The 72,089-nt window shown below is 41.3% G+C and overlaps 3 protein-coding genes across 3 annotated transcripts; 1 reads left to right on the top strand and 2 right to left on the bottom strand.

Moving 5' to 3' along the window:
* Positions 1-28,403: 28,403 nt before the first annotated feature.
* dnajc15 (DnaJ (Hsp40) homolog, subfamily C, member 15) lies at positions 28,404-42,890 on the top strand. Its single transcript, XM_080838215.1, has 6 exons — positions 28,404-28,530; positions 29,977-30,028; positions 32,971-33,044; positions 36,360-36,436; positions 39,011-39,081; positions 42,354-42,890. Exons 1-6 carry the CDS (start codon positions 28,456-28,458, stop codon positions 42,416-42,418), a joined length of 414 nt encoding a protein of 137 aa, XP_080694341.1. The 5' UTR covers positions 28,404-28,455; the 3' UTR covers positions 42,419-42,890.
* A 3,751-nt stretch (positions 42,891-46,641) lies between these two features.
* enox1 (ecto-NOX disulfide-thiol exchanger 1) lies at positions 46,642-70,934 on the bottom strand (the record flags this gene model as incomplete). The annotated part of the gene is made up of 13 exons (XM_080839990.1): positions 46,642-46,773; positions 47,300-47,385; positions 49,154-49,259; positions 50,162-50,323; positions 50,666-50,838; positions 53,764-53,884; positions 55,571-55,677; positions 57,815-58,027; positions 58,591-58,824; positions 59,473-59,679; positions 66,884-67,051; positions 70,384-70,521; positions 70,925-70,934. The coding sequence occupies 13 exons, from the start codon at positions 70,932-70,934 to the stop codon at positions 46,642-46,644; spliced, it is 1,857 nt and encodes a 618-aa protein (XP_080696116.1).
* Positions 61,727-63,049, bottom strand: LOC308364973 (beta-1,3-galactosyl-O-glycosyl-glycoprotein beta-1,6-N-acetylglucosaminyltransferase 3-like; the record flags this gene model as incomplete). Its single annotated transcript, XM_080838265.1, has 1 exon — positions 61,727-63,049. Exon 1 carries the CDS (start codon positions 63,041-63,043, stop codon positions 61,727-61,729), a length of 1,317 nt encoding a protein of 438 aa, XP_080694391.1. The 5' UTR covers positions 63,044-63,049.
* Positions 70,935-72,089: the final 1,155 nt, after the last annotated feature.

The following is a 72,089-nucleotide window of genomic DNA, read 5'->3' as shown; positions in this document are numbered from 1 at the left end:
TTTTACTGGGCTAAGGTAACTTTCCTTCTGAAGCCATGCACATTTAAATTAAATGTGGTTTGGAGCCACAAATGAATTGGTTCTAACAGACATGAATGAAAATGTACTTTTCCATTCTCAGAATATAGCTTAAAAAATGAATCAAAAAACGATTAAATATGTGGCCATCAACATGATCAGACAAGTTCAGAGAATTAACGTTAGCCTAATTTAGCACCAAGGTTCTCCCTCCTAGGATAGGCTATGTGATGTTACTTCACCCGCCACTGTGGCTGTATCGTTTGACTTAAGACTCTTATCAAAGCAAACAAATGTATTGACATTCTCTACATATCTAACTGAACACAGGGATTTTGTTTCATATCAAAAATACTTCTAAAAGCCCACCTCTTCACTGAATAACCCACTAGCTTGTTAGCTGAAAATACTAGGTAACATTACTAACTTAGCTCTTTTACCATACAGTGTACATGTAGGATAAAGCGTCTTTCTGTTAAAGTGCACTTTACCTACAATTCATTAAACACTAGTTTAGCCCAGGGCCTTTATATCTTTCTAGAATCCTTCTATGTCTCTGGTTTAACCTACATAGTTCTAGATCAGAACAGATACATAACGTCATTGTGAACCACGTCAATGTATTAAGATGAAACGTAGTCTACAAGATGTTTAATACAATAAACCATAAGATGAACTTGAATTTGTAGGTTAATTTTGAAAATGTGTGATGCACTGCCTGTTTCTGTCCCATATGGATTTTTATTTTATTTTTTAGATCTAGCCTAAGGCCTTTACATGTATGCATTTTATAAATTTGAAATATAATGAGGAGCATTTTTGTAAGGGCGTGGTGAACATGAACATAAAACATTTGGGTGCACTAGCCTGTGCTACCTGTCCCATAGAAAAAAATATTTTGACACATATTCATTTTTCAATGTAAATGTTCTCATGGGGCAGGTAGCCTAATGCACCCAAATATTTCAATCTTCATGTTCAGCACAGCCATACCTTACAAAAATAGTTGGTTTCATTTGGGTTTGTACATTGTAAGGCCCCTTAACTAATATGTAGTGTTTATATCTTAGACTCTTGAATTTGAAATCTGAGGACATTTTTTCAGAATATGGCCTTACTCATGAAAATATCATGGCATTTGTGACCGATAATGGTAGCAACTTTGTGAAGGCATTTCGGGAGTATCAGCATGTTGAGTCCGAAGAGGAGGAGGACCGTGGGGAAGAGGAAGTGCACTTTACAGACCTTCACAGTGTGCTTAGCGCTGATGATGAAGATGCCCAGGTGCTATGTGTACTGCCTCCCCACCATAGGTGTACAGCCCATACACTAATCCAGTTGCAAACAATTTAAAACAATGTATGACGCATAAACAATGCTTAATGCTGTGAAGTTGGAAATAATAAAGGCATAGAAATGCTAATTTTGTATCCTCCTGTCATATTTTTAGACATTACAATACAGTCCAATTATTGTTAATATGAATAGGCCTAAAGTTACAGTATTTCTAACACAATTTGCCAGACTTTGACCTTTTGTCTGTTCTTGCGATGATTGTTCTTTGTATTGTGCCATGAGCCATCACTGTGGCTATTATGTTCTACTGTTTACCATAAATACAGATACCACATCACCTTCCACTGGATGTGTGATTCACTAATTCACAGTAATATTGTAATGTAACGAATTACTTTAAAATGACAGTAACAAGTAATAAATAATGCATTCCAGTTTTGAAGTAACTTGCCCAACACTGCTTATACAACACTGAGTGGGGCAGCCGTGGCCTACTGGTTAGGGTTTCAGGCCAGAAACCGTAGGGTGTCAGTTCAATCCTCGACCGGTAGGAAAAATGTGGGCGGGGGAAGTGGTAGACCACTTGCTGAACTGCCCTTGAGCAAGGCACCTAACCCCGATTACTGCTCCGGGTTAGTGTGTAACTGCACTTCACTGTGTGTGTGTCACTTCCCTGGATGGGTCAAATTCAGAGTGTGTGTGTCTACACCACCTCTGCCATAGAGTCACTTTCACGGATGCGCTTTGAGCTTAATAAATTTGCCGAAGAAGTCCCAACAATAAGGCATTGGTAAAATACGTAAAGAAGACAACACCCGATTCAGCACGGTATATTTAACCCTGGGCCCTGTTCAGCGTAGAACAGAAGCTAAGTTAATTTGTCTAGCTCGCTACATGAGAAAATCTATACCGGTCTGCCGATGGGGCATAAACTCCGTAATAGGGATGCATCGATACCGGTATCGGTTCGATACTCCGTTAAAATACTCGTGCTCGTATTCGTTTTAAATTACCGATACCACTCAACAGTATTTCACAACAACAAACAGGTCGCGCTTTGTGGAGAAAAAAAATGTGATTCGTTGTCCTACCTGACTTCAACCTCTAGGGGGAGACAATGAGCCAGTACTTCGAGATTCTGTCAAAAAGCTCTTATGTTTGAAAGTAGGTAGGCTACAAACGGATATATGTTAACTGAAGAGTATAGCCATGTCAGCGATTTGGGCTCACTTTAAGATTAAGGATGACGACAGGTCTAAGGCACAATGTAAAAGCTGCACTGCTACGGTGTCGAGGGGAGGAAAGGAGAGTACTTCATTCAACACAAGTAACTTGATAAAACACTTGAAGACGCACCATAGTGCTAAGTACAACGAATTCACCAATGCTAGCGGCTCAGGACCAAAGCAAGCAACCTTAACCGAGGTCTTGCAAAAGCGTGAGAAAATGTCCAAAGACAACCCAAGAGCCATAAAAATAACAGAGGCACTTACTCACTTTATAGTGCTCGATGACCAGCCACTTTCGCTTGTTAATAATCTTGGATTTTGCCGTCTTCTCGATGTGCTAGAGCCGAGGTATGAACTGCCTAGTCGCCCCTACATCACAGACGTGAAGTTGCCAAAGTTGTATGAAAAGGTGAAAAATCACGTTAGGTCCTTAGTGCGTGATGCTGTGTCAATTAGCTTTACAACTGACATATGGACTAGTAGTGTTTGTCCAATGTCTCTCCTCAGTTTGACTGCTCAGTGGATAGATGCAGCGTTTACTCTTCACCACATCGCCTTGCATGCAAAGCCATTTCGAGGCTCTCACACTGACCAAGCTATCGCTAATATATTTGACGACATGCTAGAAACTTGGGGTATCCCAAAAAGCTCCGTCCATGTTGTGCTCTGAGATAACGCACGGAACATGATTAAGGCCATGACGGATGCTGAACTCCCTAGCCTGCCGTGTGCTGCGCACACTCTTCAACTGGTGGTTCACGAGGGCCTTCTCTCGCAGAGAAGCGTTGCTGATGCTGTGGCAGTCAGTCGCAAAATAGTAGGGCAATTCAAACACTCTGATTTAGCCTACTCCCGCCTCGAAGACATCCAGTTGCAGATCAATCAGCCCACAAAACGACTCCAACAAGACGTACAAACGCGTTGGAACAGTACATTCTACATGATCCAGTCCCTGGTGGAACAGAAACGGGCGCTAGGAATATATGCGTCTGAATACGATCTCCCTGACAATTTCATAAGTAGCCAGTGGACACTGTTGGAGAAGACGCTACTGTTCTGGGTCCATTTGAGGAGTGAATGCGAAGAGTCAGCTCTTCGGATGCTATGGCAGCAGACGTAATTCCCGCAATTACTGTGCTGCGGAGATTTCTGACTAGAGAGACCGAGGAGGACCACGGCATCAAAGTGATGAAGGGGACATTGTTTGCAGCTGTCATGAAGCGATTTTGCAACGTGGAAGGACAGCCTAGCAACTCTCCTCGATCCAAGGTAGGCCTACATACGTGTGTGTGTGTGTGTGTGTGTGCATACAGAGCAGTGAACGCTAGGATTACATGCAAGTTGCTTCTTGGCTGGGATTTTTTTGTGGAATTCCTAAATGGCCACACAATGACCCTAAATGTTGTCTGTTTTAGATATAAAAGTGTGTTTTTCTCTAACACCAACACTGCTTGCTGCAAATGCCAAGGAGATGCTGTTGATCGAGCTGCAGAGGCTGACTGCAGATCAGGATCAGCAAGAAGATCACAGCCAGTATGAACCACCTACCAGAAAACCATGCAGGGACCAGGCCAGCAGCAGTTTAGACTGCATATTTGACGAAATTGCAAATGAGCAAGCATCAGCAGCACTGACCCCAGCTGCTGTAGGGGTTACTGCACAGTTAGAGACATACCTTGGGGAGGCCCCAATGGCCCGTGAGGACAAACCACTGCACTACTGGGAGACTAACAAAGTCCGGTTCCCTTCTCTGGCCAAAATGGCATGCAGATACCTATCAGCACCGTGCAGTAGTGTTGAGAGCGAACGGCTGTTTAGCTCAGTGTCACATACTGTGAATGAAGGCAGAAACAGGCTAACACCTGATCATGCAGAGATGATTCTGTTCATCAAAAATAAATCTGCCTCTCACTTTTCCCAAAAATGCACAGCCTATTTCAGAGGTGGCATCATTGTGTGATAGTCATTTGAGAAAATAGTGTGTTGCTGATTCTTCCTGTTATTACTGTTACAGGCCTGGTTGTTATTGTTGTTTTGTGTTCACTGTTTGTCTTGCCACACTGCAACTGTTTACCTGGGGGCATGTCAAGCACTTTACTCTCCACTTACCTTTTCCCCTATACTTAATTTTTTCCGCGGCTGTATATATTTATTAAGAGACCACTTCAAAATTATCAGTTTCTCTGGTTTTACTATTTATTGGTATGTGTTAAAGTAAAATGTACATTTTTGTTTTATTCTATAACCTACTGGCAACATTCCTACCAAATTTCAAATAAAAATATTGTCATTTAGATCATTTATTTGCAGAAAAATGACAATTGGTCAAAATAGCAAAAAAGATGCAGTGTCTTCAGATCTCGAATAATGCAAAGAAAACAAGCTCATATTCATTTTAAAACTACACAATACTAATGCTTTAACTTAGGAAGAGTTCAGAAATCAATATTTGGTGGAATAACCTTGATTTAAAATCACAACTTTCATGTGTCTTGGCATGCTCTCCACCAGTCTTTCACATTGCCGGTGAGTGACTTTATGCTACTCCTGGCGCAAGAATTCAAGCAGCTTGGCTTCTTTTCATGGCTTGCGACCATCCATCTTCCTCTTGATTACAGGAGAGGCAGGAGATGACCATGAACGAGTTATGAAATTCAAGACCATAATCATGGCAAAATCCAACATTGCAATGTATGGTGTAGTACAGGGGTCCCCAACCTTTTTTGCACCACGGACCGGTTTAAAGGTGCATTAAGGATTAATAGCTAATCGCTAAAGGTATGCTAGCAGCTAAAACTAACGAAATCTCTTGAAATGTGCTGACTTTGACATTATGACAAACTAATTACTCAACGACTGTCCTTACACAGTCAAACAACAATAATGTGCAACACAAGACTAAGCAAGACGGCAAATAAGCTACTTACTAGATCGGCAGAAGGTAATCAAAGTCAGGTCGGCGGGCATCGGCAGGCAAAACTACAGAAGGCAGTTATATGCCTATCGACCCTGCTATGCCATTGGCACGGACGCAATTCTCCATATTAAAAGTCATTGTAGCGCCCACATTTTTTTTAAGCTGTTATTTTAAGGTTAAACTGCTTATCCTAACCCTAATCCTGAAGCATAATTGTTGCATATTGTGCCTTTAATGCAGGCAATATTTTTACGGACCGGCTTCAAGGTGTGGCAGACAAATACAGCAAAAATAAAATAACACCACCTAAGTGCATGAAAAATACAACTCACCATAACGATGAATCAGTGCTTCATCTCTATGTGCCGAAGCGATTTTAAAGGTTTCATTGGGTCGTTTGCTAGCTTGTCGCCACATATTATACAGAGCGGACTTGGTGCTTGAGAATCACCTGTTGCAATAAACCTGTATTTTAAGTATGACTCCTGGTATTGTCTGTTAAAAGAAGCTTTCTTTCTTGGAGGTCGTAGGCTCCTGTTCTGGCTCCTCAGCTGGCCTTTTCCGGGTCAACTGTACCCATGTCTCAACTGTACCAACACCACTGTCATATAATTATGAGTGCTTTGTTCTCCGCATCGCCGACATTACAAAAATGAAGGCTACCAATCGCAAAAAAGTGAAGACATTCAATGTTCGACTGTGGTGTTTGCAATAAATTACTCGAGAAGGTCTTTTAAATTAATTATCCCTTGTCGGGTGAAAATGGATCTTGGCGATCGCAAAGAACTCTCCCTAAGATAATCTAACTATCTAATATGACTATGGTCAATGGGATCCCTCCTTTTGCCGTAAGTGTGGCAAGCTTAGCCAGCTAAACTAAGGTTAGCCTGCCCTGGAGCAGGTTAGTGCTAAATGATAGGTTACTTATGGTAATTTATCAGAAGTTGCTTCGCCAAACCAATAAAGGGGCGTTTTTTCTTTTAGCCTGGACTCTAGCCCGCTAATCCGCTTAGCGAGCTATGCCAAACAGTACCCTGAACTCTGTCCGTTCAGTACTCCATTTTAAACCTGGTGCTCCTGTGGTTTGACTGACTGGAGCGCCACTGCGGCAAAAATAACACGGACACCCCCTACTAAGCCCTTGTTCAGGGGCGGCACCTAATATTTATCTCTGGTTTTGTATTGTTATAATTATTAATAATTTAATTTAAACGTGTTTGTGCGTTGACAGCGCTTGTTTGAGTGAGTGAAAGTACCTGTTCATGCCTGAGTTAATAAAGGCAGGCTATTTTTTTTAAACGTTCGTGAATGTGTCATTTTTTTTTATGAACAGTTGAGGCCTTGACTCAGTCGCCCTCGAGTTGGGTTTGGACAAAATAGTTTTAATGGCTGCCGGGCTCGGACAGAAAAAGTTGGCCCGATCCATGCTTTAATCAGCAATTACCAAATTGAGTGTATGTGGCACATAGAGAACAAACAAAGCTCTTGGGTTCAATTGTATTAGCCTGGCCCATACTCCCTTGTTCTTCCCTCTCATATTTCCGCCGTTGTCATACGACTGTATGACCTGGGGGTCTTCTTCCAATGTCACAATATCATTCGCTTACTGGCAGCTGTTCAGTGTGGCTAACATCCAGGGTTCAATCTAAAATGAGGGGAGAGTTATGGAATCAGATCAATGCCATAAATATTTTACGAAATGTATCTTCACTTTCAAAATCTATTAATTTATCTACACTCTCAAATATTATCTGCAGATACGGATTTCAAAAACAAAATGTGTCTTCACTTTCAAAATCTATTAACAGATTGATACCAACAGATTAACGAATTATGGCAGTGTTTTTACGTCCTTTCTAGCGCTTTAGGCAGATTTTCTAAAGCGCCAATCAACACATTGTAACCTGTACTGACTAGCCAATCAGCGCTAGTTGGCTGGGCCCTGGGTGGCTCGAATATACAGGGACTGTAACTGGCAACTGCTGACCTGGGAGAGTTGAGTGAAGCGGTGTAAGCAGTCACGGAACAGAGACCGAGAAATGGCACAAGTAAGAAGGCCTTTATTTGGAGTTTTTAATAAGGTCATTGTAAAACGCACAATCACAGTCAGTGGTTTTCACTCCACACTTCGTTCCACCTGTTTCTCAGATCCTTGTCGTTGTATGGAAGATATTATGATCTGCTTTGGTAGCTAACGAAAGCTAACCTTAGCATTTTTGTGACCGATCGCCTATTCACACTTAATTAAGTTAACCATAAACAGTATTCACACGACCCATTATCACGATGAGAACATTTAGCAGACAGACTGCTATTGTCTTGCTCTCCAGACACATGCAGAGGTGGTGGTGGGGGTATAACGTTAAGTGCATATGCATCCTCAACAACTGGCTAATGACCACGAGGGTCAAGACAAAAGTCTTGCTTACCCAGTCTTCCAGGTCACCATGCCACGCCAGAAGAAGCGCTGAGTGATCTTACCCATCATGCGCTTCATTCCAAAGTGGCCTGCGTGGACCTCTGCCAGCACAACATCCTTCTCCTCGTCCGACATGATGACCCTCCTTGCTGGCTCTCCATCCGTGGGCTTCAAATACATGAAACTGCCTACAACATCAGACAACATTTGAAATTAAGGACACTGCAGGCATCTCAACATATGAGTTTATTGCAAACATTGGATGTGTAAGACTAGTTGTTGTTTGGTCTCTTGTCAACATCATGGGTTTGATTACCACAACCCTAACACATTACAAACTTACCCTGTATCATGAACCTTTTTGCACCTTTTCGAATGGAACGCTTCAGAGGTGCCTTCTTGGTACTTCATCTCACAAGAGAGAGATAGAAAAAATATTTCGTTGAGAGTAGCCATATTATATTGTTTAAATGAAAATACTTATATTAACCTTAGCTAAGTCCCAACAATCAAACTATCTAGCTAGTATTCGCTATTTAACATTCTTTTCTCTCTCTCTTTCACTCACTATATATCCGTCTATCTATCCAGATAGCTCACTTATCTACCTATTTATCTATCTATCTAGATATCTCTATTTAATAAATTGTTAGCTAACTGGCTCGCTAGCAAGATTACGCTACGTTCAAATACATGGGTTAACTAGTACATATATATAATGGATATTAATAAAGTGGTTATCAGTTGATATTTTCGGTCTCCAAGTGGTTGTTTTCCAGGTAAAATACAGGCAAGCCGGTGTCAGGCAGCGAAGTTCAATGCAAGATGCTCTGAAGTAAATTGCGGTATGAGGAATTTATTTCAGCGCCAGGCAGTAGATTCCAAAAAGAGCCCGGGTGACGTAATGGCGTTGGCATAGCAACTGTCACTCAAGAGTCGTTCGAAAGTCAACATTACATCACCCAGGCTCTTTTAAGCATGACAAGGCCAAAGCCTGTGAAGTTGGTGTTTGTGCAGCTCCTGACATGGTCAGCAAAGTTTCTGAAATTCATCAACCTGACTGGGACATATAAAGTTCCAAAACATGAAGAGGATCTCAAGTTCTGCCTTTCTTCAACCCTTTTTGCTTATGGTTGTGACAGTCTGGATGAGACCGCACAGAAAAACTAGCCATAGCAAACAATACACTAACACCTTGTACACGGACATTCAAATGCCAACGCATTGCAAAGGACATATACATACGGGAGTCTGTTGTTATGTGGTAAAGACATTTTTTGTTTAGGCTAACAACAGGTTAAAAAAGTCTGTAAAAGGAGTTACCGGCAGCGTGCTATTGTGATTGTCCATGTGTGTATACATCGGTCCCACAGGAAAAGGGTGCCGCAGGGAAACAGAATCTTTAATTGGTTCGTGGTCCGATTGGGGAGGTTTACCCAGATTGTGGCAGTGGGGATGACTGAGATCGGCCTTGTCAAGCGGCATCCGTTTTTAATTATTATTTTGCCGCAGGGATACATGATTATAATGTTTGGACTTTGAATCAAGCTGAGTACTGTTCTGCGACGCTCGCTAAGCGGTTTAGCGAGCTAGATTCCAGGCTAAAAAAAGAGAACGCCCCTTTATCGGATTCGGCGAAGCAACTTCTGATCACTTAGTATAGCCTGCCCTGGAGCAGGTTAGTGCTAAGTTTAGCTGGCTAAACTTGCCACACCCCTGGCAAAAGGAGGGATCCCATTGACCAAGGACTAAAAGGAGTCATATTAGATAGTTTGATTAGCGTAGGGAGAGAGTTCTTTGCGATCCGAGTTTGAGTGGTAGCCTACTTTTTTTGTAATGTCGGCAATGCAGAGAAAAAAGCACTCATAATTATATGACAGTGATATATTAAAAGTAACCCATCTCCCTTACGGAGATATTGGTGAAAGTTGTTTAAGATCTTGATTTTATGTCCCTTCTACAATCACTATGTTATTAACCATACGTCATCAACAAATGCAACTTACATCATTGCAAACGTATAGTTTTGCAAACGTTTCTAGTTTTAGTGCATTAGTGAATAAAAATAAAATAAAAATATCACGTGTTAGGCAGCCTATAGGCAGTTTCTTATATTGCTGTTGCAGCCGCGGTAGTGTTGAATTTTGACATGATTATGGTCTTGAATTCTTCATGACGCGTTCATGGTCATATCCTGCCTTAGCGGAGACAAAAATTAGTCTTTTTCTTTGAGTTTAGACTATTAAAAATCATGGTTTTGGTGATCGACCTTTCCTGCCTTTTGGCCTGTTCTCAATTAGCGAGCTATATTATCTCATGTCGCGAGCTAAATTAATTATATTAGCTTCAGTTGTACGTCGAACAGGGCCCTGATAGTACCCTGCACCATGTAACATTTGCCTATCAGAGTCTTTCCTGTTATTTGTAGGTTAATTAATTGATTGGTTAAGGGTACCCCTGTTTGTAAATGGTGTTGGTCCCTGGGGTATATGTATCTTGTCTTCGAATGTAGGAAGTCGAATGTAGGGAGTCTTGGTTTTACTCTGAGAGCGACAGGTCAGAGCTGCTGATTTTTGCCCTCTAGAATGTGAGGCTAAGCAGATGCGTATTGAGAGAGCTACTGATTTTTGCCCTTTAGAATATGAGGCTGAGCATATGAGTCGCCATAGAGATGCTAGTGGCGAAACCTGTCATGTGCTTACTTACAGGAGACCGGCAGCCAATATTAAGCGGCTTAAAAGTACCTGATGGCTTTTGAACAACTCTTAAGACTCTGACTGATAGCTAAAAAGTGGCCGGGCTACTTGGTGTCCGGGTTACGTAATGCTATCGTTGGCATAGCAGCTGTCACTCAAGTGACTTTCGAAAGTCAACATTACGTCACCCGGGCTCTTTTACGCACCCGGTCACTTTTAAGCATGACAGCTACATTATTAACTGGGGCATTGTCAACTGACAGGCCAACACAATTTTCCCATTATTTTTTCATAATGATGGTATTAAGAGGTGGATTCAGTTTAACATCGTGTAGGACATCGCTGAAGGCCTAGTCGTGAAATGCACAGACCGCCACTGTTGTCACTAATAAAACACAAACGTGAGGCGCGAGTCCATTTCAAGTCAAGTCAGATTTATTGTCAGTGTCTAATGTCTTCATTCAAGGACATTGAAATTGCGTTTCTTTTCCGTTTAAATGAGTTGCAAGTGCAATAAAAAACGGGCTGAAATTCTTGTCGTCCCAAATTAAATTGTTGATCGTCCCAATGACAATTTCATACGGCCCCGGGACGATGTTCATTTTAATCCCTGCCCTCTAGCCTGTACCTCTCCAGGTTCCGGGCGTAGCTGATGTTGTGGCGCTCCACCTCACTGCAGATAGCCCCAGTGAGCGTGGCCATGCGCGCCGCAACGGGAGCTTCAGCGTCCGCCCGGTGGAGAGCCAGGTAGAGGCTTAGCAACATCCTCACACAGAGGTGCTTGTCCCGGTCAGTGAGGGCCACCTTGGGGAAAAACCCGAGCTCAAGCTCCTCAATCCCCAAGCGGATGCAGGTCACAAGGTCTTGACCAGCGTGCTTCACAATGGCCACGCCCCTGGCGAAGACATGTGGGAAGGTGAACCGGTAAGAGTTCACCATGTCATCCGCCAGCTTCTCCAAGGTCATGCTCCCTATCAGGGAGTACCCTGCTGGCAGGGTAGAGCCCTGGAGGGCACCCCAGGGCACGTCTTCTGGCCGCCCCGCCGAAGAGGACACGTAGAGCCACCCTGACCATTTCCGCGCCTACTACGGCCGGCGTGGCTTCAAGCGTGCAGGTGAGGGGCCACAGCCTCTCTACCCTGCTAACCAGCTGGACGTTGCCGGTCTAGCTGGAAATTGGGGGAGGGTTGGTCCCCAAGGAGGCACTATTGTAGGGGACCAGGCCAATGAACCCCCTACAGTGCGTTGCTCTCCTCAGGCTGACGGAGCACGTCCCCAGTGAGGCCGAATAATGGGGATTGAAGCGGGAGAGGGGGTGGCCGTACAGCAGCTCCTCGCAGGCCAATTTGGACTGAAAGGCCAGCCAGGCAGGCTCAAACCCCCCCATGGTGAGACCTGTATATGTCCTCCAGCCTATTTGTGAAGAACTCCAAGCAGTCATGTACCACATGACTGAACTTGGAGTCTTCGGTGTCGGCGAAGGGGAGGAGAACCGGCCATTGGGCGAACAGGCGGTCGAGCGCCGAGTGGTTTGTCCAAGCGGGTCTGAATGTTGGTGGCCTCATGCAACCCCAAGGCGCTAAATTTGTTAACGCCCAAGCCAAAGAGGCCCTGAAGGCCATACCTCGTCTAAAGGAGGTTGAAGGCTGGGTCCTTCGTCTGGATGGAGCACGCGCTCGGCATCCAAAAATGTCAGGTCGAGGCAGAACACCTGCTTTTGACCGAAGCGGGAGACGACTGGCACCATGATGATGGCGTCCTCACTGCCGTTCGTCTGCTCAATTGCCACCGACAGCATGATCATGACAAAAGTCAGGTCCTGCGGCAGCACCTCAAAAAAGCGGGTGTCCGCGAGCAATTGCTTCCTAAACGAGGGCCTCTTAAGGTCCTTCTCGCTGAGCACTAGGAACTGCTCGCGGAAGTTGGTCACCACCTCGTTGAACGCAACCACCGCAATTTCCCTGTACCTGTCTGGGAACGCCAGCCTCGGATCTGGGCGCTGCCTGTCTTTGGGCAGGGCAACCATCTATCAGTCTAAACTGTACCCCACAGGCAGTGGGCCACAGCCTTTAGGCCTAAGGGGGGGAAATCCTGGAGGCGAAAGTGCTTCTTAAGGAAGCTATACTGCGGTGCCACAGTATTTTGCTCCCGGCTGAGGGCAAGCTTCAAGTGATAGAGGCCCCGTGTGACGGCGATCGTGTCCTCCAGTTCCACCGTTATATAATATAAAAAAAATAGCCTAGGTGGCTCTCTGTGTCAAAGGTTAGGGTAGGGGAAAATCCCCACACATTACTGTGTAGGATAGGCACTGGGACAGGTCAAAATTAAATTCTTACAATAATTTGATATCCCTTAGGATAAAAAAGAAGAGAAAAGACATGATAAAACGCTCTCCTAAATATTTCGCACGTAGTTTTTGTATTTTCGCCCTGGCAATGCAGTGCCCATCCATGACCGTAAGGTTATTGCGCTGTAGGCAGGTGCACAGCTGAGCAAGTTCCAATAGCACTTCTGCTAGCACAGTGATGGCAAATTTGTAATTGGTGTCGGTGAGTTTTCTATGACAGTATTTCGCAATGGGGTCAGAGTCAGCTTCTTTGGAGCAGTATTCGGTCAATGCGCTGTAATTTCGCAAAAAAGCGTGCACAGCTTGGTAGCGTGACAGCCAACGCACTTCATTCAAAGGCCTAAAAGACAGTGAATCCACTTCTAAAACCTCTGCCATCTCAGTGAATTTGGCTTTCTTCACAGATGATCGGCAAAACATGGAGTATACTGTCCGTAGTAGCGTTTCCACCTCTTTCATCATAGGGACATCTTTCCATGCATCATCAATTCCCAAGTCCTCCCTATGAGCCACGCAGTGTTGCACAGTCAGGTGCGGTACCTGAAGCTTCAGTAAAGCAGCCACTCCTTTATGTCTGCCTAACATGACAGAAGCACCATCTGAAGTAAACATTACCATTTTGTTCATGTCTAGCGCATGATCTGCGTAGAACTTGGTAATGGCATCAAGGATGTTTTCTGCAGTGCATCCTGAAAGCTGAATGATTCCAGCAAAAACTGTCTTGTAGCTGAAATCAATTTGCTCCCGAAACTTAATGTAATGCAAAAGCATCTTATGCACTGAGATATCGGTACTTTCATCCACAATTAATGTATGGACACGAGCACTTCTTATGCTGCTTATCATCTCAGTCTGCACAACTGAGTTGATACGTTCCACAAATTCAAAGGCATAATTTTTGCTTCTCCAACTCTGAGGTAGGTCGACGTATTTTGCCATATGATCTTGTATATCCTGAACTGATAACATGGAAATGTTGGTGTTAATTGCTAGCATCACGTTGTCTATCAATATTTTAATTTGTTCAGGGGCGGATCGTGCTCTCTGAATTCGTCTTTCTCTGGCTTCATTAGTTTCGGTGAGAATTTGATCGATGGAGTTCCCATGTCTAAGCGTCGACATGGATTTTCTGGGTCAGATGACGCTTTAAGTAGTCAAGCTTCCACTCGGACCAAATTATCCCACGAGCAAACTCTCCTTTTGCTTTTGCCTCCGAGCAGAATTTGCACTTCACACCACTCCTTTCTTCATATGAAAATATTTCTGAAAGTGTCATCCTACCTGCATCAGTCTGGACTATCTCATCTAGCCACTCATGCTTAAAAGTTAGGCAGACCTTTTTCTGGGGCAACTGCTCTGCCTTTCTCTTCGCCATGCCTACAACTTCTGAAGCAGGGACGGCCAAGAGTAGACTAAACAATATTTTGCATGTAAACATTCTTACGTATCTTATCACTGACTCCACATCCTCCTCTTCTGTACAGATCCTATGATACCTTAGAAGTTGGGACTTAATGATCCCCTTATATGTATGCTTTGGATGGTAGCTGGACTTGTACAGGAGTGCATGTGTGTCTGTCGATTTAAAAAAGACTGGTTCCCAACCTCCCTTCTCCCTCCCCCCTCATAATAAAGACCTCCGTATCTAGAAATTTGATCTTTTCTGTTTGTGAATTATATTTCACAGAGATTGACGGGTGGTGTGCATTCAAAGTAGAAACGAACTCTGTGAATTCTTGTTCAGTATGACTCCAGATGCCAAATATGTCATCAAGGTACCGGGTGTAAAGGGATGGTATTCTCACGCATTTGGGGAAAACTGTTCGTTCCCAGTTCGCCATATAGATGTTAGCATAGGCAGGAGCGAACTTCTTCCCCATTGCGGTCCCATGTACCTGGAGATAGCACCTGGAGTCAACTCAAAGTCGTTTTTTGTAAGGCCTAATTCCAAAAGAGTGAGAAGGACCTCATCTGGTCTAGCAGGGTCTGGATACTTATTAAAAATATCTCTGACTGCTTGTAGACCGAGTCTTGTATCGATATTCGTGTACAGAGTCGATATCGATGGAAAAAAGCATTGCCCCTGGTAAGACACGTGCTTCTCTTACTATTCCTACAAATTCATACGTGTCTTTAATGTAACTCTCATGCCACTGTGACAAGGGGTTCAAATAGAAATCAACAAACTCTGCTATTCTGTAGGATTCACTCCCGCAGTCCGACACAATCGGTCTACCGGGGGGAATTTGACGAGGCACTGTCCACGTATCCGGATCTTTGTGAATCTTTGGTAGAAGATGTGTAGGGCTAGTGGATAGGGGTTAGGGTTAGGGTTAAAGTATAGGGATAAATACAACCAACAAGGGCCCCCCTTGTCTTTTTTGAGCATTTTAGACACATTTGAGTCCTTAACCCCCAGAAGGAAAGGTTGTAGAGCTTCAAAAGTTAACCATTCAGATTCGCCTTTCGACGCTGAACACGCCAGACGTGGTTTCAAGTCTGTGCGACCTTCCGTTCCTGAGATTCAGCCAAAATAAGAGAGATATAGAGCAAAACGTTTTTCCCCATTGACATGAATGGGATTTTTTGTCAGAAGTGTCAGAGTCAAAAAATTCTAATGCTTCCTGGGAAAAGTTGTCAGAAGCACATTTCAGGCCCTTGGTAATATATTGGTACCTATTTGTTTGGTACCATTCCCCATTGACAATGCATGGGAAAGGTGCTAACATCCTGCTTTGGCAAAACTCTTTGGTTGTGTCTAAGTAGTCCCCATGACAACATTAACCAGAGTAAAAGTCAGTTCCCCATTGACAACGAATGGGGTTATGGTTAGTAGAAGTGTTTGATTGGGATCATCTTTCTTTTGGACTCTTTTTGGACACACACTTTAAACTAACTAAACTAAACTAACTTCACTGCACACATTTAGAACTATTTACATGTAAAAGGAAAATGTCTAGGAGTCTATCATGGACCTCCTCTTGTGTCCGAATGCCTGTATTGTCCTCACTACCATCCGCCTTTCCTGACAGGTTCGGACATAGGCCCAGCAGGCCTCTCTCAGACTAACACTCGGATCCAGAGGGATGAAAGCCAGCTCCTCCGAGCTCCACTTCTGGCCCCTGGCAGCGTTGGGCGCAACCACACTAGTGGACACTCCCACATGGCTTTTCTCCATTGTCTGAGCTGAACAATGTTGATTGACTCAGGCTGCCTAGCCTGTGGGACCACAACCTGTTGAGCTCCAGCCAGCTGGGCAGGTCGAGCTGGCATCCTCGGCATCCTCACAGGAATATCCTTATGGAGCTTCCAGACTTTCAATGCTGTGACCTGTTCGAGAAGGAATTGGCTTTGAATTTTCTTTTTTTGCATCAGGGCCTGGGGAAAGGTGAGTTCTTTCAGTAGCTCCCGCAGCTGGAGATAGTCGACAAAGTCCCCATTCATGCGTAGACCAACGCAGCTTAGAAATGTGAGCTGAGTCAGTCTCTGTGTTGTGCCGAGGGGAGGGAGCCTGCGAAGAATTGTCTGCAGCCACGGCATTCCTGAAAACCGGTACCTTTCCAGATTCCTGGCGTAGCTAAGGTTCCGTCGCTCGATTTCACTACAGATGTCGCCCAGTGGAGAGACAAGTAGAGGTTAGGCAACCTCCGGGCACAAGCATTTTTGTACTTGTCCGAGAAAGCGACTTTAGGGAAAAAGTTTAACCCTAGGTCCGCAACACCCGGGACCAAGCATTCCTTTGGGTCGTGGCCAGCGTTCTTGACTAGGTCCATCCCACGTCCGAAGACGTGGGGGAACCGTAACGTTAGACCCTTGGCCAAGTCCTCCGCCATCTTCTCCACGGTGACTCCCCTCGTCAGCGAGAATAGTTGGGGAAGGACAGATCCCTGGAGTAAACCCCATGGCACGTCTCTGGCGGTACCATTGTAAAGGTCAGCCAGAGCCACTCTGAGCATCTCCGCCCCGATCACAGCAGGTGCAGCTTCGAGAACGCAGGTCAGGGACCACAGCCTTTCCACCCGCGAGATTAGCTGCTGCAGTGGGTGACACTCCTTTCACTCACCGTGCAGGTGCCCAGTGATGCAGAGAAATGGCGTTCAAAGTGTGAGAGGGGGTGGCCGTAGAGGACCTCCTCTATGGCCAATTCGAATTGGTAGGCCTGGCCTCGAACCCCCCTTTCCCCTGGCTGGACAGGTAAATCCCCTGCAACCCCGAACACAGGAACTCCAACACATTGCAGAGCTTAGGCTTCATTTCTGGGCTCTTACATCAGCCAAAATGTGAAATGGGATATCAACACCACCCACCTTATCAAATAAGCCCAACAAAGACTGTATTTCCTCAGGCAACTGAAAAAGTTTAATGTCAACAAACACCTTTTGGTGCTCTTCTATAAAGCCATCATAGAAAGTGTCATCACCGCATCAATAACTGTCTGGTATGGAAATTCTGACAGTCGCACAAAAATGAAACTGGAGAGAGTGGTGACCAAAGCCTCCAACATTATTGGTAGTGACCTTCCATCAGTCCTCTCATTGTATGCTGAGCGTAGCTTAAATCGCGCAAAGAACATTATCAGAGACTCCTCCCATCCAAGCCATGACTTTTTAAAACTTCTACCTTCTGGAAGACGCTACAGATCCATGCGAGCTGGAACGACACGCTTCAACAACAGCTTCTTCCCCTCTGCTGTCAGACTCCTGAACTCCCAAAGCTGACCTAGAGTATTTTTATTCTTTTATTTTTGTTTTCCCTATCCCCTTCTCTCACCTCCTACTGGCCTGAGCTACCTATGACAAAGAATACCAACAACATTGTTGTGTGGCAATAAAGTTTTATCTTATCATAGTGACCTAGTATATGATATGTACTAGGGGTGTGAATCTCTCATGAAAAAGACAATCCGATTCATATCAAGATAAATGGGCACGATACGATACAAGAAAAGATGCATGTTGATAAAAAACAATTCAGTACGATTCAAAACGATGCTATTTAATGCGAGTTGATGCAGTTCAGTAATGGAAAACACTGCGTTTTGAGGAAACAATGGACCTCATTCTCTTAAGTGTCTTCTTAAATATCTTCCCAATTTCAAGATCTCTGGCGGATTCATGAACGCCTGGAAATGTGTTCTTAAACCGCCAAAGTTTTCTTAGTTGTGCACTGATTCTTAAACTGAACGCGCTTTCTCATGCACCTGAACCTGCATACAGAAACTCCCCGCCAACTCCTTATAAGGGCATGCTATTGCAATGCATGCAACAGGCAACGCAAAAGCATCTTCAGACTGATCAAAATCATGTCAAAGCGAGCACTAGCAAACCCAGACCTAATTTCACGGCGGAGGTACCGTTGCCAAATGTAGATGTGTCCATTCCTGTCGACGCGATTGAGTTTAGTTCTTATAAAATAGGGGATATTGAATGAATAAATCCAAAAAGGACTGTATAGCTGATTACTGAAATAGGTGACAATCGCCACAGGTTGTCCGGTTAGAACATGAACGATGATGCCAAAGTTCCAATGATGACAGGGTGTATTGCACACACACAACAAGTTAAGACATGAATGACTGATGGAATCCGTGGACTGAATGAAACAATGATCCGTGAATATAACTATCCTTGTAAGGGACTTATATATGTATATATATACAGCCGCGGAAAAAATTAAGAGACCACTTCAAAATTATCAGTTTCTCTGGTTTTACTATGTATTGGTATGTGTTAAAGTAAAATGTACATTTTAGTTTTATTCTATAACCTACTGGCAACATTCCTACCAAATTTCAAATAAAAATATTGTCATTTAGATAATTTATTTGCAGAAAAATGACAATTGGTCAAAATAGCAAAAATGATGCAGTGTCTTCAGATCTCGAATAATGCAAAGAAAACAAGCTCATATTCATTTTTAAACTACACAATACTAATGCTTACACTTAGGAAGAGTTCAGAAATCAATATTTGGTGGAATAACCTTGATTTAAAATCACAACTTTCATGTGTCTTGGCATGCTCTCCACCAGTCTTTCACGTTGCCGTTGGGTGACTTTATGCTACTCCTGGCGCAAGAATTCAAGCAGCTCGGCTTCTTTTCATGGCTTGTGACCATCCATCTTCCTCTTGATCACATTTCAGAGGTTTTTTATAGGATTCAGGTCTCAAAATTGGGCTGGCCATGACAGGGTCCTGATCTGGTGGTACTCCATCCACAACTTTATTGGCCTGGCTGTGTGGCATGGAGCATTGCCCTGCTGGAAAAAACACTTCTCAGAGTTGGGGAACATTGTCAGAGCAAAAGGAAGCAAGTTTTTCTTCCGGGACAACGTTGTACTTTGCCTGGCTGAGGTTTGTAAAAGACCATAAGGATTGAAAAAAGCGGACTGGAGGGTCTTCTAGTTCGTCTTCTCTGATGAGTCCAATTTTCAGCTTTGCCCAACACATGGTCGTCTGATGGTTAGACGGAGACCTGGAGAGGCCTACAAGCCAGAGAGTCTTGCACCTACTGTGAAATCGGACTCATCAGAGAAGACGAACTTAGAAGAACCTCCAGTCCGCTTTTTCAATCCTTATGGTCTTTTACAAACCTCAGCCAGGCAAAGTACAACGTTGTCCCGGAAGAAAAACTTGCTCCCTTTTGCTCTGACAATGTTCCCCAACTCTGAGAAGTGTTTTTTCCAGCAGGGCAATGCTCCATGCCACACAGCCAGGCCAGTAAAGGTGTGGATGGAGTACCACCAGATCAGGACCCTGTCATGGCCAGCCCAATTTCGAGACCTGAATCCTATAAAAAACCTCTGAAATGTGATCAAGAGGAAGATGGATGGTCACAAGCCATGAAAAGAAGCCGAGCTGCTTGAATTCTTGCGCCAGGAGTAGCCTAAAGTCACCCAACGGCAATGTGAAGGCTGGTGGAGAGCATGCCAAGACACATGAAAGTTGTGATTTTAAATCAAGGTTATTCCACCAAATATTGATTTCTGAACTCTTCCTAAGTGTAAGCATTAGTATTGTGTAGTTTAAAAATGAATATGAGCTTGTTTTCTTTGCATTATTCGAGATCTGAAGACACTGCATCATTTTTGCTATTTTGACCAATTGTCATTTTTCTGCAAATAAATGATCTAAATGACAATATTTTTATTTGAAATTTGGTAGGAATGTTGCCAGTAGGTTATAGAATAAAACTAAAATGTACATTTTACTTTAACACATACCAATAAATAGTAAAACCAGAGAAACTGATAATTTTGAAGTGGTCTCTTAATTTTTTCCGCGGCTGTATGTTTCCTGTTGGACACCTGTTGTACTTCTGAACTACTTCTGAACTGGGTAAAGCAAATCTATAAATATCGCTGCAATCCTTACTTATAATACGACAACGTTTTTTAAAAGCTCTCGAACAAGAGAAAATAAATCTTGTTGGTGCTAACTTGAAAGACTCTGAAAAGTTTGGAACTGTTTTTGAACCAGAGTCTGTCGGGCCCAGACAAAATGGCTGGTGGAAAGGGGAGCAGAGACAAAGGGGAAAAAGACAATGATCAAACTGTATCAATGGCACAAGTACAAGAACTGCTTGAACAACAAATCACTTTTTATAAAGAACTTTTACAACAGCAAGAAAACAATTTCAAAGCATGTGTCTGCACTATTTTGGAGACATGCAATAAAAGGATTGATGCGATGCTGAAAGATCAGCAAGACTTAAGAACAAGTTTGCAATTCTCACAAAAGGAGTTGGATGATCTAAAATGTGCAAATAAAGGAACTCAAGCAAGCTGCAGATCACAGGAATCGGCTATTGAGAGACTGGCAGAGTCCATGCTGATAACAATGTAGTCTCTGAGGAAAAAGTTCTGAAAATCTTTGAAGAGAAACTCAACCTGGACACAAAGAAAATCGGAATGGAACAGGCAATGCGTGCTGGAAAGGTGAACATCTCTAATGACGGCACACAAGGCAGACCACGTCCAATCATAGTGAGATTCCAGCGAACAAAGGACAGAGACATGGTGCTAAAGAATGCGAGAAAACTGAAAGGGACGAGGATTTTCATAAATGAGGACTATCCAGAGGCTGTGAGACAGAAAAGAAGGGAACTCTTGCCTAAAATGAAAGAAGCCAGAGAGAGGGGGGACTTTGCCTTTCTGCGATACGACAATCTAATAATTCGACAAAACAAGGAAAAAGAATCCACAAAAGAATCTTAATAATTGGACATTGTACTAAAAAAGGACTTGCTTTTTACTGGTGTAAATGTTTTCAACTGCAGGGCTACCCAAAAAGGGGTTGAAGGTGGCTCATCTGAATATTTGTAGCATGAGAAACAAAATCAATGGCATTCATGAACTCTTGACTTCTAACTCTGTGCATATTCTTGCTATTTCAGAGACTCATCTTGATGAAACTTTTAGTGATGCTATGATGTATATTCCTGGTTTTAACATGTGCCGTAGAGATAGAAACTGTCATGGTGGTGGAGTGGCTGTTTATGTTCAAGATCATATTCCAGCAAAAATAAGAGAAGACCTTGTGTCAATTGATATTGAAATAATGTGGCTGCAAATTCACTTACCGCATCAAAAAGACATATTGTTTGGATGTTGTTACAGACCTCCCAGTGTAAATATTAGCTATCTGGACAAGATTGACACTATGCTTGATCAAATATGTGACCTAAACATGGAGGTCATCCTAACAGGTGATCTAAATGTAGATTGGCTATCACCCAACTGTCCATTAAAACAGAGGCTTATGAACATAGCCAATTCATGTAATTTAAAGCAGATGGTGAAACAACCAACTAGAATAAGCATGAACAACAGAGGTATTTCAACATCATCCTGCATTGACCACATCTACATTAATAGAAAAGAATTATATTCAAAAGCCATATCTGTTCCTGTTGGTTTTAGTGACCACAATGTGGTGGCTATTGCAAGGAAGGGAAGTGTACCAAAGGCTAAGCCAAAAGTCATTTTGACGAGGTCCAATAAAAGGTTCTCTGAGGAGGCCTTTTTAAGTGACACAAGTAAGATAAACTGGTCAAGTGTGCTTAAGGAAGAGGAACCAGATATAGCTTTAAAAGCATTTATGTCCAAGTTTGTGCCGGTGATAGACTTTCATGCTCCACTCAGAAAGATGACTGTCAGAACCTCTGGAGCACCTTGGGTGGATGAAGAACTGAAACAGCAGATGTCATTGAGGAATAAAGCAAAGGCAATAGCTAATAAGATTGGAAGTATCATTGATAGAATAAAATACTGTAAACTGAGAAACTACGTCACAAAACTAAATCTGAAGAAAAAGAGAGCACACTTGACTTCACAGTTAAGTGAATTTAGCAGGGATGGGACAAAACTATGGAAAATATTAAATGGGATATTGGGTAAAAAAGCATCTTCACAACCAACATTCCTTGAGAATGATGGGACCTTCATCACAAATCCAACGAAAATCGCCAATCACCTCAATGCCTATTTTTATAAGAAAGTGGACAAACTAAGGAATGAGCAATTATCAGAGGGAAGTAATGGCTCGACTCCTACAACAGGGCATCTAATAAAAGAGCATTCTTGCAGCTTTCAGTTCAACAGGGTGGAGGAAGATACAGTAAGCGAGATAATTAAATCATGTTGCAAGGACCAACAGGCAGGTCTTGACAACATAGATGGAACATTTCTCAAAATGGCAGTGAATTACGTCTCTGATCCGATATGCCACATCTTTAATACCAGCTTAAATAAGGGTACCTTTCCACAAACCTGGAAGGAGGCCAAGATAATATCACTACCTAAAGATAAAAAGAAAACTTTCACCCCATCAAATTGCAGACCAATCAGTTTACTTCCAGCACTTAGTAAAATATTTGAGAAAGTAGTTTTTAATCAAATACAACATTACTTTTATGAAAACAACCTGCTAACAGAGTTCCAACATGCCTACAGGAAAGGACATTCGACATGTACAGCTTTAACCCAAATGACAGATGACTGGCTGCAAGAAGTAGATAATAAAAACATCTGTGGTGCTGTCCTGCTAGACTTCACCGCAGCATTTAATGTTATTGATCATGGATTGCTGCTTCAAAAGTTGGGGAGGTATGGTTTTAAACCCTCAGCTATAAAGTGGTTAAGCAGTTATCTGACAAAAAGATCTCAAAAAGTATTTTTTAATGGCAGTTTCTCTGACAGTGTATAGCTTGACTGTGGTGTGCCACAAGGGAGCTGTCTAGGTCTACTTATGTATTCTATTTTTTACCAATGATCTACCTTCAGCTATACAAAATGCTAAATTAGCAATGTACGCAGATGACACTACGGTGTATACATCGGAAAAGACACCAGCAGAACTGACCCAGTCTTTAAACAAGGTGTTAGGGACAATAGAAAGGTGGGTAAAACAAAACAAACTTGTCCTCAATATATCAAAAACTAAAATGATTGTGTTTGGTTCCAGTTATGCTTTAAGTCATGACCCAGTGCTTAACTTGTATATTAATAATAAACCCATAGAACAAGTAAAGGAAACCAAACTGCTTGGTGTCACCCTAGATAGTAGACTGTCATGGTCTAAACAGATTGACCACACAGTGAAGAAAATGAGTAGTGGGCTTGCACTACTGAGACGCTGTGGCCAATTTCTCATCCAATAATTGAGAAAGAGAGTGGTCTGTACTTTGGTTCTAGCGCAAATGGAGTACTGTAATATTGTGTGGTCAAATGCCACTAAAGAACATCTTACAAAACTTCAGCGAGTCCAAAACAAAGCAGCGCGGCTTGTTCTTAAATGTTCCTACAAGACAAACATCAACCACATGCACTCATCTTTACAGTGGTTAAAAGTTGAGGACAGACTGAATGCTGCTGTATTAACATCAACCTGGGCAGTTTTATGCAAGAAAATTCCAGTACAACAATACAATGTCCTTTGCAAAAGTTGTGACAGACATACATATAATACAAGGCATGCAGCAGCAGGGAGATTTAGTGTACCAAAAACAAACACTAATGCATTTCAACGTACAGTTGAATATAGATCAATAATAGCATGGAACAAGTTGCCAATCAGCTTAACTAAATTAAATAATAAATCAGCTTTTAAAAAACATGTGAAAAAGCATCTAGGTCTATTCTTGTAAATGTATATTGTAATAGTTTTTTGTATGTATTGTCTTTTATATATATATATATCATGTATACTTTTTTTTACTGTTGGACCCCAGGAAGAATAGCTGGGTCTGTGCCCCAGCTAATGGGGATCCTAATAAACTAAATTATATCCACGGCTGTTGAACCCGTGGTTTATATGAAATAATACACATGACATATATATACAAACATTAACAATCAAATACAAAAATTAACCATTATTTACAACAAGAGTGAATATGAAATGTCCTTGCTGCGTCACGGTGAACATTCTATGGCTAAGTTAACAACGGTAATGGTAACAGTATCATGAATGAGAAGTGGTCCGACAATGAATGCTCAATACACCAAATGATAAACAGATATTTATCTAAACTAATATTTACAAACTTAATATTTAAACACACATGTAATAGCAGAACACTCACTGTCTTAAAGACGCACAGCAATGATGAATGACTGATAATTCATTGTCCACACACACTTCCCGTTTCTTGTGTCCGACAACTTGGCCATGAGAGGGTCGGACTTATATAGGGGGAGATGAATGAAAGGGCAAGTCCAGGCATGCCTTAGGGGTAGACTTGAAACTGTCTATAAATTGTCTTACGCCCGACTCACATTGTTGCGTTGATGCGTCAGGGTTAACGCATCCCCATTCACTTTGCATGGGGTGACGTCATCCTTTGCCGAACTGAATTGTGGCTCCGTTTGGTTCGCGTGCGTTGCGTTTCATGCTTTGCTCGCGACAAGAGTTGAAGAAGGTTCAACTTTTCGACAGACAATGCATGCGTCAGCCAATCATATTGCCGTTCATGCATAACTGACGGCACAGGCACTAGCCAATCATATCCCGTATATGCTCACGTCTACAGAGCGGCAAACTCAAAAAAAAAAACATGGCTGCCAAACTCCGTAGATGGTCGTATTTGTACCTTCAAGTTGGTTGTTTGACTTTTTTTTGGTTAGATTTTTTAAAAGTTACCGAGAAATAGACACTGTACAATGTAAAAACCCCTTTATTTTAACTGAGAAATACGTATCATAGGATTTGCTAGGTGTCTGAGCACACTGTCTAATGATGGGTTAGGGTTAGCATGCTACTACTCACAGGGTAAAAGCTTACTAATGACGTGATTGGTTTGTTGACCTGTCAATCTCACTATAACGTCTCCGTTATCAACAGAACCCCATGCGCCAAACTCCTCCTCCACCGTCCGTTGCATCAACGCAACAATGTGAGTCGGGCGTTAGGGTGGCCAAATGGACAGAGAAATTCCACTGTTTACGGCCCCCACGGAACCCTGGGATCAACTGATAGGATGACCCCGCTATCACCCCAGGTCCCGTGAGTGGCCTACACAGCAGGGTGCGCAGCTGGTGGAGGCAGCCGTTTTTTACAGTGCTTATTAATTTATTCACTGCCATTTGCAGTGTTCATATAGTGCTTTTATTTGTGTTAGGACATCACGATGGCTCAGTCTCGGAATCATGACTATAAATGTTAAACATAATTGTTAATGATACAAATATTCTACTTTTTATTATTATTACAATTATTTAAATCCGAGGATGTCTGTAGAAGCACGCAATCAACAACGATTTATCTTCCTTGGCTAGCACAGTGTTGGCCATTGAAATGTATAGAGTATCTAGCATAGTATTGGCCATTGAAATGAATGGGAGTTGTAATCTCTCCGGGTCTTGGTATTCTTTCTGAGAATACAGCCTGATTGGTTTATGCTATGCGGGCTTTGGCCAATGACAGGATGCTCTGACTGAGATCAAATTCAACAGGTCAGCGAGTGTTTTGCGTAGCAAAAAACGGAGAGACAAGCGCTTGTGAACCGATTCATAACTTTTAAATCAGGCAAAGACTGGTTCATGTTAAACCGATACGGGACTTCACGCATCAATGTAGTCATATCTTACACGCTAAAAACAGATATCGATACGTATCGGTTATTTTTTTATACCCCTAATAGCTACATATTAGCTTATTTTATCGGACCAATGAAAAAACGTAAAAATGAATTGCTTGCGCCCATACATTGTGTTTTGAATGTAGGCAGGGTTTTAGAGGTCACTTCAAAAACATATTTGGTGTACACAAATGTGTTTTTACCTCCCCATTGTAAGGGCAATTCATAATGTTTCTAAAGGGGCCAGCATGCTTCTGCAACGGTGTCACATTGTTGTGTAAATGCACTCATAGCAATTCATGCTCCCTAAAAGGTTGCCCGTGTTGCAAAGCAATTCACCTCCAGAACAATAGGTAATTTGCTCGGTAGATAGAAAACTGTTTCCCTAACAGATAGTCTGAAGTTATTTTCAAACCTTGACTTGGGTAGCACTGTAAAACTGAGCAGACATGCAGAATACATTTTAGTAATCTCATCTTGCAAAATTCATTTCACATAACATTGCATGTTTAAACTGTGATAGAAAATACGTTAGCTTAATGTTAACGTATAGGGGAAATTCCATAGAGACCGCGCTAGGTATTAGCATCAATTAATTCACGTTAATGTTTTTGTATATGAGCCGGACATTTGCTCGGCAGATATATAACCGGTTCCCTAACAAAAAGTCTAAAGCTTGAAGTTCTTTCAAACCTTTACTTGGGAAGCACTGTAAAAGTGAGTAAACATGCAGAATACATTTTAGTAATCTCATCTCATAACATTCATTTCACATAGCATTGCATGGTTAAACTGTGATAGAAACTAGTCTATGTTAGCTTAATGCTAACGTATAGGGGAAATTCCATAGAGACTGCGCTAGCGAATAGCATTTTCATCAAAGTAAACAATTCAAATAAACTTTGGTTCATTACAAACTGTTTTGGTATCATTACGATGGGTTATAGACACCCAGACAGGATGTAGTCAACCGACCAGCAGGCTGCGAGGCTTGTGTAAATCTTGTGTAAGACGCGCTTGGGGCTTGCAAGGGCCTCTTGCGCCTGCGCTTGCGCCTCTGAGCATAAATTGGGCATAAGAGGGCATGATTTCTGTTTCTTCCATCTGAAAGAAACCTGTAGGTTTATCCCATTGTAAAGACACCTTTATGGCACCACATCACATTTTACCCACTGTAGGGTATCCTCATAGGGCACTATTGATTGATCATGTTTTCTCACAGTCACATAGCTGCAGCATAGAGGGGACTTCATATCGGCACTCTTTTCCATTGTGCACCCATTGGATTTATTTATTTCCTTTCATAATTGTCATTGTAGCTTGCAGGGCACTCCATCATGTTTTCTCCACAAGAAGGACCCTCAGTAAGACACGTTATCCAATGTTCCTGCTTTAGAGGGCACATCTTCATTATATATGGCATGAAGGGCCACCCTAGAGGGCACTCAAATATTGTCCCCAGGGCAGCCTATAGGGAACTTCCTCTCGTTTCTCCACATTAGAGGCCTTTAGTGATATTACTAGAATGACTGGTCAAAGTCGAATGTATTTATAAAGCAGATTTAAAAACAACTCACATTGGCCAAAGTGCTGTACAATTACAATTCAATTCAATTTCTTTATTTCGCCATGTACACAGGTACTAGGAATTTTGATTGGTATTCTCCATGCAGGCTGGAGCATTACAAATAGAACAGAACAAAGGGACAAGACAGAACAACAATACAAGAAAGTACCAGTATGATCATGGAGGTAGTGCAATAATAGAAATGTTAAATAAGTTAAATAAATAAAGTGCTGAGAGAAGCCATAAAGCTCATGTGCAAGAGCTGTTTATGAGGGCTATTGCCTGGGGGGAAAACTATTGAGGTGTCGTGAAGTTTTTGTCATGATCGCCCTATATCGCCGTCCAGAGGGGAGACAGGATGTGAGGGGTCTGCTGTGATCTTCACAGCTTTCCTGCGGGATCTGGAGCTGTGGAGGTCCTTGATGGAAGGAAGGGGGCAGCCGATGATGCGCTCTGCAGCCCGTACGACTCTTTGGAGCCTGGCCTTAGAGCAGGCAGAGACAGAGCCATACCAGACGGAGTGTGAGGATGTGAGCACACTCTCAATGATGGCCCTGTAGAACTCTACCATGATGGGGGGGCTGAATAAAATAGAAAAACAGAAGCATCTATACACACAGAAAGCAAGTATACAAATGTGTTTATTAGTCGTTCCAACCACCCAACTCTGCGACCATATTTGCAATTGATAAGTGTCTAGCAGGGTTAAACACCTGAGTGTGGGAAACATGGGATTAACAACGCTGTCGAGAAATGCACGCCACAACAGCTGGTGGCGGTAATGCACCCGTGAGTGGGTTTGCCACACACCTAAACAAACGATGAAAATGAGTTCATTCTATGTCGCACGTTTGCTACGTTGGTAACCGAGGTTGCTAGATGTGTTGTAATGATGGAGGCTGAAAAGATTAAATCTTCGGAATATACAACCATGCATAGTGAAACTGACATCGACAAACAACTCGTGAGTATACATAAGTACAGTGGCCATCCACTGAAAGCCGATTTCACTCTAGGTAGCGTTAGTGGGCACGCTTGACTTTGGAAAGGTAGGTAGGAAACGTGACAGTTACCCCTAACCAAGGTGAGATAACAGAGGCAGGTCAACATCGTGGGTTGTACGTTTTCTCTCCATACTCGGGATCTTCCTCAAGAATATCGTATAAGTATGGAAAGAGCCGCCTATACCTAGCTCGCCCACCGAGTTTATGTTTTTGTCGTAAACGTAACTGACTTTCTAGGTCGGTCTACCTGACGTTAACTGTTACCAATGGGGGCTGGTGATTTACAAAGTTGGGGGTAAACGCACTCTTAAATGGCTCATTCTGGTGAACTTCAAGCAGAGGATTCAGTAGTTGCCAGGCAGCCAAAACATGATAACCAGGTAGTTGACTGCTTATTCAAATACATTCGTTTTGATCAAGAATTGTAAAACTACGTAAGAATACGCTTAACACAACAGCACAGAAAAACACCAAATACTCCTTCTAAGCAAGCCCTGTGCACCAATGCAAACATTCTTCTGCTAATGGCAAAGACAAATCCCGTCTGCTCAAGTACCACACAAAATATCTTGTGTTCCTTGACCATTGAGAACTAATAGAAATACAAGATGAGCATTGAAACTGCTTACCATCTGATGACCGTAACAGTGCAGGTGTCAGGATTTCTCTATAAGAATAGTCCCTGCACTAGACACGAGGCAATTTATGTCTCATGCTCCTACTTCTCTTCTCACTCTCTTTTGAATTGCATTTGGTCCTGTCACTCCACTAAATGCAAAGGAAAACAAACTAACTTGGTATATTTTGTTTGGTGGTCCTGTCACACTTGGTGCCCTACGCACTTGTGTTTTATGCATGTGTTTTGCGCCAGCTCCTAAGCAGACTTTTTGCTAGAAAACCTCTCCAGAAACACAAGGTAGAACTACACCCATGGAAATACATATTTGTAAATGATGCAGTGGTGTCCTTGGTATTAAAGGATCTACTTTGCTATAATTACTCCATGCTTGCTGTGTGGGTGGATCTAAAGGGTTGGCCCTAGAATGGCATTCATAGTGCCTTTATTAGGCTGTCAACTGGTGGAACGCACCCTAGCTCATTATTGGGATTTCTCATGTTGACATGTTGTGTTAGCAGTGAGATTTATTGGACCAATAATAACCCCAAATTAATCATTGTGACAAATTGTTAGCAACCCTGGAGAATTCCTGTCCAACATTGATATGATTGTGCACCACATTTACTCAGTTCTAAAAACTGAAAACCAAACATGATTATATGTACGGCCGCAGTGTAATTTTCCCCATCAGAGCACTTGCCGAAGAAAAAAACCTGCAATATATTTCTGTTTGCTAGACTGCCACACAAACTTTGCACGCAATAAGCCATGCTTTTCTTGTTTGCAGGGCAGAACTCTGATAGCTGTCGGTCTGGGTGTTGCAGCTGTCAGCTTTGCAGGTAAGATGCATTACAGACATTTGTATATGGATAGAGATCTGTGTCATTGGGAACTATGAAGAGTGGAACTCTTGATCAGATGAACACTCCTGATTTCCATAATCAAGTGCATTTTGTTTGTACTGATTCCAATCAGGCTCACCGGGAGTAGGAAAAGATGTGGAATATGCAGGGCAGGACTGAGGAACCATGTGCTCGGTACAATATATGTGTGGTTGTTGGTTTAGACCAGGGGTCCCCAACCTTTTTTGCACCACGGACCGGTTTAATGTAGGCATTTTTTTCACGGACCGGCTTCAAGGTGTCATTTTACACGTCTTATTAGTCACGTCATCCATTCATAATGATGTGAATCAATCAATTGCACCCGTGATTGCACGCGAGTTTGATAGAATGAAGCCCAGTCTGCTCATACACAAAAGCTAACATTAACGTTAGGTGGAGTTAATTTGCGGCCAACACCATTGTAAAACGAACCTTAAGTGCATGAAAAATGCAACTCACCATAACTCTGAATCAGTGCTTAATCTCCATGTGCCGAAGCAGTTTTAAAGGCTTCATTTGCTAGCTTGTCGCCACATATTAAACAGAGCGGACTTAGCGCGTGAGAATCACCTGTTGCGATAAACCCGTATTATATGACTCCTGGTATTGTCTGTTTAAAGACGCATTCTCTTTTGAAGGTCGTAGGCTCCTCTTTTGGCTCCTTAGTTGGCCTTTTCATCTTTGCAAAGAAGCAAATATGAAAAATTATTATAAAAAAAACACAGAAGTCTTAGCCCTTCAGTACATTACAATTCATGAACTTTGCCAAGCCTCCCTAAGACCGAAAACAAAATCATATAACGGATGAGATTCTTACTGTTGTTGAAGACAATTTTTAAATTCAATTGTGTATCAAAAAAGAATGCGATGCCATCAGCCTCATTCAGCCTCAAACACCAGCTGGTGTATTCTGAACCTGCCGCTTGCCCCCAAGAGACTACAATAAAAAACCTCATCTTTGTCGCTCCATTGTTGTTTGAAGGTGGCGGTGTTAAAAATGGCCAGATTACTGATGGCAACCCTTTCTCAAACCCAGTCATTTCCCTTCCTCTGGTGACAGCCTGCACCCTGCTCCGTCTCACCCTCTTCGTCTGGTCTGCCTGTGCTTGGAAAGGTTTGCTGGCTGCTGTTCCTGCTGACCCAAGTCGCTTCCTTCTCTGGCACTGGGCTGGAGGGTTAAGGGAGAGGAGTTTGTGCAGGGGGTTGGGGGCAGAGTTTTCAGGGGATACTAGATATTCCACGGTCAGTGATGAATGGTGTTTAAAAAAAACCTTCACTGACATTGAATGCCATAGCTGATATCCCCTAACTGGTTTCTTGGTTGCTATGGTTGCTATGATGGCTAACTAGCTAAAGTTTGGTTTAAATGGAGTTACATTGATGGCTAGTTATAAAGCTAATGTTAAAGCTTCCTAAGAAATATAATAGGAAAACGTAGAAACTCGCAGGGTACCTGTGCAGCTTTTAAAATTAGTTCATATTCACACACGCTAGCAGCTGCCAAATGTGAAGATCGTTCCCTAAGCTCAAGATAGCTAGAATAGTTAAAAAGCTATGATGGATACAAACCTTCTAGTGCCCGTGCAGCTTCATTACACAATTTCATGTTCACTTCATATTCAAATTAGTTCCAATTACACAAGCTTGCAACTATCAACTGTTTCCATAATCTAGAGATAGTGGTTAACTGGCGTGAAACCTTGCATGTTTTACACACCTCTCACGAAAGTTCAAGCTCTGTTTTTTCCTGTGAAATAGACTACAGCTGAGAGGGAATACACACACACATTTCTTTATCTTTATGGAGGACAGATTTTTTCTGTCCCATGTTGTTTTTAGCTGAAACAATAATGGATTTGAATGTGGAAGAGTGAGAGAGACCCATTTGACTTGGCAGAGTTATGTGCGCGTTACTAACTTCCAGGCAGAAAAAAATGCAACCCCAATGTATAGACCTCACCGAAGTATTAACCTCAAGGCAGCAGAAACTTTACAAAAGCAATGTATAAACTGCATTTAACATTCGGGAACGTGTGGTTACGTCTGTGCTTATGGTAACGTGATTGTCCTGGGACATCGGGCTAGCGATTTTTGCAAGTCCTGGTGATTAAATATGGTTAGAAATGTAAGAAATTGTGGATGTAAGTATTGTAAGGCATCTTTCATTAGTGCAATTACAAATGGCAGTAGTCAGTGGCTATTAATACTGAAGTCTGAGGATTGTTCATATTGGTTAATGCAAATGTGAACTATAATTATTAAATATCAATATTAAAATCTGAAAATAACTTTCAATTTAACTTATTATTTTTTTCTAAATTAGGGGGTGCAGTGCTATACGTTCATATTAGGATAGAGAGACATTTCTGAAATGGGAGAAGGGATGAAATGTTTTACTGTGGTGTGTAAAAAAAACATTTAGTGAAAGTTGTTGTGGGAGGTGTCAAAGTATCAGTATAAATGTAAAACGGCGTTAATAGTCCTCCGCCAATTCAGTTGGTTTTCACGTTCTCTGGCAGGTGTTTGTGCTCTCCACTCATATGAGGTCAGAATGTTTGTGGGTTTGCTCTAGGAGGAATCTGAGACTCCATTAGGTATCATGTTAACAACTCTTGGGTCGCCTCTAACAATGTAGTGCTGTTGAGTGCAAGATATTCAAAAGGCAAATGCTGAATTGCATTGGCTTTCTCTGAAGAGAACCACAATCCATGGCAACTGACCAGAAACTTGCTGAAAGACTCTTCATCTTAGCGTGTAACTAAGACATGAGTGTGGTTTGCCCTTTGGCTTGATATTAAGGCTTACCTGATGACTTCTGCCAGTTGATTGTATTGGTTGTTATGCAACCAAGCATGCCCTTTACTAATGTTATTCCCGTCTTGTGTTTTGTTTTTTAGGTCGTTATGCATTCCAGTTGTGGAAGCCTCTTGGGCAAGTCATCTCGAACACTGCCAAAAATTTTCCCACTTCTGTAAGTACAACATATCAGCTTAGACTCATCTTGCCTGCCGCCATCATGCTGTATCTCGCCTGCCAACTTATCTTCAGGCTCAGTGCCTGTTTACAGCACAACAGTGGTTACTTGTGGATTCCATGATGGTTACTTTGTGAATTCCATTGTGAACACACCATATCCTTTAATTACACACCCTGAGCCTCGTCCAGCAGAGCATACTAATTGATTGCGGTAGTTTTCTGTACGAGAAGCAGTTATATCTGAACTTTGAGGTTTATTTGTGGTTCAGTGTCTTCATTGATAGGGATGGGTGAAAGACAGGGTTGGTCGGGCAAATGAGCTGTGAATCGACCCTCGGGGCACAGACACACAGGACAATTAAGCACTGTGTGTGTTCGACTCGGTTTTCACTTCGACACCTAGGTTACTCAGTTGGGGCTTGCACACTGGATTCAATAGCAGCAACTAATAGTTTAATTTGTGTTGCCTACCACGTGGTTATCCATGTGAACAATTGAGTCAGTATGTTTCGGAGGTCAGCCTTTACTCTCCATTAACAGTAAACTGAACTTGTTAGAAGAACACTCTAAGAAGAGATTTTGACTTTCAGATGCCTTTTTATATTCAAAAAAGGAAAGGGGTATTAAAAGGTTAAAACCATTAGGCTCATTTTAGAAGAAGTTTGTACCATGTTTGTAAGCCTCTTACACACCATAAGCCTTCAACGTACACTTGAAAAGAAAAACGTCCAAAACGTATGTGTTTTTAAAGACCAGACCTAATGCAAATGAACTAGTATGGATTCTCTTTGCTGTGACCAAGTATAACCATCATATATTATAAAGAAAAGTAAAGTGAAATAGAGCTCCCAACTTAATTAATATTCTACCAAGAAAATCAAATAGTGGTCCTAGCCTGAGCGCTCAGGCAAGGAAAAAAAAACCGAAAGGTATTGTCTGCAGAACAACTAAAAAAAGACTTATGCACAAACTGCACATTTGCATAGACACACACACATATTTCACATATACACTTAATCCTTCTGAAGGCAAGCATGACTTGAGCACCCAAGAGAGGCAACTGTGTGTTTTTCAGTAAAGGGATAGAACTTTATGCTTTTCAGTAAGGAGATGGAGCTTTGACAGTAAAAAAAAAACACAAGCATGGCTTTCAATTTGCTTCACATATTCTTTTCTGGACAGAACATATTTAAGGTTTCTTTTTTACCACCATTGTTTAAGTTCATTTTCACTATACTCATGACTGAGAGCATCCGTTTTATTTTGAAGAAAAAAAATAGCAAAAGTGCCCTAACCATAGGCCATTTCAAAAACAACTGAGATGAATGGAGAGTGAGCTCAAGTATTAATATGCATGAGAAGCTTAACACACACCTGACAAGCTCATTGACATACTGGCATACTCAGCCATACAAAGCACCCTCTTCACTCAGAGCTCAGATACCGGTCTACCTACAAACCTCTATTTTGACCTAGAATAATTATATTTATTATTATAAATATTATATTTAAATGTCTCTTAAACTGAACTCTATGGTGTATGGTTTGTGTAAGAATGACAAGGGGACAAATAAAGTCAAAGTAGCTGTTTCAAAATGTGTTTGATGGTCAACAGTGGCTTTTAAACTGCTACACTTTTAAAACTATTCCTTTGTTTGATAAAAACATTCCTAAAATAATCTTAATCTGTCTTTATCTGCTGTGTTTGTGTTGTATTGATCTCTTCAGTTTCCTTTTCCTGTTTCAAACGGTTTCCCATATTGCCTGAGAATTGTGACTTACTTAATAAAATGGAACAACCTTTTGAAAGTAGATTTAGAGTCACCTGTGAATCACCAGCAATCTTATCAACAAACATGTCTGAGATGCAAACTTATTGTCTAAAAAGAAAGTATAAACGAAACAAGCAAAAGACTTCACTGAAAAACCTAAAACTAATATTATTTTTTACTGCCATCTGATTTGTCACTTGCATAATAATTTAGAACACAGTGTTCAGTCATCTTAAAAACACTGAGAAAGTATTTTACATTGCATCAGTAAATTATTAAGAACCTTATGTCAGTCTATTAAATTAGCCAGTTAACTTTTGAATGCCAGTGCCTATTAGTTGACAGTGAACCCTTTAGCCTAAGAAACACCACCATTGACTCAGATAGCCTAGTGTATTGATCTCAGTGTTTCTGAGTAGCTCAGCATCCTAATGAAACCCGTACTCTGTAGATCATCTGCTCTTGCTCTCTCCAAAATAGTTTTTCACTAAGGACTTTTGCTCATCACTGGTTTGACATTGTCTTTGAACTCAGAGGTGACACAACATCATCCCAAAAGATTGAGCCATTCGCCATTGGTGGACCCCTCAGAATTGCTCATTGTTTGGAAAAACAGTTGCAGACCTCAATCCTTTGAACTATACTGCTGTCTTTTTGGCCACACATAGCCTTGTCTGTTGGCCCTGTAAAGGGCTGTAGTCTGTCTCTTATGAAGGTCTTCTGGATCTTGTGTACCTGGCGTTGCATCAAAATGGTTTTGTTTGGTAGAAGAATTTGTCTGCAATTTGATAGTCAGAGATTAAGTTCAGATACAGTGGCTTGAAAAAGTATTCACCCCCCCTGAAAATCAGTACCACAATCTTAAAAGCTATCCATTAAACTAGACTCTATTGTGGGCTGGCGGAACAAAACATTGCTTCAAAAGATCTACATTAAAACATGTTTGGAGCTTACCTAAGACATGGGGTAAGGTTTTTAATGTCATGATATTGGCCTGTCCTCAAAGCGCTGAAGCTGGAGTAAATCAAACACTGTCAATACCTCAAGAAACACCATCCAGATCGTGAAATATGGTAGTGGTAATATGATAGATATTTCTCGACTGCAGTAACTGGAAAACTTTTTATAATTAATGTAATGATGAATGGAAATACAATCTAAACAATATCACAAGGAAATGTGTTGTAGACTATTGGAGGGGGTGAATAATTCTGCCAGAAAATGTAAGTTTTCAATTAATTTATTTTTAATTTTAGTTTAGTCGACAAATCAGTTATAGCCTTTAGAAATGTACTATAACATAAGGGTTCAGAATGAATACTTCGGAGATTGGATTTTCCCAATGAAGCCAGAAAGTCTGTCTGTAAATATCTTCTTTTTTGGTACACCAAAATGTCAAGCAACAGCAGCCTGCACTTCAAATTGTAATAGCATTAGAATAAATAATAGGGAACTGATTATTATTCAGAATGTGGTGGAATATAATGGAAATATAATTTTCCAAAGATTTTCTCTAATTCTTCTGTTTTCTTTATCAGTCATTTTCAACGTACTACAAAGGAGGGTTTGATCAGAAGATGACGAAACGTGAAGCCAGCCTCATCCTCGGTATCAGGTAAAACTTTGTTAGCATGTCTAACATTAGGGCTGAGATTATCATGTCTATACATTAGGGCTGTTATTTCATTATCATGTACCTGTCTACAGTTTAGATACTGGATAATTGAAAGCAAATGTATGACTGACTAAACTGTTTCCGTTTGCTCATTTTAGTCTTAGTCTTTCATTGGCCACTCTCACATATGGCTTTTTCTTTGAGACTCTGCCTAGAAAGGCCTGCAATCCAGAGCATCTTCAACACGGAAGATAAGACTTGTGTTTTCTGGGTTCTATTTAATAAAGCCGTTAGCAGAGGAGCTGTAGCTCATCAGTTTCTCAGATTAGAGAATCTGATGTTTTGAATTCTCCTACTCAGCTGTGTACCATGGGGCCTCCAGCTTCTCTTTTTCTCCAGGTTAAAGCCAGTTCACTGGATGGGGAAGGATGCGGTGCTATATACCTTTCTCAGATATCTTCAGCTTCTTGCATTGGAATAGCTTTTATTTAGACAAAGACTAAAATGGGTAAACAGAAACAGTTTTGTCAATCATCCAGTATCTAAACTGAGGTTTTTGGATCACAGACAAGAAGTTCAGAACAAATGAAAAGATGCTGGAAGAGTGCTTGACACTATTTTTCAAGCACAGTAGAGGAAAACGATCTTCTGGGGGTGTATTGGTGCAGCTAAAGTATATAATTTGTACAGGCTGAAAGGAATATTATTTTAACAAGAGAGGTATTTTACTCCATTACTCCATGAGGCCAAGACGGATGCTGCAGGTGGAGGATAACCACAGATATTCGAGAACAAAATGACTATTTCTAGCTGGAATGTCTATGTCTATCTTGTTAATCTCTTGCCTTTATTTTCTATGTACTCTGCGCCATATTTGATGGATAAAAACCGAAATATCCTGGAAAATGTGTAATTTTCAGGGTGATTGATTCCAAACGTTTCAATGATCCTGTATGTAAATACAAGACTCTTGTCAGACAGGAAAGGCTATGTTCACTGTATTGATCCTGAGTTAACGGCCTTTTGCTTTGGAAGGACATACACAGTGCATTTTGAAAGACCCTTTCAAATTTTCCACATTGTGTTGTGTTTCAAACATGTTTCAGATTTTGTTGATCTTAAGATGGATGCAATTCACTCAATAACTCCACAATGACAAAGCAAAAACATGTTTTTGGAGTGTTTTGTTAATAAAAAAAAAAAAAGACTGAAATGCATAAGTATTCAGACCCTTAGTTATGACAGTTGCAATTGAGCTGAACATCCTACTTCTGTGTGCCTTCTCTGCTTCTAAAGCATGTTTGGAGTCCACCTGTGCCTAATTGAATAAATTGGACATAATTAGGAAAGGCACACACCTGTCTATATTAGCCCTCACAATTGATGGTGTATGTCACCAAGCCGTGAGGTTGAGAACATTTCCGTAGACCTGCAAAACAGATATATGAAAGGATACAAACATTCCTGCGGCATTAAAAGTTTCCTAGACACCGTAGCCTCCACCATTCGGAAACGGAAGAGATTTGGAACCACCAGAAGTTCCTAGATCTGGCCGCCCAGCCAAACTGAGCAATTGGGGATGAAGGGCCTCTTGGTCAGGCAGATAACCAAGAACCCAGTGGTCACTATGAATGAGATCCACAGATGGGAGAACCTCACAGAGGGACAGTCATCAGTGCAGCACACCACCAAACAGGTAGTTATGGTAAGAGTGAGGTGGCTGTTCCTTATTCAAACGGACATGACTGCCCACTGGGAGTTTGCAAAAGAAAGCACCAGGACGACTCTCAGACCATGCAAAGCACAATCTGGTCTTTGATGGAGGGAAGATTGAACTTTTTGGTCACAATTTCCAGTGCCGTGTCTGTCTGAAGGAAACCAGGCACTGAGCATCACCTCATTCATACTATCCCTACAGTCAAACACGGTGATGGCAGCATCTTGCTGTGGGGATGCTTTTCTGCGGCAGAGACTGGGAGACTAGTCAGGATGGAGGGGAAAAGATACAGAAAACAATGTAACGCAGTCCTTGGTGAAAACATGTTTACAGACTGCTCAGGTCAATGAACGGTCTTTTATTTTTTTCAATAAGTTAACAAAGCACTCCAAAAACCTGTTAATGCTTTGTCATTGTGGAGTAATGTACATTGATGAGAAAAAAATGAATTGAATCCATTTCAAGGTGAGTCTGAAACATGACAAAATGTGGAAACGTTCTAAATGTGCTGTTGATTAAAGTGAATTTAAGTGGTTTTGGATTAAAGTCAGCTAAATACCTGACATTTAGGATTTGGGTCAGAAGATGGCTGATGAGGGGGAGCTTGGATAAGGGACCCATAGTTTAAAGGCGCATGCTCTATCAAAACCAGTCCTCCATACAATATATTTAAATACATTCTAATTTCTTCTGTGTGCAACTCTCTCATTGAGAGTATGGATTAATTCACTGTAAAAAAAAATAATAATAATAATGATAATAATCTGGGGGGTTATTACTAGCTGTGGTCATTATACTGTTTCACCACTAGATGGAGCTGTGCTCCTCTCACATTCTGCCCCCTCTTTGTTCAACAGTCCAACTTGCACAAAAGCAAAGGTGCGAGAGGCTCACAGGAGGTGCATGGTCCTGAATCACCCAGACAAAGGTTAGTGTTACTCACACATTTCATCACAGTTTACCATCAAGGTAAACCGGACTCACAATTTACAGTCTCTCAAATATACTGGTTGAAGGTAGGTGTAACTTGAAAGAGAAAATCCAGTTTAAACAGGCATTTGAAGTGCCATGATTAAAGGAAAACACTGGCTGTATTTCCATTACTTTATGTTTAATTGTAATGATAAATCCCAAATATGCAAATATTTAAATCGGTATGCTACCTCTGTGTCTAAAGTCCCATTTGTGGCTTGGTCAGAGTACTATCATATGTCTTTTTTTTTAAACTGATTTGGTGTAAATATGCACAGCAGTCAATGACTCCCTCAATATGCTCCCTCTAATTGCTCTAAAGCGTTAGCTTAGCAGTTTATTTAACTGAAGACACCAAAGGCTTTTGCAACCAAGTGGCATTAAACCCTCTGGGCAATACAGCGATTCTGTCTTTAATGGTTTTGTAAAAAGACAAAACCAGGTACTAAGCCCTGGGATTTCATTCAGTGAATTCAATGAAAACATTGACGGAGCAACAAAGAGGGAAGGGGGGGGGTTCAGATATCTGTTAGTGTGATCAGCAGGTCTTGCATACTGCCGCTGTAACAGCAGTCCGACTCGAGCTGACTGCTGCTGTTGGCCTGTTTTACCTTGTCAAGGTTAATATTCTTCATCTTGACTCTCCTTCCCTGCCCCCACTCATTGAGCTAAGAGGTGTCCGTGTGTGCTAGCCACAGCCATTGCTCTGCATCACAGGCTGAATTTCCCCTTACTGTGAAATGAGAAATTGTCTCGAAGATAAGAGCTGGAGCCCAGGAGATGGAAGCTGCCTGCTGTGTAGTGGGGGTGGGGCGTCGGGGGTTGGTGGCCAGATACGTTTCACCCCCTCCCAGCAGACGGGGGTGCTAATTTTAGCCTTCATATCACACTCAAACCTCTTTGTCATCTGCAGCAGTGTTAAGGCACCCTTATTCTGGCTTTTTGCTGTTTGTATTCTGATTTCTGTTTCATTGCCTATGCAGTGTTAACTGGCGACAGATGAAGGGTGGAATTGTGATGGAAAAGGGAAGTGATGTGCATGTTTGGGTGTTACTCCATCGCCTCATGTAGAAATATGGGTCAATACACATCTCTCCAAGACATCACAATTAGTATGAGTGGGATTAAGGATCTGTATGGATTTCCTATTTAAGTTGACTCACTTGACAATGCGCAATAGTGGCTCATCATTCTCATAATGCAGCTAATGGTAGTGTCAATGTTGTGTTGATTTGTCAGGCTTGACTATCACCTCAACCCGTTAATTACTGTAAGACATTGAAACGTTTAAGCAGTTTTTGGCTGATAATATGAAATGGAATGATTGATGGATTAGTCCTTAATAAATTAAACTCTGCGACTCTCCTTCTTGGTGTCCCATGCTCTCAGTCTCCCATTTATTAACTCCTCATTCAGATTAGCATTATGTTTACATTCAATCTAACTCTCGTCCCTGTCCTCTCGGTTTGTGTCCAAGCTCACAATATTTAAACTCTTTTCACCTTTACTCTGATCTCGGTTGTTTTTGTCTCAGTCTGTGTGTGTTTCAGTTTCATTAGTCATGTATTCACCTCAGTCCGTGTGTGTGTTTCATTAGTCATGTATTCACCTCAGCCTGTGTGTGTGTTTCATTAGTCATGTATTCACCTGAGTCTGTGTGTGGGTTTCATTAGTCATGTATTCACCTGAGTCTGTGTGTGGGTTTCATTAGTCATGTATTCACCTGAGTCTGTGTGTGGGTTTCATTAGTCATGTATTCACCTCAGTCTGTGTGTGTGTTTCATTAGTCATGTATTCACCTCAGTCTGTGTGTGTGTTTCATTAGTCATGTATTCACCTGAGTCTGTGTGTGGGTTTCATTAGTCATGTATTCACCTAAGCTGTCCTTAACTAAGGCTACTGTGATGTATGGCTCTGTTCTATGGCTGCATGACTGATTAGACTCCTTCTCTGGCTATTCTCTTCTCTACCTGTTTGCTCTCAGACACAGTGTGAATGTGGCCTTCTCTGGCTAAACTCTTCTCTGGCTGTTCTCTTCTTTGGCTGTTCTCTTCTTTGGCTGTTCTCTTCTTTGGCTGTTCTCTTCTTTGGCTGTTCTCTTCTCTGGCTGTTCTCTTCTCTACCTGTTTGCTCTCAGACACAGTGTGAATGTGGCCTTCTCTGGCTAAACTCTTCTCTGGCTGTTCTCTTCTTTGGCTGTTCTCTTCTCTACCTGTTTGCACTCAAACACTCTAAACAAGTACATGCAATTGATAAACATAAACCTGACATTTCATCTATGGAAAACTGATGATGATAAAATAAAAAAATCATTTTAAAACAACAGACAACTCTAAACTGCTCAAGGGGTTTACATACTTCCAAGCAGCACTGTATAAACATGGCTGTAGTCTATGAATGCCATTCTTACATAGGTCTCCTGTGCTCAGGGCTATGGCAATGGCGTCTCTCATGGACCTGTTTGCTCTTCATGCAAACTGATGTGGGTCAAAGTTGGGGGGAAGAGTGGATTTGATCAGTGCTGTGAGACCAGTCTCTCAAAGCATTTCATGACTACTGGTGTAAGTGCAACCGGTCTGCAGTTGTTCAGACTGTCGTGACGGTAACTGATTTTAGGCAGGGTGTTTTGGTTGCTAGTGTCAGAGAGAGGTTGAAGATCATTGTGAAGACCACAGTAGCTTGAGCCAGATACTCCGTAAGGAGCAGTGGCCCTCCTGTGCTGTTTGAGCGCACATCTCACCTGGTGTTGTGGGGTGAGAGGGCAGGTGCTAGGGGTTGGTGGAGATGGGGCATTTCTCTGGAAGAAAACCACTCGTGAATAACTAGTAACATGTCACAACATTCCAAAATGTTCAGCTAGGACAACGGAGAAGTATAACGTAATTTAAAGACACACATGTTGATATTGGGATTGAAGTCACAGCAAATTCATGGCCGTTTTTTACCGCTGGCCACTACTGATGTACCAGGCAACTTTGACTATATCAACTCCTTTATGTGTTCAAGACCCTTTCAACTCTGACCCTATCAACTCCTTTATGTGTTCATGACCCTTTCAACTCTTATGTTATGTTGAACTTTCTTGAAGGCTTTGTATTGGCAAAAAAGGACAGAGGAAAATATTTGAAGTTAAGGTGTGAGGTCTGCAAGATGACTGAAGAGTCAGGAGTGTTTGGGTGTAAGATTGAGGCTGAGCCATTGATGGCAAAATTGTTTTTCTTCCCGCAGGTGGATCTCCATATTTGGCAGCAAAGATCAATGAAGCCAAAGACCTGCTTGACTCTCAGCGGTGACACGGCTCTGTGCTGTCTTCAGATGCAACTGAATTTGAATACTGCATTCCTAATACTAATTCGCATTCTCCTTGCACTAGTTCTCATTTTCATCAAAGGCTCTCATAGTATAAATGAGTCCATCTTGCACTGATGGGCCGATTCGCTTTACCTTTGAGGATGTAGGGCCCTTGTGTTAAAGGATTTAAATGTGTATCAAACTGCCTGCTCTGTCGCGTTGTGCTGAGCATAAAGAATGAGTTCAGAGGCTTGTTCAACCCATGGCCTACCGCCTCAGAAGCTGCTGTTAAATAGTGTTGGGATGAGTATTGTGTAATGTATGTATGTATGTAAAGTGATATATATATATATATCCACAAAGGGATTGTGTGCATGTTGGATCTCCTGACCAGGTGTATCTGTACACACATGCCCATCAATTTATGTATATGTGGTTGAATTAACACAAGGTGAATAAAAGGTTTTAAATTATCTCTAATTAATGACCCATATCCTTCATTGCTAACAGAGATATATTATAGACGAGTTGCTTATTAGTTGTGTTGAGGAACTGGTTATGCTTTGGTCATAGCTCAAGGTTGGAGCTATGTTTTTCTCTGTCACCAAGGTCAAAGCACCATGAAGCAAGATTTGGTGCTATCAGGTGCCTGTCACCACTGCTTAATGCTTGTGGGACAAAATAGTCAAGTGAAATCACTGTATTTATGAAACATTTGAAGTTGAATCACAGTACTATGCAGTCAAGGTCAATTAATGCATAATACAAATACTCATTAATAAAGAAATGAGTAAGTAATAAGTTACACATATTAAAAGGAAAAGCATATAAAAGGGATACAAAGAAAATATGGGGAAAGGGAATAAGAATTGAAAGGCAAAAACTAAAATAACAGCAAAAATCCAGTGTATAAAAGTGAGTTTAGTCTCTTTAAAAGCAGATTTAACATACAAGGGAAGCCGCCATAGTTTAGCACCAACAATTGTAAGAGCTCCTTCACCCTTTGATTTTAAATTACACCTAGGTAGGTAAAACCAATAAAAGCTCATCTGAGGACCTTAAATCCCTTGACAGAACAAATTAAATTTAGAAAGATAGATAGAGAAGGAGTGTTTCTTCTCCCTCCTGATGAAGTCCACACACACCTTTCCTCTCCAGCTCCCTCCTGATGTTGTCCACACACACCTCTCCTCTCCTGATGTAGTCCACACACACCTCTCCTCTCCTGCTCCCTCCTGATGTTGTCCACACACACCTCTCCTCTCCTGATGTAGTCCACACACACCTCTCCTCTCCTGCTCCCTCCTGATGTTGTCCACACACACCTCTCCTCTCCTGATGTAGTCCACACACACCTCTCCTCTCCTGCTCCCTCCTGATGTAGTCCACACACACCTCTCCTCTCCTGATCCCTCCTGATGTAGTCCACACACACCTCTCCTCTCCTGCTCCCTCCTGATGTAGTCCACACACACCTCTCCTCTCCTGATGTAGTCCACACACACCTCTCCTCTCCTGCTCCCTCCTGATGTAGTCCACACACACCTCTCCTCTCCTGATGTAGTCCACACACACCTCTCCTCTCCTGCTCCCTCCTGATGTAGTCCACACACACCTCTCCTCTCCTGATCCCTCCTGATGTAGTCCACACACACCTCTCCTCTCCTGCTCCCTCCTGATGTCCACACACACCTCTCCTCTCCTGATGTAGTCCACACACACCTCTCCTCTCCTGCTCCCTCCTGATGTAGTCCACACACACCTCTCCTCTCCTGATGTAGTCCACACACACCTCTCCTCTCCTGATCCCTCCTGATGTAGTCCACACACACCTCTCCTCTCCTGATGTAGTCCACACACACCTCTCCTCTCCTGCTCCCTCCTGATGTAGTCCACACACACCTCTCCTCTCCTGATGTAGTCCACACACACCTCTCCTCTCCTGATCCCTCCTGATGTAGTCCACACACACCTCTCCTCTCCTGATGTAGTCCACACACACCTCTCCTCTCCTGCTCCCTCCTGATGTAGTCCACACACACCTCTCCTCTCCTGATGTAGTCCACACACACCTCTCCTCTCCTGCTCCCTCCTGATGTAGTCCACACACACCTCTCTTCTCCTGATGTAGTCCACACACACCTCTCCTGATCCCTCCTGATGTAGTCCACACACACCTCTCCTTTTCTCTCCAGCTCCTCTCCTGATGTAGTCCTCACTCACCAAACAATGTAATGAAAGGTAGCAAATGAGTGCAGAGAAATAATGAATGTTCTTGAATCGAAAAGTCTCACATGACCTTCTCTATGTCTTTCAAGTGTAAAAAAAAAAAAAAAAAAATCACTGTCATATACATATTCATACCTCAAAAGGAAATGAATATAAAATCAAAGCAAAATATTGATCCAAATCTAAAATATTACTGCTTGACATAATTTTGTGTTTCAAACTTTGTTTCGTTAAATAATCCTGCATTAACTGCAGATTTAAAGTACTCTATACTAAAGAACTACATACTAGTTGAAAACTTGGGGTAATCTGCTGAAATTTCCTTCTGCTACATGAAGGTGTTTCCACAACAGCTTAGTGGACGGTTCTCTAACTAGAATCCAATGTTTTCATTCTTCAGCAGTTGGACTGGGACCTCCTACATCTTTCTATCTGGGTAAGAACACGTTTACACTGCTCTGTGAAGGGAGTAGTTCATACCTTTGTAAAATATCTTCAGTTACTTGGCAATTATTTGCATTGAACAGCTTTATTTTCTCCAAACAATGACAGAAAAGAAGAAACCTTTCTGGCCATTGAACCGACAACTGGTGATTCTCCAGATCCCCAAGTAGACCACAGAAGGACACTTTTATGGCTTCCTTCAGCTGCACGCAGAGCACATGATTGCAGAAAATGGGCCTATATAGCTGTTCTTCAGCTATAATAATAATTTATAACAAAAATACAAAGTTAAGTTCAGAAAAAAACAATGACATTTCTCTGATTCCAAACTTTTGAACAGTAGTCTGAAGAAATGTCAGACCATTAAAAGCTTTTGTAATATTCATCTTAAAAACTGCACCAACTTTGAAGGCTAAAAAGAAATACAAAGCAGCAGAGTCTTTTCTGTCAACTCAAATGCAGAGGCCTTAGTAAACACTAGAAAAACTAGCAGAAAAGAATATTCCATAATCCGTAATTTCTCAAATACTATACTTACATAGTGCACACATATAATATTATTGTTTTTATTGCAGTATAACTTTCTGACATATATACAGAGATCTGTTCACATTAATCTGGTTTAACACTCAAGAAAGTAAATGGCATCGTTTTTGACATGAATATCAAAAGAATCATATTCAACACATATTTGGAAGGAATGTCCCCTCCCCTCGATGAATAATTTAGCATTTGTTATATTCTGAACACGTCGTGATGCTTCAGCCCCACAAGCTGTCTGGATGTTTATCAACTCCAGATCAAATATGGATCAGAAGGAACATGTCAGATCCACTGTACTGCAAAACAAGCTGTGAGGGGGGATTTCAACAGAGACTGTCAATTGAAACCAGGCTTTGAAGAGGAAAGAATGCCAGTGGAATCTCAATGTCTGGGTTTAAAAACACTTTATTTTACGTTATTCTTAAATATTTTTTTTCTTTAATAATTGACACAGATATTGTCAGCAACCTATTAGAACACATTAGAATAAACATCAGATTAAGTACACGGTCAACACAACATGTAAGACCACGACATGGCAAGTTCTGAAATATTCAGGCAAGGAAGTTGTCCTCTACCTGGACATTAGGGGCAGTATTTCACAATATACTGCAATGCTGCATATGTAAAAATCTGCTTTAAAGCACATTTGTATATTTGGATAAAAAAGAGTCATTGTCTCACATCTGTACACAGTTCAAAACTTCCAGACTGTGTATTTATAATTGAAGAACCCCTTGATAGATGCATTGATATCCTCCTCTGGTGGAAGGATTTGGTTGACAGTGGAGTAACTGGCCCAGAAGTCTGCAGAAAAAATGCAGTCAAATAAATGAATCTGTCCTGATTTCTTGCAGCTCATTCTCCTCCTGCCTCACGTTCTGCTGCAAGCCCACAGGATAATGGCCTTTGTTTGTTGCCGCTCTGTCATGTGGTGCGGCCATGATGACACCTCTACGTCTTGTCCTTCCTGAGGCAGTTAGTCCTTTGATGTGAGCGGCCTGTGGGGTTATGCTGAGTTCAGGCACTCAAAGCCACAGAACTTCCATCTCTTCTCCAATGTCGCACCCACACCGCTGAACTCCTGCTTGAACATATTTGGAAGTCGCAACATTAGGCGCTCAAGCTCCCTCGCAGAGACCTGTGATATAGCAGAGAGGGACACACTCAATTAGCACAGACAGTACACGTAATCTAACAGATTATCCCTAGTCAGTGAATCACTCTGCTTGTTCAGCTCTGTGGCCTTACAGGGTGGGTAGAAAACACTTATACTCATATGTAGTTTCAATTCAACACAAAACTGATTTGAGCATTGACAAAGTGTCAGTCAAATTTGTCAGTGATTATGCTAAATGGGATGAGGTCAAGGGGGCCGGCTTCTCTTCAGTGGCTCTGAGTCAAACCAGCTGGGCTCTTTGCCTTTACATGCTGATGAGTCAGCAGAGTAGAGCTGGGTGTAGAGCCTAGGAAATGAATTAGATAAAGAAAAGCCTAGGCCAAAATCCTGTTTAATCATTACGTATGGTGTTCTTAAAAATAATTAAATCAGAGCCAGATTGTTTTCATTTTCAATAACCCTAATTCAGTCCTAGAGTTTCTGTTATTAAATACATAAAATATTCTCATAACATCATAGCTAAAATTATAATAATCCCAAAACATGCCTTTGTGTCCAAGCTCTGGATATATGACCACAAGTACTCAATGTTGGCTCCAAATGGGTGGACATGGAGGAAAGTGGATATAATCCCTGCAGAGAGAGAGAGAGGGGAGAGACACACAAATGCAGTCAATGTGTGTGATTGTGCATTCCTGTGTGGATGTTGTAAGACTACCCTCACAAATAAGCACAGCCAGGTCAATAATAAAAACGCTGCTCCAAGCAGAACTCAGCACTTAACTTGATTACTTTGGAGGGGCCCAGTAAAAGCCACATGGTAATGTAGGAAAGGGGGGGGAAAGAGAATATAGTGCCGTCCCTGGAGAGGGTAGAGTGCCAATATTTATTTCCTTGATTTATATGTTGTAACGCGACCGGTTGTAGTGAGATCTAATTCAGTTCCCTCCACAAGGCGCTTGTTTCACAGAGCAGTATGTCTGGAGATGGGGGAAGGCACAAGATGTCTCCTCCGGTTTTGTAAATGTAAATGTCAATGTAAAAAACAACAGCTGGGCAAAACAGGCAAGCCTCGGCTGAGATCTCCATTCTAGCATGGCTAAGAACCTGTTCATTTTTCATATCTCCTGTGACAACTGCTGTCTAAATACAGTAAGTACGACAGTCATTTTTCAGCAGGGCATGTAAATGGTTGGATTAATAATAACACAAGCCAGGCTGCTGATAAGAGATCTCACAAAGGGAAGAGAAAGAGAAGATAATTAAAGCTAGTGGCTAGGAAGAGTGTCCAGGGAATTCCTCGGTTTGTAATTTACAGTCAATCACCTCAATGTCTACCCTTGCCCTTTCTGTTGTTCTGTGCAGGGTGATATAACTGTCAGTACTGCACTGAGATCAGTTGTGTTGGACCTGGTGGCCAACGCTAGGTGGGGGCTAGTGAAGTATCTGGCAGAGATGAATCTCTTCCTTGTAACCCATCAATCCACATTTCATCTACCCCCGTTCAAACTCTAGTCCAGTGGCCCTCCGCTTCATCTACCCCCGTCCGAACTCTAGTCCAGTGGCCCTCCGCTTCATCTACCCCCGTCCGAACTCTAGTCCAGTGGCCCTCCGCTTCATCTACTCCCGTCCGAACTCTAGTCCAGTGGCCCTCCGCTTCATCTACCCCCGTCCGAACTCTAGTCCAGTGGCCCTCCGCTTCATCTACTCCCGTCCGAACTCTAGTCCAGTGGCCCTCCGCTTCATCTACTCCCGTCCGAACTCTAGTTCAGTGGCCCTCGGCTTCATCAGCCACACAACAAGTCAGATATACTGTATAGTGATGTGCTTATGTTTCCATCAGCACCCAAGCACACCTTCACAACAGCAGACATGGGCCGAGTCTCTGAACAGGCTCTAGGCCAAGGTTTCCGCTATGTTTTTCACCTTGCCGACCTGACCAGCGAGTGTTTCAATGCCAATCTATATTCCAAACACCAATATAATGTAGTGTGTTGATTGATGCTGATGAAGAATTACCACGTCCTCCGATCGGTTTGACTGTAACCAGGATGTAATCGTGGGATGGGCATTTGGATGTAGGGTGGGCAATTCTTTTCAACATGAATAGATAAGATCCAAATCCTACATGTCTACCATAGTGTTAGCCTTGAATGCAGCTTCACAGCATGATGGTTTGTTTTGGTTTTAAAATTTGACCAGGCAAGAACTGGTCATTACCGGCTAACGGAAATACTGGTCCAGGCATGTGGTCATGGTGCATGGCCTTCAGTTACAATATGCATGGGCCTTCTCTTAAGGGTGGGTGTTCAGCATGTACAATACACCTTTACATTGATTTGCCTATAGCTAGAGATGTTATATACAAAATATGGAGATAACAACAGTACTATGCAATCACCTAGCAACAGAGCCTCCTTCTCGGATCTCAAAGGGCCCGGGATGAACACTTCACGGTTCTTGCCGCTGTGTTGATGGTAGAGGATGTCTGCACATCCATTGACTCCCTATTCAGAGAAAAAGATACAGGACAAAGGGTTTTTTGCTGAAGCTGAGTAGAAATCGTCTTTTAGTTCATATACTTAACTACAAGTGAACACAATTTCAATGACTATGAATGACAACCACATGAGTTTTATTGTCAGCAAAATACGGTTCCATGGCCCAAGAATGAAAACAAGCAGCCAGCATTGTGTGTCATAGTCTTGCAATAGCTGTCGTGTAAAGAGGAGTGCTACATTTCTATTGTGTCAAATAGTAAAGACATTTCTTTCTTTCTGAAGTGATGCACAGCCTGCACATCCACAGAATCATTATAATAAATCCCATTCTATGGACTGACAGCTTTTATTGTTCAATTTATGTTTTTTCCATATTGTATTATTCCAGAATCCTTATCTTCTACACATTATAATTTGGGTTACCCTTGAAAAGAGATTAGAATGACAGGGGCTTATTAGTTGGGGGGTCAGTGAGGTGAGGTGAGTCCTTTTAGCATGGTGGCCATATGATGAGATTTTAGCTGCTTACAAGAGTTATTCAAAATTGTAAATCATCAGTATTGGATTGGTTGGTTATGAACATTACACGTTGGTTCCTAAATAGCCAAACGTGAACAACAAATTAGTTCCTGCCTCCGCAAGCTAGTAACAGGTTTCCAAACAGTCAAGAAGATACCAGTCGGGGGGCACTGGTGCAAGCAGTAGCCCCGACCATATACGGGCTTGAACGCCCATGGGGACACGGGTTCGAATCCGACCCGCTGTCATTTCACGATCCCACTCCCAACCTCTTCTCTCCACCTCATTTCCTGTCCAAACCTTGACTGTCCTATCTGATTAAAGGCAAAAAGCCCAAAAACAAATCTTTAAAAAAAAAGAAGATACCAGTCATTGCCAAAGTAATTTACCTTCTCAGACAGCTCAGTGTTGCTCCCCTCTAGACAGTCCATGTTGTTCAGGAGCTTTTCCCTGAGAGTGAGGACCTCTGCCTCCAGACACCGATGATCGTCCTGGGCTTGCTCCAGTTCCTGCTCCTTACTCTTCAGCTCGTCTTGCAGACTGAGCAGTTGCTGAGGTTAAAACAATCAAGTGTAACGGAGTTATAAATGTAAATAGATTAAATGTAAATAGAGCGTGAGTTTCGCCATAAATAAGCGTGTTTTATTACACCATCATCATTGACATGGTCCTGACTAGCAGATGTAGCTGTAGGATGAGCATTAATGACTAGGTAGTCTTGGAAATGTGTGTGTTTAGAAAGTGTGTGTGTTTGAAAGGAGTTCTACCGTTCTGGTGGGTTATTTGATGTGTTGTACTGTATGTCCGTGTGTATGTTTGTGCATGATTTGTCTGTGTGTGTGTCTGTATAGAATCCTTGCTGTAAGAGAGAGTCAGTGTGAATAATGGAGCACCTGTTGCATGCTCTGCATGGTCTGTTGCAGGAAGTGAAGCTGCTGCTCTTGCATGTGATCCTCCTCGTTGTGGTAGGATTTGCCCTGCTCCTTCTTTAGCAGCTCCACTTCATTCCGATAAGCATCAAGCTGCCAGCGCAGGCTGTCATTCTCCTCCTTTAGAGCAGCTACAGCTGAGGGCAGACAGACAGACAGACAGACAGACACAGACAGACAGAGACAGACACAGACAGACAGACAGACAGACAGACAGACAGACAGACAGACAGACAGACAGTGAACAAGGGAAGAGGGAAAGAAGCAGGGAGAGGTCACAAACACTGCAGTGTAAACCTTGTGAAAAACAATGTATGCTACAGTGTGTAACTTATCTCATGACGGCTACAGTGTGTAACTTAACTTATGTATGCTACAGTATGTAACTTAGCTTATGTATGCTTGCTACAGTGTGTATCTTAGCCTATATATGCTACAATGTGTACCTTAGCTACACGTGCTGTGTCTGCACCAACAATGATGATGATCATTCTGAAGGCTATAACCATAATAGCAATAACTCCTTCAGTGCTGCATGACTAAAATTATCACACAAATATAATATATTTTGTATTGCATCAAACTGACTTCATCATACTTTAGGCCCAGGCATGATGTCACATTTTGAAACCTGATCTTTCCGGAATCTCCTCACATCTAGCTTTAACTTTGTCAGCAAATACATTAACATGCCTGTTTTTCCATAACCTGATAGGATTTAACTCAATTACATTTTTATGTTTGTAAAACCTCAAAGAATCACTTCTCTTCTCTCAATAGAAGTCGTCTGTCTCATGGATAATACATGTCTGTTTGCTGTTCTTTAATATACAGTACTGTGCAAAAGTTTTAGGCAGGTGTGAAAAAATGCTGTAAACTAAGAATGCTTTCAAAAATGGAAGTGTTAACAGTTTATTTTCATCAATTCTTCATAAATTAACAAAATGCAGTGAAGGAACAGAAGAAAATTCTAAATTAAATCAATATTGGTGTGACCACCCTTTGCCTTCAAAATAGCATCAATTCTTCCAGATACACTTGCGCAGTTTTTGAAGGAACACGGCTGGTAAATTGTTCCAAACATCTTAGAGAACTAACCACAGATCCTCTGAGGATGTAGGCTTCCTAAAATTCTTCTGTCTCTTCATGTAAACCCAGACAGACTCGATGATGTAGAGATTAGGGCTCTGTGGGGGTCATACCATCACTTGCAGGACTTTTTGTTCTTCTTTAAGCTGAAGATAGTTGTTAATGACATTGGCTGTATGTTTGGGGTTATGTTCCTGCTGCAGAATACATTTGGTGCCAATCATACGCCTCCGTGATGGTATTGCATGATGGATTAGTATCTGCCTGTATTTCTCAGCATTGAGGACACCATTCATCCTGACCAAATCTCCAACTCCACTTGCAGAAATGCAGCCCCAAACTGGAAAGGAACCTCTACCATGCTTCACTGTTGCCTGCAGACTCTCATTATTGTACCTCTCTCCAGCCTCCAGCGAACAAACTGCCTTCTTCTACAGCCAAATATTTCTATTTTGACTCATCAGTCCAGAGCACCTTCTGCCATGTTTCTGCACCCTAGTTTCTATGTTTACGTGCTTAGTTCAGTCACTTGGCCTTGTTTCCTTGTCGGGGTAGAGCTTTTTGGCTGCAACTCTTCCATGAAGACCACTTCTGGCCAGACTTCCCCGGACAGTAAATGTCTGTACCTGGGTACCACTGGTTTCTGCCAGTTCTGAGCTGATGCCACTGCTTGAAATCTTCCGATTTCGAAGGTAAATAAGCTTGATGTGTTTTTCATCAGCTGCATTAAGTTTCCTTGGCTGAACACTGCGCCTACGATCCTCAACGTCTTCTTCAAAAGAGCTTGAACTGCACATTTTGAAACCCCCGTCTGCTTTGAAATCTTTGTCTGGGAGAGACCCTGCTGATGCAGTATAACTACGTTGTGTCTTGTTGCTGTGCTCAGTCTTACCATGTAAATGGATAAAAAATAAACATTTATTGTTTACATTTTTCAAAGCATTCTTAGTTCATAGCATTTTTTCACACCTGCCTAAAACTTTTGCACAGTACTGTACATAGGATATACACCACTGTTCAAAGGGTTGGAATCACTGAGAAGTTAGAGTTCTTAAAAGAAAAGCCCTGGAAATGGCTGATTTGTAATCAGTTATATAGTATATCACCCCTGGGTTCCAATGACACATTATGTTAGCCGATCCTAAATGTGTTCCATTGCCTGTCTAACTCATCCTGATCCTCAATGTGTTCTGAGAGGCCCAATTACACATAACATGTATGTTGGGAAGTCTGTAAACATTGTCACATAACATACACACTTAAACAATTGTTGCAGTAATTAGTAAAAACAAGAACAATCATTTAATTAATTTAAATTGTTTAACTGTGTAATGCATTCTATTCTGCACTCTCGGTGTGCAGCCATAATTAATTAAAGCACTCCACTTAGTCCTGAGGCCGTATCATCACCGTGCCACACTGGGTCTATTATCTCTTACTTGATATCTAAAATGTTCTCTTAAAAGCGTCTACATTCTGTGTTTTGAATTGTAGCTGAGCTTGCAGTCCCAGGGATTCTTCCCTTGCTATTTGTTGAAGCAGTCAGTCCCTAATTTGTGGGGGCTGACATACAAAACGCCAGAATGTTTAATCATGTTGACACCTCACTTCAAACTTGGGCTGTAATCCAATGTGTGAAGGAAATCTTCCGGGTACTGTGGGATTACATACTGACACTGTACACTGCAAAAAATGCCCCTCTAGATTTAACCCAAATAATTACATATTTAAGCAGGATTTTGCTTAAAACAAGCAGATTTGGCTGCCAGTGCGTTAAGCAAATTTGGCTTGTTAAGATTTCTTAAAATAAGTAATATTTGCTTGAAATAGGTAAAAATAACCTTACCAAGTAAGCACTAGGTAAGTACAATTTAGCTAGAAACAAGACACTAGGTTAGAAAAGCATTTTTTGCAGTGTATACACTACTACAGGATCATATTTATGATGAACAGATGTGTTACAGATGGGTTACCCATGTCTTCGGTGCGTAACTTCTTGGAGGGGTTTTCGTCCGAGTCGTCATCATCAGACATCTCCATTTCTTCCTCCCGGCGTATTCCCATAATTTCTTCACTGTGAGCGTTCCGCAACTCCTAAATTAACCAGAAAAGTTGCCAAAGCATTTGGTATGAGGTATACGTATGGAATATGTGGCTGTGGTTATAAATTACCTTTATGAATCATTTAAAAGCCACGTTTGAAATTAACTAATACCAGTTACGATAAAATGGAATAAACTTGTGTACACATTCAATTATTTCATGCCTATGTATGCATACTTTAAAGACATTATTTATTATACTTTAATCAATTATTGGAGGATTTTTAAGTTCTTTAAATGTTCATTTCTGAGAACTAAGAACTGCAAACTTTGGGCATTGTGTAAATTATCTCTTAAAAATCTTCTAAAAATGTCTTTTAGCATTCAAATGTGCTGTGGCAAATTTGAACATTACACACACCCCCTATCAATGAGTCAATAAAGGATCAGCTCAAATAATCTTGTACTTTTTAACACAACAATAGCTTGGTGATGAGAAAGAAAGGGACAGAAAGAAGATAGCCACAATACTTGTGCTAGAGCAAAGCAAGAGAGTGTGTGTGTGTGTGTGTGTGTGCAGAATTTGTGTGCGTCCGTGCCTGCATGTGAGTGTGTGCGTGCGTGTGTGTGATCCAGTATTTTCATTTGAGCATCTGAACATGGTGCAATCCCACCCTACCCCTAACACCCCTGGCTGGAGTGTTGCTATGGCGGCAGCTCCAGTGATAAATGACTGGACACATCGCTGCTGGGACCTCATGATGGACCTCCATCACTTTTAGAGTTTAGAGAAATGTGCTGCTTTTCCTTAAACGGCTCATAAATACAATACATAAATAAATACAGCGTATTTCTGTATACACAAAGTATTTATTTATACAATGTGTTTATTAAGTGACTGTAATGATTCTGACCTGCTAAAAAGGTTGAATCCACAAACTGAAAATCTTACCTCTGGTTGTAATGGACTCTGAAATGGAATGATGCCTTTCATTGACTTGACTCTCCCAAATGAAATAGCACAGAGTTCCCTGACTTTTGATCCTCACAGACACACATCCTCTACATAGCTTTCACACATCCTCTACATAGCTTTCACACATCCTCTACATAGCTTCCACACATCCTTCACACAGCTTTCACACATCCTCTACATAGCTTTCAAACATCCTTTACATAGCTTTCACACAACCTTAACATAGCTTTCACACATCCTTTACATAGCTTTCAGACATCCTCTACATAGCTTTCACACATCCTCTACACAGCTTTCAGATAAATGCTTGGGAATTATGTTTATCATTTGAGGGGAATAGGATGGATGCCTTTGTATATATCAAACACATACATGACATGCATACATACTAATTACTCTAAATCTGGGGAAAAGACACACTGCATGTGGTGTTTTAAAGCTGGATGAAAGGGTCAGATTATGTCACCCACCAGACTGCTTTCTTTAAAGAATCCTGTGACATATTTGACGAGTAATGGAATATTAATGATTAATATTAATATTCAGCAGTAAATACAAATTAGTATTTTCAAGGCTAGACGTTTGAAGGCATGGCTCTAACACTTTTGTCAGAAAGGCTGTGTTGGGTTCTTGGTAAACTCAGCACACGTCTATTTGGTTGGCCATTATAAGAAAAGGCACACAAACACTTTCATATCAACATCTACCGACTCAAGCCTGTACAGATGTCAGCATGACTAGAAGGGAACAAAAAGTACCAACCTCACATTGCTTTCGCCAAATGTCTATGTTCTTGCGCTGTGCTTTTGAGAAATGGTCCCATGCCTTTTGTCGCGAGGCAGCAGTGAAAACAGCCGCAATCTGCTCAACTTTGGTGGATAAGGAAGTCAGACAAGACAAGCTGTTTATGTAGAGCTCCGCACCACTACTAGCTGGAGAAAGAGACACCAGGACCCCGACTCAAAGGTTTCATGGCTGGGTATCCTGGTGCCACTCTGCTCCACTGTACTTACAGTGCATTGCCTGATGAGTTACTTTCTTCAGGACTGAGGTAACATTGCACAGTGATTAGAAAGGTTATACAGTTGCCTGCAGGTTCATTTCAGGTATTTTTCAGGTAGTTATTTTTTATAATCTTATAAATCTGAATCTTGGAATCTTTATTTATTCATGGTATTTATTCAATGCATAAATGCCACTTATGTTGTGTCAGAAATGAAGCGCAACACAAATTAAATTTGATAATTTAATATTTGAAACCTGGAAGATCGTCGATAACCTTTCCACCATGTTGGCTCACAAGTATTGTTCTGCTGTGAAAACGTTTGAAACTCAACAGTGCAGTTTATAGAGTTCTGGTCTAAGTATCAAATATGAACCAAATGTGTTTGTCTATGACCTGCCCGATCTTTCCCATGTTACTTGCTGTGGTCAGCTTGAATTAAGTATAATTTAATCTGCAAGTGGAGATTTTATGTTTCCATTCACCTCTCCTGTAATTCAATATTTACAAGATGTAATTTTCTATATTAGCATTAGGAGTTTGAGGTCCCAGATTCTCCAAGGTTAAAGGGGTCAGTTTGGCTGAGAATTTCAAAAAGCTTTATGTTTTGAAGATCAGCACTCATTGCTTATGCCACTATAACCCAATCAGACACCAATGGATTGTCTCCAGACCACACACTGAAATTGAATTCAAGTGAGGGCAATGCCTGGCTGTCCAAATGTATAATAACATCAAATGTTCACATCATTATGTGGCTGAAACTGAAATCCGCTGCTTAGAGCTGACCAAAACAAACACATGGTACAAGAAAAGGCCTGGCAGACGTTTCATCACTTGGTGGCCTACCTGCAAACTGACTTGAGCGGTTCCACTCCTGTCTCAAGTCACACTCATTCCTGTCTGTAGTCATACTCATTCCTGTCTGTAGTCATACTCATTCCTGTCTGTAGTCATACTCATTCCTGTCTGTAGTCATACTCATTCCTGTATGTAGTCATACTCATTCCTGTATGTAGTCATACTCATTCCTGTCTGTAGTCATACTCATTCCTGTCTGTAGTCATACTCATTCTTGTCTGTAGTCATACTCATTCCTGTCTGTAGTCATACTCATTCCTGTATGTAGTCATACTCATTCCTGTCTGTAGTCATACTCATTCCTGTCTGTAGTCATACTCATTCCTGTCTGTAGTCATACTCATTCCTGTCTGTAGTCATACTCATTCCTGTCTGTAGTCATACTCATTCCTGTCTGTAGTCATACTCATTTCTGTCTGTAGTCATACTCATTCCTGTTTCAAGTCATACTCATTCCTGTATGTAGTCATACTCATTCCTGTCTGTAGTCATACTCATTCCTGTCTGTAGTCATTCTCATTCCTGTCTGTAGTCATACTCATTTCTGTCTGTAGTCATACTCATTCCTGTTTCAAGTCATACTCATTCCTGTATGTAGTCATACTCATTCCTGTATGTAGTCATACTCATTCCTGTATGTAGTCATACTCATTCCTGTATGTAGTCATACTCATACCAAACTGACTTGAGATGTTCCACTCCTGTGTGTAGTCATACTCATACCAAACTGACTTGAGATGTTCCATTCCTGTATATTGTCATACTCATACCAAACTGACTTGAGATGTTCCATTCCTGTATGTAGTCATACTCACTCCAATTGCACTTTACTTACCCTCAGGCTTTGCCTGGCCACTTGCAATGTCCTATAGTCTCATTGCATTCACTGCAATATTTCAAGTGTTGTGTATTTTGTGGAGTGATGTGCATTAAAATAGTCTAACTACCATGTTAAGTGTGTAGTGTCTGATACATGTCTGAGGATGTGTCTTACAAGATATTACTGAAAAGCAAAACAGCAGGCCAGTTTCTAAATACGGACCTTCTCAGTCGTTGTGGTGGCAACAGCAGCACCAAATCACATGGTAGCTACTGAAGGTTTAGCGTGTGTGTGAAGGGAGTGCTGAGTGTCTGGGTCTTACATTGTGTGAGGATGGTCATCAGCGTGTTCTTGAAGTGCTCCTTCGCCTGCTCCAATTCCTCCTCGTGTTGAGCCTTTTCACTCATAAGGCGCCGCACGTGGCTGTTAGCCGACTGGATCATGGAGTAAAACTGGTTGGCGGTGCGACGATTCACCTCACCACGGTCAACCCATGTGAAAAGCACAGCTGTGGCATCACTGAAACTGATGTCCTCTTAAAAAAATTAAAAAGACTTAGATATAATAGATGCATGTTTTACAAAACATGTGGTATCACAGTACTGAAGAATGAAATATATATGACATACATTTGAAGTAAGTTAATACATGACCAATAGCTCAAATGTGTCAATCAGTATATGGAACATGAATTAAGAGATGTAATGCCCTTAATGAATCTGTGGGCTTTTACAGTGATGTTTATGCCTGAATAGTTATATGAAGTTCTCTCTATAGTGAGAGGCAAAGAGCCTTGCCTTTTAACATCAAGTGCTTGAGAAGATCAGAGCTAACAACTGCTTAAAAATGACTTACTTCATTATTTCACAAACCAAATAAAATAGGGCAAGTTGCTTTTGTTTTCAAAAATCGAAAATGCTCCTGGCTGTATGAAGTTGACCTGAACAATAAGCAGTGTTACCCCATATAATTGTCCATTTTACACACTTTGTTTCTCGGTATTGCCAAGAAATGTCTTCTACGTGATGAATGGAATGAATCAGCATTTTGCAAATTGTGATTTGAAGGCCCTTAATGTGTAGGGTGATTAAAACATACCCTTTAAACTTTCTGACAATATGGCCGCCTCATGCTCAGAGTAGTGCATGATGGGAGGGGGAGAGGGAGGTCGTAGGCGATCCTCGTGGATTTTGCGCCTATGTCTCTCTTCACGAGCCAGCAACCTCTGATTACATTCCCACTCGTATAGGTCATCGCGTGCTTGAGCAAAGTCAACATGTATGCGGCCAGAGTCCTTCTTGTCTGTGCTTGAGCCAAGACGGATTCTATATCCTGAAGGGAATCATAGACAAACATACTGCTTTAAAGTCTGTGTTTTAAAATAAAATGCATACACAGCACTTAAGTCTGACTAATCTGGTAGTTAGATAGATAGATAGATAAATACTTTATTAATCCCGTGGGGAAATTCTGGGATCTTGCAGCTCTCACATATTTACAATAATTACAAACAATATATACAGACATTACAAACATATAATTCAGCTATGTACATGGTGTAAAGTGCATAATAATTAAAGTTTATGGCAGCTGGGACGAATGACCTCCTATGTCACTCAGTCCTTGATCTTATAGTGTTGAGCCGCCCACTACGGAGGCTGCTTGACTGTCCTGCCAGGACATGGTGGAGGTAGTTAACAAGTTTTGGAATATGTCCATGAAATATAAAAGATTAATGTTTTGGTTGGTAGATCATTGATCTGTCTTTATGCATGCAAGAGTACACACCACAAGCTGATATCACAGATAGAGTTGAGATAAGGAACAGTTACATATACAGGCATGCAGCATTGTAACAATGCTAAAGCTTGATGCAGAAATTCCAATTCATTTAACATAGAATGCCTGTTAGGAATGTGGCATTCCAAGAGTTATCAAAACATTTAGCTCACCAGAAAGATAAATAAAAATTGAGCTCACCAGATAGATACAGTGCTTTGTCCACCATGAACTCCTCACTGTAGCGGATGTGACAGAAGTTCTTTTTGCTCTTTCGGATGGCCACAATTTCACCACACTGGTCAAAAACCTCCCGAATCATTTCTTCACTGGCATTCTCTGGAAGCCCTCCGACAAACACAGTTTTACAGCCAGGAGGTCTTTCTCGGGTGGATGGTGGGGGCAAATCTGCAGGAATCATATGAGAGGAGAGATTTTAACCTTGTAATTTAGTCTAAAATAGTTTTAGCTCTATGTAGGAGAGATAGATAACTCGACGTAACGCAAAGCGCTACAAAATATGACCGCCGAACTGTTCAGTAGGTTCTGGCACAGAATGAGTCATGGTTGTCAGTGTTTTTATGTGTTTTGTGTGTGTAAATTGGTTTGTTTTCATTTTTATGTATTAAAGGAATTATTTGTGATAGATTTTGATGATTTGGTTATGTAATGTTTTGTATACTACTTTTTTGTGGATTGTTTTGGTATATTTTTCTTTTGCAATGTAGTTTGTTAAAACAGGTCACATAAAGAGGTGTGGAAACAAAGTGAAGTTTCCGACCAGCAACAGGTGGCGCTAAAGGTGATGTCAGTCAGGCATATGTACGCGTTCGGGCCGGATCCAGCGTGCACCCTAAGACATTTTCTCTGGATCAAACAATGTACGCAAGAGTTATAAGAGACTTTGTGTTTTGTGGCAAGTTGGCAAAGTTTGAGGGTCTGCCACGCCCACACCTTCCGACTAATGAGAAAATCTTCTATAACTTTTAGTCGCCCATGGCTGAAAAGTAACCTGACCACATTTCAAGGCGTTACCATTAAATTTGTCGGAGAAGTTCGATCAGATGCGAGGTGTGCAAACGCCGTCAAAACAAATCTTCCGCTCAAAATGGCCGACTTCCTGTGGACCTGCCACCATGGCGTCAAGAGACTTTTTGGTGCGTCCAGGCATGATGAAGAAGTGTACCGAATTCCGTCAAGCTACGCCAAAATAACCCCAATGCGCAGAGTTTTTTGCAATGTTCTAGGGGGCGCTACAGAGCCATTTTGCTTCATCCATGGACAAAAACTCTACCGAAGATGGACGGTTACATGCTTGATGTTCCTGGCAAATTTGGAAATTTTCCGAGCACTTTGACATATATTCAATTAAAACACCTCATTTTTGCTTTTAAATTTGTATCTAGGTGGCGCTATACATGTAATGACTGGTTATGGTATTGGTTGACATGGCCCCTTGACACAAACATACAAGAACAATTTGGCCCTCCAAGGCCCTACGGTTCACAAGAAGAAAACTGTGTCGCGCCACCTACAGGCCAGTTGGTGTATAATCATGTAAATCAATTTATTGCATGCCCCTCCGTGAACGGAATTCCACAAAATTTAACTTGCAGTCAGAAGGTGTCATAATGATCCCACACCTCCGATTTCGTGCAGTTCTGACCTTGTCAACTTACAATTAAAATGTTTTACAACACATCATTTTTGCTTTTTCATTTGTAACTAGGTGGCGCTATACATGAAATAAGTGGTAGTGGAATGGTTGACGTGGCCTCTTAAGACCAACATACAAAAAAAAATGTGGTCCTCCTAAGCCCTACGGTTTTCGACTTATTCACAGAAAACTGAATCGCCCCACCCTCTCTAAAACGGGTCCAGTCCGACGGGGGTGCAACGGATCGAAACGAAAATCAATGGTTCCACGCTCATCTAGTGGGGCTACATGCCCACCAAATTTCGTGCACCTTGGTGTTTCAGTGTCCCGGGAATCGTTGACAGAAAATCGGCAAACAGAAAAAAAAAAAACTGAAAAAAAACTCTGACTAAACCTACATTGTGGCACACATGTTTTGGGGAAAAATATGTATTTAATGTCAACAGTTTTTTTTCTTTCAATAATTTTACTTCAATGAAAAGGTAAGATTTTTGTGAATATTTCGAGTGAAAGACCAAGAGGATAAACAGAAAAGACAAGGTTTTTTTATAGCCTGTTTTGCTCATATTCATTAGGGGTGCCAATAATTGTGGAGGGCACTGTATATGCTGTCGCGCGGCGGTCATAATAAGTTTGTCTTCATTAACACAAAGCCATAAAATATAAGATTACAATACCATTTGTTTATTAGTCTATATCAGAAATCACAATATTGTCCAAAATAATCGCATTATGACTTTTTCATTACATCATGCAGCCCTAATACATGCAGCCCTAATACACAATTCTGGTAGAACTTTAAGGTAGGTACCTTTTCATTATGTGAGATTTTTCAGCAAACAGAAGTGATTGACCAGTTAAAGCTTTGTAACGCAAGTAATATTCCAGGCACTTAAGTGCAATTTCATCAACTTCTGGGTCAAATTTGTTGGCAAAAAGATGCTGATGCCTGACCAGCCAGTTGAGATCACCGGCACCATACACACACGATGCTCTTATGTATCCTCCATTGCATGGTGGATAAGCTGCCCCCTCCCTTACATCTCCTTCATGATAAATCAACTTCACCAGACGGGCTATGGAGTTCATGTCTGTCATGTCATATTTGTTGTTGGGTGGGCTGGACCCTGGCATACCTGGCATGCGCTGAAGAGTTGCCCAAAGGTGCTCATCTGGACTGTATGTGTCCTTCTCCCACTCAATCAAAGCTTTAGCCTCTGGGTTTTTAAACAAGTGCTCCACAAACTCTCTCGACAGCACAAAGTAAGCATTTCCAGAGAACATTGGGGTACTGATGGGAGGGGGGCGCTTCTTAATGCCAGTCCGAATGGCACCTGACTCAGTGACATTGTGGTGGTATTCCCAGCGAGCTTTCTTGTGCTCAGGAGTTGCTTCAGACTCTAAGCTGTTCTGTCCATTTAACACTTTTAGTGCTCGGACCATCTCTGCGTTGGTTTTGATGGGGAAGTCAGTTCCACAGGTATTGATAAGGTACTTCCACTCAACAGTCGAGTCCAGCAGATCAATCATGCAGTTCAGGTCAGCTTGGACTCGAGACCAAGAGGCATAAACAACCCTCTCAAGTTTGCTTGCCACAAACACATTTGGAAAACAAGAAACAATGGCTTCCACAGCCTTCTTGAATTTTTCTGGAGACTTCTTGTCCACGTGCACACAGTACAGATTCTGTGGTGTGTACACAGCTCTGAGGAGCCTCTCAAACATCTCAATCTTCTCATGGATCACCATGGAATAGGCCATAGGAAAGTCCCTATCTTCTTCACTGAGGGCTACGGTTAGAAAGCCACTGTCTTTGATGTAAGCACTGCAATCTTTTGTTGAATTGAGAAAGAAAGACTCTTCACGCTTTTTCTTCCTCAGAAGTCTGCTGAGGTCCTCCTTATTAAGTCCTTCCATGTCCCCTCGGATTATTGCTGAGCAGGTCAGTAATTCTGCCTGGTCACTGGTAGGTAAAGGACCTGCCTCTGTCCGCTGATCAGTGTTGTAGCACTTATTCTTTGATCTCCATAAAAAAAGAGAAAAAGCCATCAAGGTGAATATGAATACATTTTTCAGCCAATTTAGTCTAAAGGAACAAATCTTCCTTAGAGGCATCTTGCTTAGTGTGCCTGGACTTGGTTTGAAACGAATGTGATGACAATGCTCGCTGAATGCAGACACTATTCAGATCTGTTCAATCTTGAGATTACCGATTACGAATTGCCCAACCTTGAATGGTTCACAATCTATCCAATGCAGGCATGACTGGATGAACATATGAGAGTGGAGGATGGGTTGGACTTTGTGCACAAATTATGTGATCTCTATTATTAACACCACAGTCCATGTGATTAATTATTATACCACACTGTAAAAATGATTGATGCAAAAAGTTGTACAAATGAGGAAATACATGTTTGCTCAACAAAATGGTTGTGTCAAAAAAGAAAAATATGTTTGGTCAATGATTGCATGATTTTCATTACTGTACTACAAAATGTTCATAGAGGTCACATCTATAATTGTGTTCACCGTACCTTTAACATCGCACAAAAAATATTATGTTGGCCGAGCATGAGGGACCAGCAACAATTATTGCTGAGCAGGTCAATAATTCTCCCAGGTCACTGGTAAGTAGAGCAGCTGCCTTTGGTGGCTGATCAGTGTTGTAGCATGTATTCTTTTAGCTGATCCATAATAAAAGGGCAAAAGACATCAAGATGAATATGAATACATTTTTCAGCACATTTAGTCTTAAGGACGAAATCTTCTTTAGAGGCATCTTGCTTAGTGTCTCCTTGACTTGGTTTGAAACTAATGTGTTGACAGTGCTAATACCAGACGCTCTTCAGATCTTATCACTCTTGAGATAACCTCTAAGAGGAAATTGGCAGTCCTTGAATGGTTGATGATGTGTCCAATGTAGGTATGACAGGGTTTAAATATGGGAGTGAAGGATAGGTTGAACTTTGTGCATGGGAGAACAACACGCAAGGAGACACTGCCATCCATACACAAGCCTTTCAATTGTTTACATGGAATGTTTAATGTGAAGATGCAGTCATCCACAGTGTACAAGTATATGACGCAAATGCTTTAAAAGCCATTTAAATCTCTGCTTTGTGTTTGTGTGTTCAGTAAGTAAAATGTAATATTTCCTCCACAACAACTTTGTTGCGAAGATCTTGCAGTCCATTGCAAAAATGATAAAGCCAATGCACAACCTGACCACTGATTATTATTTTGTTTTCTCATCTGTATGCAGTCTATCACAGTTTTTATACTAATTTGAATAATAATAATAATGATTATGTTTTATTTATTTGTTTTGCACTACAAGGCTACACTTAAGGCAGGAAAGGCAGGAAAATGGATTGAAGAGCACTATGTGTGATATTGTGGCGTGCGTGCGTGCGTGCGTGCGTATGTGTGTATGCGTGTGTCACACAGGTCCGAAAATTGCTACATTTGCATGCCTAAGTTAGCATTATCCAAAGTGACAGTTACAGTATTATTACAGATACACATTTATATCACTCAGTGTGCTACCAAGTTAACAAACCCATGACCCTGTCGTCGTTTAGCACCTTGCTCCACCAGCTGAGCTTTGTTTGATTAGTTTTTTGCCTTGTTTTGTTTAGCTTAGGTTTGGTCTGACCTTGTGTTGTTTAGGTTTAGTATGACCATCTTTTGTTTTGCTTTTAGAGCCAGGCTGCTCATGGAGACCAGGGTGACAGAAGCATGAGGGTGGTCACAGGGAGAGCCAGTCAGGGAGGACACTCCGGGGGCCAAGAGGAAAATGATGAGGAGGATGCCGCTGACAACTCTGTGTACACGGTGGGTGATATATATGACTGTCTACCTTTCTTCATAGCTAAGCTTAGAAAGACTCATGTCTGTCTCTATTTATTTATTTGCCTGTCTGTCTGTTTGTCTGTCTACCTATCTGTCTGTCTTTCTGCCTGGCTATATGTATGTCTGTCTGCCTGTGTGTCTTCTTATCTCAGCTTTCTTATCAGAAAGAGTGAAACGTTGTGTCTGTCTGTCTTTCTGCCTGTCTGTCTGTCTGTCTGTCTGTCTGTCTGTCTATCTGTCTGTCTGTCTTTCTGTCTGTCTGCTTGTCTGCCAGCCTGTCGCGCGGCGGTCATAATAATAATGGACAATCGAATGCAGCCCTTCCTGACATAATGACCCATCTGCTTATCATGCTGTGCATCAGACAGACGTAATGGGCACTGTCTACTGGTCACATTGGGTGACCGTGAGCTGAGTGAATGAGACAGAGAGGAAGCAGGCAGTCTAATGGCTCTTTCCAATCACTGCCCCAATGTCCTTTCCCATTTTCATCACAGTTCTTTCAGAAGGTACAAATTCTTTAATGATTTTAAGTAGTGTTGCACCGATGCCATTTTTTGGCTCCTATACCGATACCGATACCTGGCTGTGCAGTATCGGCCGATACCGATACCATACCATACCGATACCACTCTGTTTGAAATTTGAAAAATATTTTTTTTTATTTATGTATTTTTTTTTATCAATGGTTTGGTCCCATGTATAATACTAGTGTAACAGTAAGAAAGTCAAATTACATTTCTTGACAGTTTCAGCACTTCAGACATAACTGAGGACTAGTCCTCTATAATTAATGGTTTACCTTACTGAGCAGCACTGTGGCTTTTCTGATTTTGAACACAATAGAGTTAAAGTTTGGTCAGTTTTTTTTTTCTTTGCCTGTATTGTTTCTTTGTGTGTTTGTTTTGTTTGGGGACCAAACCATTGATAAAAAAAAGAAATAAATACAAAAAAAAAAAAAAAAAAGTATCTGCACTATTTGTTGGTACTCGCCGATACAGATACCACCATTTTAGTGCTGTATCGGGGCCCTATCCGATACTGGTATCGGTATCGGTGCAACAGTTTTTTTAATGAGAAAAGGATATTTAGGATATCCAAACCTGGAATTGCAATTATGGTACTCACAGCTGGACCAATGTTGTATGTCTAGCACTGACATTCTTGCCACATTTATATTCATGTATGGAATCTACACTAATATGCTCTCACTATTAATTCCCACAGTCTAAGCTTGCACATTTAAAGAGGACATATTTAGGACACATTTAGAATAGATTTACATGCTTCAATATTCTCATAACACACAATTTGTTTGTCCCTCTGTATATCTCTATTGAGAGTTACTCCCTCTGGCATGCGCTCTGGGGTTTGTTACTGTGCAGTCCATTGACATGCCCCTAAAGCTATTTAACACACTACAGGAAAGGGAACATCCAGAAAAGCATAATAGGTCTTCTTTTATATTCTCTATACTAAACTATTATGTATGTGTAGATTTATAACTGAATGCTGTCGTGGTAATTGCATACAATATACAGGACAATCTTGGTGGACATTGGAAGGGGGATTATCTTCTTTTGACTTTGCCGGTACACAGATACAGAGCTAAGCAAGATTGCAGGAAGGCATACGTGCCGTTTTCTCAAAAGTGTTCATAACATGACAGGTCATTGTCCATTATCCATTGCACACACTTGTATTATTCTCAACAGAGTGTGTAGGCTGCGTTAGCAGATACATGTAAAACATGTTGCGTAGACACAAAATTAAACATACTGTATGAAGACATGACTAGATAATAAAATTAATTATAAACATTACTATAGAATATCAAGAATTATATGATATATTAAAGGACTCATATATTCATATGGGGCTCCTGTAAAGTCTCCTCCTGTTAAAAGGCCACCCTCGTATTTATTTTAATTTGTCTTTATTTTTTTATTATTTCTTTTCTTTTCATTAATATAGTTCTGTTAACCTATTTTCCAATGTATGTCTGTACTTGATTTCTGTTACTGTATGTACAATATGTGTCTTACTTCCAATAAAGACCAAGTTAAAAAAATAAAAATAAAAACATGTGTTGTGACTTACTGGGGTTCTGTGGGAAGAGGGTGCAGCTCTTGCAGTGGATGATCTCTTTGATGATTGGAAGTTCTGGAGGCACCGGTGGAGGAGGAACCAGACTTATCCCTGCCATCATAGGGTTTATGGGGGTGATGATGCCTAGGTTGGGATCAAACCCCTGGATACAGATGGAGTCTGAGAATCACAAAGACAGATTAAAGCTTCTGTGGTGAACTCATGAACCCTACAGAGATACATGAAGGGAGCTGCATATCAGAGAGAGATAGGGTGGAGGAAGAGAAAGAAAGAAAAATAGTGGGTGGGATGAGATATGGTGGGATGACCACTGCAGTTTAATAACAGAAGCAAAAGAAAGAAACTGAAGAATAATCTGCCACAGATTAGAACACAACTTCTATCACGATTTCATCACACTCATCCATTCGTTCAAGCCCAATCAAATTGGATGGGGACTTGCTGAGGTTGAAAGTCTGGAATGTCAGCCAAGACCCATGACTGCTCATGTTCAGTTCAAATGATTTAGCTATCCCACCACATAGAGTTAGTTGTACATTGTGTATTGTTTGTGTGGTGCTGTTTTGCACCTTTCTAATCAGAAGTAATCAAATGAGTGGTGAAAATTAGTAGATAGTTCAGACTGAAATGATTCATGAACATTAACAGGGTAGAGTGATATCCTTTGTATTTTGAGTTTGTTTCCATGATTGTTTTAATTTCAGAAACAATCATCACCTATATTTCTACTGTGAAATATAAATCACAGTCTTACTTTTCCTCATGCTCACAGACAAATGGTTAGGATCCACAGATGGATTTAACCAATGTGCTCAAATAAAATAGAACATCAGAGAATGCCTTTAATAGTATTGACTTGGATGATCGGAAACATATTATTTACCACAATCAATGAACTGTTCACACCCATCTGTAAAGTCTGTGTTCCTCCCTGGAATAGTGTTCAAATGTTTCCTCATTATTGACACTAGTTTCTCTGCTACTTACTTAACCACAGGAGATTAATCACATTATCAGTGTGGAAATCAAAATAAGTGGAACTAACAGTTAACTCTGAACAGCTACCAAATTAAAGATAGAACTGAGAAGACTCACTGCATTGTTAGATGAGTAGCCTCCGCCAAGGAGGTTTTGTTTTCACCCCTGTATGTTTGTTTGTTTGTTTGTCTGTTTGTTTGTTTGTTTGTTTGTCAGCAGGATTAGGCAGAAACGCATGGACCGATTTCCATCAAACTTTGTGGGGAGATTGGGTCATATAATGGCAATAATTGATTCGATTTTCAGATGTCAAGGTCAAAGGTCAAAGTCACAAGGCGGAGGTTTGCATTCTCTGAATGCTCCCATTCTTGTTTAGACTGAGTTCAAGATGTGGCATAGGCCTTTATTTAATGCTCCCCCGAAATGTCCTATAAATCCATTTATCATGTAAGTGTGTTCTTTCATAAACTGTGAACAAAAAAGAAGCTGCCTGTGTGCTCATGTATTAAATCTCACAATACCTTTTTGACAACAGAAACTCCAGTGGCCTGGATATCCGCTATATTTAGAATGTAATGTGTTTGCTGTGGAGCTCTACAAATCCTTGAGGATAATACATTCTTAAGCATGACTTACAAACAAAATGCAAATGGATTCTTTGAAAATAAAAGAACAGCCTTACAGCCATTTGGGCAAAACATGCATCTACAAATAAAAATGTAGCTTCAATACTCTGTATATAGAGAGTATTCTAAATTATTTTGAACTTCAGTATTCCATTAAAGAAGAAGATGTCTGATTTGTTTCAGTGTTGACATTGACATTTCAAAACTCAAACCAAACAGGTGCAGTCACAGTCATGGTCACACTGCCCAGTGTAATCTCAATACCTGCTTTGGCACTTTACTTTGGAAAATGATTCTCTAGGCTGTGTATATCAGTGTGTGTGTGTGTGTTTGTGTGTGTGTGTGTGTGTGTGTGTGTGTGTGTGTGTGTGTGTGTGTGTGTGTGTGTGTGTGTGTGTGTGTGTGTGTGTGTGTGTGTGTGTGTTAATATCTTTTAATATTCAGTCAAGATTTTGTTTATCATCCCCAGCATAAAATGGCAAGTATACAATCCAGAATACATGAAAGTCATCCCATCTTCTAACACTCCCATTATTAGGCATGACTTAAAATCTATTCAAACATTTTAATCTGACTCTAATTTACCTCAATCCACAATAGCTTCTTTGACATAATGGTAATTATAATAGGATTCACATTTGGCTTAGAATGAATGAATATGGGATGCAATCCAAACACTAAAGGTGAATGCATTACATCTCTCTCTCTCTCTCTCTCTCTCTCTTTCTCTCTCTCTCTCAAACACACACACATACTCTCCTGTGTTATCTCTTTAGCTTTGCTCTCCTGTTGTTCTATCATTTTTCTTATTTCTTATTAACTCCATTCCTTATTTGATATCATCTCTTTGTCTTCATGTCTTAAGTTTGTTCTGCTTGTTCGTCAGCTAGTGAGTTGGTCTGCTCCAGGGACGTGCACAGGAGTGTGCTAAGGTTGCTTGGGCAACTGCCCGTTTGCCCTCTTCGACTGAAGTTGCCCCTCTGAAGGAAATATATATATATATATATACTGTATATATTTGCGATCAGATGATGGGGGAGCGGCAGCGGCGGTTAGTGAGAGTTTAAAATGATATTGTGAAAATTTGCGATTACATGACGGGGGCGTGGCAGCCGCGGTTAGTGACAGTTGAAAATGATTTTGTGAAAATTTGCGATTACATGACAGGGGCGTGGCAGCCGCGGTTAGTGACAGTTTAAAATTATATTGTGAAAATTTGCGATGACATGACGGGGTGTGGCAGCGGTGGTGAAAAAAATATTTTGTTGCCCCTTTTTTCCAGGGCAGAGCAACTGCCCTTCAAAATTCCTGTGCACGTCCCTGGTCTGCTCTGTAGCCTGCAAGCCAGCCATTGTAGTCAATATCAGCAAACGTTAGGTCATTAGTTTCCCATTGAAACCACAATGTCTCCCCTAGTCATTAGGAAGATTACATTGTATGTTCTTTCTAATTCAACTTTTACAGTTTTTTTTGTCATCTAATTGTGGGCATAAATTACAAAAACTCCCTGCCTGCAGTCATGAGCTGACCAGCAAAATAGTGGGTTTCATTTGTAATGTTTCTGTTTAAAAAATGTAATTTGCATGTTACCAAATGCATCGACATGTTCATGTTTAAGGCGGAATAACAGAGACACAAGAGAACGGTAAACTGTGATACAATGTAATGTTTATAAAGCTTTGAATTCAAAGCCTTTCTCCACTGAAGACCCTGGTTATTCCCATCCACCAATCCCTAGTTCTTATATCATCAGAATCTCCTTCCTTTGCCAAGAGCTTGACTGTTCCTGTCTGAGCTGCACTATCGGTGCCTGCAGTAGTCTTGGCATGAGAGAGAGGAGCTGTACATTGAAGAAGGCGTTTTGCTCTGAGAGAGAAAGAGGCTTACCTGATACAAGCTGCTGTCCAGCTAGGCCCATGGGTACAATGCCCAGGTTGCTCATGGCTGTGGCCCAGGCTCCGGGGTCTGCTACAGGAACAGTGTGGTGCCTTTGCTCTGGCCCTAAATGTCCAATCCCATCGGCAACTGTGGAGGGTAGGGTGGAGATGACACTAATTCAATTCAATTCAATTCGATTTTCTTTATATAGCGCCATAACAATACAATTGTCTCTATGTTTAGTGTTTATCATATGACCATATACCATAAATACTAATCAGAACATGATACCAAAAACAAAGATGCTTATTTCATTATTATGGTCATCAAATCTACAACTAGTCTGATTTGAAATTGTCAGTATAGTAAACAGTTTTGCTCAGAGTTTAATCACTTGTGCTTGTGTGCACAGTTATACTGTACTGTATATATCATTATCATTACATAATGTATCATTATAATTATCAGTGTGTTACGGGACATTGATACTATCAATGCTGTACTCAGTGTGTTACACAGCACGTAACAAGAGCAGAGTGGCACTACTTACTGCTGGTCATGACAGGTCTGTGGTGTCTGTCTGTCTGTCTGTCTGTCTGTCTGTGTCCTACTGCTGTTATCAGAGTCCAGGCTCCCCCAAGGACAAGCTTCTAGGGACGGGCAAACATCACCGCACTCCTCAGTCCTGTGACACACAAGCCCAAGGGAAGAGCTCAGAACACACTCTTGATGGAGTAAAATAACAGAACACACTATTGATAGAGTAAAATCACAGAACAGACTCCTGATGGAGTAAAATCACAGAACACACTCTTGATGGAGTAAAATAACAGAACAGACTCTTGATGGAGTAAAATCACAGAACACACTCTTGATGGAGTAAAATCACAGAACACACTCTTGATAGATTAAAATCTCAGAACATACTCTTGATAGAGTAAGAGCTCAGAGCACACTCTTGATGGAGTAAATTCACAGAACACACTCTTGATGCAGTAAAATCACAGAACACACTCTTGATGCAGTAAAATCACAGAACACACTCTTGATGCAGTAAAATCACAGAACACACTCTTGATGGAGTAAAATCACAGAACACACTCTTGATAGATTAAAATCTCAGAACACACTCTTGATGGAGTAAAATCACAGAACACACTCTTGATGCAGTAAAATCACAGAACACACTCTTGATGCAGTAAAATCACAGAACACACTATTGATAGAGTAAAATCACAGAACAGACTCCTGATGGAGAAAAATCACAGAACACACTCTTGATGGAGTAAAATAACAGAACAGACTCTTGATGGAGTAAAATCACAGAACACACTCTTGATGGAGTAAAATCACAGAACACACTCTTGATAGATTAAAATCTCAGAACACACTCTTGATGGAGTAAAATCACAGAACACACTCTTGATGGAGTAAAATCACAGAACACACTCTTGATAGATTAAAATCTCAGAACACACTCTTGATAGAGTAAGAGCTCAGAGCACACTCTTGATGGAGTAAATTCACAGAACACACTCTTGATGGAGTAAATTCACAGAACACACTCTTGATGCAGTAAAATCACAGAACACACTCTTGATGCAGTAAAATCACAGAACACACTCTTGATGCAGTAAAATCACAGAACACACTCTTGATGCAGTAAAATCACAGAACACACTCTTGATGGAGTAAAATCACAGAACACACTCTTG

This window comes from Sprattus sprattus (genome assembly GCF_963457725.1).
Source record: "Sprattus sprattus genome assembly, chromosome: 5".
NCBI lineage: Eukaryota > Metazoa > Chordata > Actinopteri > Clupeiformes > Clupeidae > Sprattus > Sprattus sprattus.
Note: the sequence above shows the minus strand (reverse complement) of the source record. Positions and strands in the feature narration are given on the sequence as shown.

Bases quoted from the DNA above. Each gene is read 5' to 3' on its own strand.
- dnajc15 (XM_080838215.1), top strand. From the start codon at position 28,456: ATGATGGAGGCTGAAAAGATTAAATCTTCGGAATATACAACCATGCAT. The intron at 30,029-32,970 runs GTAAGATGCATT...TTTGTTTTTTAG, and splicing joins TGCAGCTGTCAGCTTTGCAG to GTCGTTATGCATTCCAGTTG. The intron at 33,045-36,359 runs GTAAGTACAACA...TTTCTTTATCAG, and splicing joins CCAAAAATTTTCCCACTTCT to TCATTTTCAACGTACTACAA.